This window comes from Oreochromis aureus, linkage group 13 (assembly GCF_013358895.1).
Source record: "Oreochromis aureus strain Israel breed Guangdong linkage group 13, ZZ_aureus, whole genome shotgun sequence".
Taxonomy (NCBI): domain Eukaryota; kingdom Metazoa; phylum Chordata; class Actinopteri; order Cichliformes; family Cichlidae; genus Oreochromis; species Oreochromis aureus.
The window spans coordinates 28,532,714-28,604,802 of NC_052954.1; the positions used below are offsets into that span (position 1 = coordinate 28,532,714).

A 72,089-nucleotide genomic window follows, 5' to 3' on the forward strand; every position below is an offset into this window, starting at 1 on the left:
CAAAACAAGGAGGCAGAAATGTCTCTCCGTGGGCTGAAACTCCGAACATATACCTGAGAGCAGTGAAACACCTTGACGGTGGAATATAATCATAATGACAAACATAATAAATTGAGTTATTGGCCTATAATCCTGTTTAATGTCAACCATGACTTACTGCCTTTGTTTCCCCCCCTGTAGAATCAGCCGCAGGATAATAATATAGGATAATGCTGTATGTAAGCCTTTTTTATTGGGTTGTATTGCGCTATTTAATAAACGACAGCGCAATTTTAACCTTTATGAGTTTTAGGCTACATTGATCAGGGGCTACAAAATATTTTTGCAGTAGTTCTATAGCAGGATATTTTTATGTCTACAATGTTGCCACGTGATGCCATAAATATTATTAATATGCCCTTAATATCAAGTTAAAAACAAACAATAAGAAAAAAAAAGATTTGTGCGGACTAATCTGTGCGTAAAATTACCAAGTCACCAAAAAGAAGGCGCAAATGAATACCGACGCTGTAATCCATCTTTTATTTTATTTAGAAAAATCACCATGAGCAGCATATTGAGCCTATAACCTAAATGACAGGATGAAGGCCTTATTTGATCACACTTCGTCTCACAGCACAGCACAGGCCTGTCGCTGTAGGCTAACATAGCCTGTTGTTCTTCCTCTTCTCTCAAGGAGAATGTGGACAAAAACGAAAAGCACCAAAATACCTTTAAAATCCCCACAATGTTCCCGTTGCCTCTGATGTTATAGCAACTTACATTGCAAAATGGAAATCGATTGTGCGTTGTTGTAAAACGTCTTAAGAGACGTAGCTGTTTATTCTTACGGGAGGAAACAGCGAAACAGAAAATCTAACAATCAAACTGCAGTCACACCATAGCTTAGCCATGACTGGTGTGTGTGTGTGTGTGTGTGTGTGTGTGTGTGTGTGTGTGTGTGTGTGTGTGTGTGTGTGTGTGTGTGTGTGTGTGTGTGTGTAGACATGACCATATCTGCATTTCAAACCCACAGTAACAACAAATATACACAGCAACAATGACAACAACAGCAAGGACAACAATACCAACAAATATGCCCCTATAAGGCTACATGCAGAGTTTATAAAAACAAAACAAAGAAGCTTTATTCTGTCTTCAGGAGCAAATTCCTTAAAAGCTACTTTCTGATTAATAAGGGAGACCAGGATTGGTTGTAACACAGAGAACTTCTCCACTAAGAGCAAAGTGAAACACGTTTCTGTACAGGCCTGTCAGGCACCTGAAATACAGCGAGAAGAAGAAGTGGTGTTTTGCTTCTTTTTTTTATGTTGCTTATTGTAAATATATAAAATCTCGTAAATTTAGCAAATGCACTGTGGTTACAAGTGTATGACATGTAAAAGTTTGTGATTATACAAAACCTTCTTCAGTATTTTTAACTATTATGACCCACACATTTGTGCAGGCACTTCAATGCAGGACCAGGGAAAGACAAGAGCGCCTTGTGGTCCTATTTAAAATGCAGTAGACTAATTTTATTTAGAGCCAATAAACCAAAGCCTCGAGTCACACATAATGTGTTAGACAGAAAATATTCATCTTTAGTCGCTTATTAGCCAGTTGGACATTAAAGTACAGCTGACCTTGCTATGAAAAAGCCATTGAAGTGGGACACATGTGAAAGTATCACATGTAAAACACATTATTACTTTAGCATGACTAGTTCGCCTTTTAAGTACCTGCGATTTTTAGATTTTTCACATGTGTCATCTTGGCATTTTCAAAGATACATTTGGTTCTGGTTTGTTTTCTAAGGGTAATTGCATTGTTAAAAGAGCATAAAGAGAATAACTCCAGCAATAGCAAATGTCTCTTTTATCTTTTGGTAATGCCAACCCAACAGTATTAACATATTTCACATAAATATGTTAATACTTACATGCATCAGATACAGTCCATTAGCCCGAATCCTGTTTGCTCCCAACAAATATTTCATTTTAATCCCATACAAATATTCTGCAGCTATTTTTCAGGCTGTAACAAGCAGGTATTCAGCCATGAGATTACTCATGGGGTTTATCTTTGATAGTTTTCCCTTGTACTTAAGTCCCAGCTGGCACATTAAACATAGTTTTCATGAGGACGATAGTTTTAGCCTTAAATCATAAAACACCATTCCCATTTTTTTGTTGAGAGCACAGACAGTTTAAGTATTACGTCTGGAATGTTTCAAGCATTGCCATTTCTGAACATGAGAGATGTGCATCCATATTAAAAACAGATGTGTTTTAAAATGAGTAGTCTTTGATATGAGCTGGTATGTTTGTGATTGGGTTTATTGATCTCCCTGTAAATGTTAACACGTCATTATTTACAACTACCCCGGGTTTCAGATTAGCTGTTTTCTTTTTTAAACATGCAGATGGAAGAATTATGCTCCAAAGTACAGATTACCTAACTTTTTTTTTTTTAAAAGACAATAATATGTGTGTTACAGCACATCCCGGTCTCCCCTGCAGAGTTTTTCACTGCAGTTTTCAAAGGCAGCCATGTTAGCTCTACAATCCTTTGCTTAGTCACAGCTGATCTTGACAGTTTATGTTAGAGATGTTGGCCATCTCTGAGCACTGTGTTTCTTTTATCACCACCACCTCTTCACCTATCACAGGAAGAAAAAAAGCCCCAGCCTCTAAATCCATCATTCATTCATACTCCTCCTCTCCCGAATCATCAGCTTCTTCATCTTCATCCGTCTGTTTTGGAACCAGATTTTGACCTGTCTCTCTGTCAGATTTAAGAGTCCTGCCACCTCCAGGCGCCGATCTCTGGTCAGATACATGTTGTAGAGGAACTCCTTCTCCAGCTCCAGGGTCTGGTGTTTGGTGTAAGGACATCTCTTTTTCCGGGTCGATTTGGCATGGATCCAGCTAGCTGATGGATTTTCTGCAGGAAAAGAGATGAGAGTTGCATAGGTTTTTACTCACACCAAACACCATGTATATTTACTTTCCTCTGGTTTTAAGCATGTCTTTCTGTGTGTGTTGTGAGGAGTTCAAAGACTGGCATAAGAATCAAAGAAAACATTTTGTGAAGCAAATTTTATGAGCCCACAGTTTTTGGCTCATTAGAAAAAGAAACACTTCCACACCTTTTTTCACATACTGCTCCTGTAATTTATGATAAACCGGTAATTTAACATAATGTGACATAATTTAAAACGTGGCCACATTTGAGGTTTCTGTCCTTTTCGATTTGGAAGGACAGTGAGCTGCTATAAATACAGCAAAGTATACCCAATAAAGATGAGCCTAAATCTCAGTATGAGAGCAGACAGAACTGAAAAACAACCACAGCCACACTCATGCTCATTTTTCTGTTTTTTAAACAGCTGGGTAAGGATATTTTTTTATTATTTATTTAATTATTATTTATTAATCAGAAGGCAACACGTATTTTGGCTTTGGTTTGGTAGTCATGCTCTCACAACACATTTGCTATTTTGCATTAAAAAATTTAAAGCACTTAGGATTCTTATATCATTAAATTAACTTTAGATTGGCTAAAATCTCTCATTTTACAAAAAGTAGATCTTTTAATGAAACCCAGATAATTGTTTTGTTTATCCCAAGATAAAATATATTAATGTATCTTTACTACTACTACTAATAATAATATTAATAAAGCTATGAGTCTGCACTCTGGAGTAAGGGTCCAATAAGGTGTTTTAAATGGCATGGCATGCTTTTAGAGCATAGCATGACTATACTGACTATTTTAGGGAAAACTAGCTTGGAGTAGTATTTGCAAAAACGGGCTCGCTAACTCTCCTACTGTCAGAAAAACCTTCATGTGCAACTCAACCTGAGTTTTCATATAGCTATTGACAAATTGTTAAATAACAATATCACCTTAATTATTTTAATGGACAATAAAGTTTTATATTTTACAGTTTACAAGACATTTATAGGCCCATAAAAGTCACACACTCACTTCCACAGTCCTCCCCTCTCTAACACACACACACACACACACACACAGACACACCTGTGTATCGCCACTTCTTAAAGCTAATAAACATTCCTGAGTTTAGTGTATCTGTGTTTACCCGGGTCAATCTGCTGCTGCTGCTGCTGTGTTTTTCTCTCCTCGTCCTCTTTCTTTGGCTCAGGCTTCCTCCCCAGCTCCTCTACAGTCCCAAGCCGCTCCAGGACCACCTCCGCCGGACTGGCGAAGCTGGAATCTTCGGGACTGTCGTGTGACGGGGGTGAACTCTCGGGCTTAATTGTCTCATACCTTGGGCTCGGATTGGAGAGGTCACCCTGTGCTGGGAGACACGCGGAGAAAGTTGCCGAAACTTGCGACAGAGCGGTCTCCGAGGTGGGGCTCGCCCCTTCCCAGCAGCGTACGAACCTGCTGTCCGACGCGGATGCAAGGTGTTCGGCGTGTGTCGGAGTCTGCTGGCCGTAGTAGGGGTGGTGGCTCAGGAGGTGATGTGGATGAAAAAGGCCGGGGATGGACGCACCGGGGGCGGATTGCAGCTGCGGAGAAGAAGACGTAGAGGAAGTGGAAGTGTTTGTCCAAGGAGAAAAGCCATTTAAACTCGACTGTTTGTTGGAAAAATGAGAGAAATCCGGGATGTGTGAGCCGGGGGTCCCCTCCTCCTCCTCTGCTCCCCGGCCTGGCTTTGCGCAGCCAGCCGTCGAACCCTGCAAGCCTCCCGGGATGAAATGTGCACCGTAAGGCTCCTCGGTCTGGAGACCCATCATGGAATAATAATTCGTTAGCGACATGTTTATTTTATTATTTCAATAAAAAGACACTTAAATGCGACTGTAAAACGTTAGATGGGCTGGTATAGTGGCTTACATCCTCCCCTAAAATGGTAGTAATTTTTTCCTGCCCTTACTTTCTCCTCGGCTGCCCATTGGTTACTCTGCGGATCACATGGTTAGACTGTATTTAGCCAGTATAGAAGATAAATCAATTCATTCTTTTGTTTTCAGAAATGTGATAGCACGCCTACTGCAGATGGACCTGAATGTAGTATATATGTATTTTTAAAAAAACTTGGACTCTTTTTAGAGGCTGAATAAAAAGTAGTATTGAGCCGTTCATATGCCCGTTTGAAGAGAGTGTAGGTGCTTCTGCCTTTTGCACTTATTTAATGCAAAAATATGACTTACACTTTATTAGTAATTATGTCATCACAGCCTCAGATTGTAACAGGACTGATTAACACGGGAGGGGATGGGCTTCGGCTTTCCTTTGTGTGAATCGTGACTCATTTAGAGCTTAGAGTGATTCTCCCTTGAAGTTCATGTTGAATTGCGTGCAGCTTTATTTTGCTGCAACTATTACCCAAGATCAGAAATGGATTTGTATCAGTTCACAAGTTCTGTGCTCAGATTAGTTTCTTTTTTCTAATTTTTAAAGTTTCGACTGTTTTGTTGTTGCTGTGCTTTTGTTGTTTTCTTATTAAATAAACCAAATCTAAGAAGATCATTTGATTTATCCGTCATTTTAAGGAGTGGAAGGAAAACGGTGTCACAAATGTCATAATCTATATATATAGCAGTGCTTGTGCATAAAAGTGAAATTCCGAGTGCCTTTCTTGTGAGGGCTCTTATATGCTAGGTTAGGCCAGGAACGTTAAACAGTAAGGATTCATTTTGGCCCACTGACGTTTGAGTTCGGAAAAAGTGTGAAAAGTGTGAAAACTGCAAGAAAATTTTTCAATATATTGCACTGCTATTTACAGGGTAATAGTGGTGGCGTTACACAGGAGTGAAAACAGATGGAAATTTAAAATTATCTCTAGATTTAGTCAAGTTGTTGGAATAATAAATAATAATAGTAAATAATACTGTTGGTTAAATACAAAAACTGTACGTGCCAAGGTTTGTGTCTTTATAAATCCACAGTGAGCAGCAAATGTTATTGTGCACCTAATGACTGCAGGCTCAAGGAATATGTAAAAGTTCCTATTGTCTGGCAGATTTTGTGGGGGAGGGGTTGCGATATCTTAATTGTTTCAGCTTTTTGAAAATCATAAGAGCCAGGTGAATGTTTTCATCGTGATATTTTAGTTTTATTCATTAATTTTTAAATAAAGGCTGTTTTGTAAAGGTTTTACTTTCTCGTCCTACTTCAGATCTAACTGGTCTTTATGTGGCCCATTCACTAAAATGAGTTTGACACCCTTGGGCTACACCTTGATCGTGCACAGCTAGCGCCATCTTCTGGCTGAATGAGACAAATCTGATTGAAAGCACTGCAAGGACTCAAACTTTGCAATTAAAAGAAGGTCCACGGGCTTTCACTAAAGTCATTAATTACTACAGCTAATAATATTCAGATAAAATAAGATTATATGCTTGGAATATAATTTCTTGAAAATAAATAGAGACTTTGAGAGTCACTTCCAGCCGGATGAAGGGAGGTGTGTGAGCAAAGCAGTCCTTTATGTCATATAAGATATCCCAGGAATCATTTTTAAATCACTGCAGAAGTGATTTTCAGATCTGAAAATCTTGTTTTTTAAATGGTTTTATGAATAGACTAACATGGACATGAATCAGAATTTATGATTTAATGACCCCAAACCTCATTCGGACCAGAGAGCCTTCTCAATGCCTGAATGAAATTCAGGGTATCTTACTCTAGGTGGCGGTGTAATAACGGCTCCTCTGCTAATGGGCGGGGGTCCGTCGGTCTGAGGATGCTGTAAAAGAATGGAGAGTGTTTGCTGTGTAAAAATTAAAAGTCACTCAGGCTGCTCTTTAAATTTATATGACAGACTGTAAGATGTGATGGGAAGATGTTGGCACCATTTCCCACGATGCATTGCCCTAAACTGATGCCAAGACGTTTTAGAGATGAGTACTAAGAAAAACAATTAGTGAAGTGTTGTTATTACTATCAGGCCGTATTTTACATGATTACTGCCCTGGTTTGTCATTCATCATCTTTTTATTTACTCCTGTTCCCCATATTGGTAACACTTTGCTTGTGCTTCTGCAAACAACTATATTTTGTGTCTTATAAACATTATAATGGACACTAAATGCAAAATACCTTATTCAAATGTCTCTGTTAGTAGATTCAGATTAATTGCTAATACATTTCTACACGCACGCTTAACATTATCATGGTTTCAATTCTTTGAGTAAAACAGAATTGTAAATTTTGGTCAGTGTTAGAATATTACTAATTTAAAAAATAATTTGACACAGGACAACTACAACTAGAAGATGAGCCTGGCACCAAAATGTATCTTCATATGATCTTTCATATGCTATAACTTGTTTCACCAGCCATATAACCCAATTGCATATTTTCAAGTTTCCTCCATCAGATGAAACATCCTGGGTACCAGTGCCTATTTCTATATATTGCTCATAGACATTTAATTTCTTGATTTTCCTGTTGGAGCTATGGTATATTCCATGATAATGATGCTCAAAATTGGTTAAAAAAAGAAAAAAATTAGATTTTGGCTTTTGATTCGGTTGTTCTTTATCTTTTTCTTTTAATCTGTAAAAAATTCCTGTATTGAAACTTTGAAGGCTCCAAAATATTGGAAAAATAAAACAAATGAAAAAGTGCCAAATTTCAACCATATGTACTTTGAGGGCCTGTGGAAAATCTTCCTTGTTTAAAGGTAATATACTTCATGACTTCATTAAATACACCAACTTCATTCCACATTAAAAAAAAAAAATATTTTGTATGTTTTGAAGGTTTCCAGTTGGAACCTTTTTCAGAATTGTTTGATTTTTTCTTTAATGAAATGACTGACTACTAAAGCCCCTGCAAGTCTACTTCTACACTCCATTCATTTTCAATATTATGTAACTAAAAGTATGAGTTTGCAACAACTACTAGTACAACAGCCTCAAGTTCTTTAAAACTGCAAAGGTAAAACACCCCAAAAATAGTTTTATTGGGGGTAGCTAGCTTTAATGTCTTTATTTCCAGCCAGAAACACAATCTCTCCTTTGTCTTTCTTTAGACATCACTCACAAATACACACCCGTTTGCAGTCCCACTCACACACAGACGAGGTGAATGTGTGAGACAAACAAAGCGAGAGGCAGCAGACTGTCTGTATTGCCCCAATAAAAGTCACCGAGTTGAGGAAATGGTGGTTTGTGGCCGTGTGGTTTGTTGGGATTTGTTTGCGGTTCAAGGTTCATTAGCAGCCTTGGACTCACTGGGTGTTTCTGCTGTCTGGTCCCATGTTGTTCAGACTCAGCACACCAAGGTGTAGAACAGAGAACAGAAGTCTGAGAAGTTCCTCTTTATAGATTTTCTTTAATGCAGTACTTCTTTCTTTGTTGCCTAATGTTACATTTTATAGTATTTTAGACTGCCTTACATTTCAGTTACAACAGGCGTTTTTAAAATTCAATCAAATCCATTGTCCAGTATGTCCAGTATCCTTTTTCTGAGTACTCAGGGTTTTTTCAGAGCTTGGTAGAACATCATCCTCTTCTATTACTCCTTAGCCATAGAATAACCTTCAGGAAATACAAATGCTAAATAATTTTGGTTTCTCTGGAGTTAAAATCTCTTCCAAAAACTTCTGTAACTGAACAATGACATTTGCATTCCTAAGTTAGATGTTGTGTTACTTGCCTTGTTGTTATTTATTTCTGTTCTATGCTTTTGTTATACACTGGCAAATTCCATTTTTAATGAAGTCATTTTCTGTAATATTTTTAACCAGTGATTCTTTTAATTTTAACATTTACAGAATATATATATATATATATATATATATATATATATATATATATATATATATATATATATATATATATATATATATATATATATATATATATATATATATATATATTTATTTATATGTACTTAACACATTTTGTAACCTTGTAATATTGTTCATGCTTGGCCAGGTCTCCCATAAACAACAGATGTTGGAAACTTTCAAGCTATGAAATTATGTCATTAAACTGTCACAAATCAACTAACGTTGGTTGTCACATCAAACCCAGCTCCCACTAAACCCATTTTTAAAAAAAACAAGTCTGTGTACTCTAAACAGTCCTGTCACAAGGGTATTTAATAATATTTCATTACATTTTACATTTAAGAATATATATGCAACATTGCATGAGACAAAAACAAGGAATTAGAAATGAGACAATGTGTCAGTGGTAATGATATTCTTTTTAATGTTTAATCAACAACAGTTTCCTCATAGTCCTCATATTCATCATCCTTAAAAAAGTACATAAAGGAAAACCAGGAATATAACTGCACTTCTGTTGATTTTGCTGATTAGAGGAGAAAAAGCAAAGAGGCAAACATCAAATGTTATGCAAAGATGATTGTTTAGACTCATATTCATTTGGTTTTATATTCAGCTTTAGGTTACTGACTTCCATTTTGCCTAAACTGAAGTTATTAGCATTAAGCAGGACATTTTTTATGAATGCTTACACATTAACAGCAAGATAAACACCAACTTAAAGAAAATAACATCAAAATCCAATATACATATTTTTAAAAAGTTATTACAGAAAATTAAAAACATATATTTTGTTTTGTTTTGCTTGTTTTCAAATGCAAATGGATAAAACTGCATGCTTGCCCACATGGCTTCATGTTCAAAGGACATGGCCTGAGGCAGAGAGAGCATTAATGGCTTTGCAGTGAAACCACATGACTTCAAGCTGGACTTAAGAGAAGCATTCCAAAAGGTTTTCTCAATGGCAAACGTAATAAAATCTGTGTTGGTACAAGAGAAAAACACCATGAGCTGTGGGTCTTCCTTTAGCTGGGTTTGTGTTTTACCCTCTTATATATCTCTTATAACTTGCTTATAGGTGTCCAAAGGTTGCAGATGATCTTCTTTTAGTTCTACTTCCTCACCAGTTCAGAACAGGTAGCCACAGTCTCCTGATTCTTCATTCTTCTGTTCTTTAACCAGATTTTCACATGAAAACAAAAAGATAGCACACAGAGTGATTGTTTTAAGATTACATTTTCTTTGCAATGAACTGAAATAGAATTCATTTAAAAACATGAGCATGCAGAGACATATTTCAATATGTCACCATTCTACACACGCACATCTAACAAAGATTCTATAATTTATCTGCACAATTTTCATTGCTTTTGTCCTTTTAATTCCTGTAATATCAATACATGTCAAATATATATATTGATTTGGCTAATTTCAACTCTGGATATATTATTTATTAGTTATATATATGGATATATATGGTTATATATATGGATATATATAGGATATATTAGTTATCATTAGTTTCTCATTGTAAAGGCTACACAATATTCCCTGCAACTGAACATTTACAGGACTGCGCATCATTGTTAATCATTAAGTCTTGAACAAGCCACATAGCTTTTTGCACTTTGCAAAGTTGGTAATTACATGATTAACAATTAGAATAGGTGTCTTTTTGTTTTCATTTAGTACATTAACTGATTAATCATCATATTGGATAATAATCCATTGTATTTGACATACTGATATCAGTCTTAATAACATCCAGTACGGATGGTTAATAAAGGCCAGCCTTTAAGCAGGTACTCTGCACATTTAAAATGTATCTTTAAAAGATAAAAACAGTAATAAAAAATACGTTATACATTTATATTGATAATTGAATGGCTTTACTCCTGTGCGTCACGTCGGAGTTGCGTTTTGTTTGTATCTAACAGAATCCTGAACACAAAATAAAAGTGAAAAATTCCAGGTTGAATTTCAGAAGTTGAAGAAAACCTCATGGAGAACAGTCATCATCTGCAGCCAGTGTACAGCGTCTCTTTGCCAAGATGTGTGTTAATTACATGTAGCTGCACAGCATATACGAGTCCTTCAGCCAGAACAGTGTCCAGACAAGACGTCACAATAACGAAGCAATAAACATCATATATTAGTACTCGAATTTCATTTAAATGTAAGTTAAGTGTTAATTTTACTCAAGTCAATTTTACTAGGTTTAAGGTGAAAGTCATCAGTGAAGCTTTTAAAACATGTAGTTTATATGCATTTGGACTCCAGCAGTCCAGTAAGTTGCTGACAAAGGCGGCATATTTGCGCGTAAAGTCATGGTTGAATTTTTTTTTTTTTAAGTTTGTAATGAAAATTTGGAAAAGTGAAGAGTAGAATTTATATATTTATTAAAGATGTAGACCATAATGACGTAGCTGTCGGATTCGGTTCAATTGCGGCCCTTGACAACATCGGTAGCATCTGGGGAATACAGAAATGATCTAAATGCAATATTTGAATTGAAATAAACTATCAAATCCAGTCATATGACCGTTAATCTCTCACCCTTGTCTGATGTGGATATCGTTTTATACATTCTCGTACTATAATTACGCCGTGACTTCAACTTACTCTTAAAATGACTGCCGTTTACACTGTGGACTCTCCGGTGCAGTCTCCCGGGCCTCTGGACTGGCTCTGACTCCGCCCTCCTCTATTATCTCCCCTGCAGTGACAACTGCACTGGGGCTGTTTTATTTCTTTCTCCTGTTGGTTCCCAGGTGTAAATTCCTTTCTAGGAATCAGTCCTCGATGTGCCTACATCCGTCTGATCGAAACCATCTTCTGTTGGATTAGCGAGGAAAAATGGCGGAACATCATGTGTACTTTGGAGAAAACCTTGGATCTAACATCTGTGCATAAAAATGGGTTTAACGCGGGCACTGTAAACCAAGATACTCGTGATAAACAGCTTCCCCGGCAGCTTGAAGAGAGGATGGGAACAGATCCGCCTCCTAAAGGGTCAGTTTGGGCCACATACAGCCCAATTTGATGTAGAGTGAGTTGGACCAGTAAATGCTTAATACTGTATTGGAGAAAATACACTTGTTTTGCACTAAAAAGTTTAACAGGTCCAATGAAAGACACTTCTTACCCCACTCCCTTGAAAAAATGATGTCACGGAGCACTTAAGTTAAATTAACCTTCTTATTTAATGCGTAAAGAATTTACTGAGATGTCTTTAAAAAAAAAAAAAAAACAGTTAGGGTGATTTTAAAAATATAACTTTTTCCAGATTCACATTCTGCTATTTTTATGTTATAATTTACAGATTGTAGTGGGTCTATAGAGGCACGAAACCTGCACACATAGTTTTTGTAAGAAAAAACAATATTATTTTACCTCTTTATGAGCAAAAATATAGAAATAGAAGGCATAATTTTGGAAATTCATCCAGCAGGCCAAATTGGACAAATGGCGCCTGCTCCCAGTGTTTGACACGTTTGCAGTTGCTTCTTACACAGGACTACAGTTAATATGAACTTGTAGTTTGAGTCTTTCTGGGATGTTAAAACACCTCCAAAGATAAATAAAACAGAATAAAAAGGCCGTGTTTGCATGTGCTCATTACCCTCAAGACCACAGTCAATGGCCCTCAGAAAAGAAAAGCTAGCGTTTGACCTTGAGTCTCTTTAAACTTGGTCTTTTGAGTATAATTAAGTAATCCTACAGGATGGGCTGCATGTTTTTACACTGAAGCCACATCAAATAAGGCCTAACAAACAACTTGTAAGTGAATGTCATAAGAAATATAAGGAATTCTAAACTTTTAATTCCACACCTGATGTCCAAAAAACCCATTTTTTTAATTTTCAGTGGAAAAAAACGAAATAACAAATCTTACTGGAGAAAAAATAAACACAGATGAGAATATATAGTGAAAAAAAACCCCTGACTGTAGGCCTTTGATCTACCTGAAATAAGTTCCAGCCCTCTTTTGGACCCTAACAATCAAGAATGGTTTATTGGATCATTTTTAATGGATGAAAAATTATCATTTACCGGCAATCATTGGTAGTATTAATATTAGCAGTAGGAGCAGTCTCACAGTATAGTCACACAGTGGAAGTAGGAACTTAATATGCTTTTTTCCAACTGATGGATCTCTTTTTGAATAGTGAGGGGTAAGTTCAACCCATTCTGCTACTTTGCCTATTGTAAAAACAGTATGAGGTGACAAGTTATTGCCTAATAAATATACAGAATGTGTCTAATCACTTTCATTGAGCATTCACTTACTATGAGAACATCTCACTATGTGCCTTCAGTGAAAACATGACCAGATGTTTCTTTTAAATGGTCTCACTGTAGTAACTACTTAAAATGTATCTAATTTTGACATTTAGATTAACATTGATTAGAAAAGCATTGTTTAAGGAAAGTGACAATAATACGTGAAAATTCTTTACATTGTGAGCATTTGTATTGCTTTCACATGATAAAAGTATACTAAATATCCCTCATATTTCCTGAATACTTTCCTAACTAAAGCATTGCCTCAAACAATATTTAAATTAACATGGACAAAAGCTGGTCCTTAGAAGCATGGAAAAATCCCTGGACTAAACAACAGGTAAATCATGAAAGTATCCCACAAACAAATCCACGACCACTCTCTTGTTTCTAACCTTGGCCTGCTGCCTTAATCAGCTGAGGTTCAATACATCTGCAGCTGTTGTAGGAGAAGACAGAAGGCATTATAGGCAGCAAGTGAGGAAACTGCACCAGAGGTGTGGTTTACTGATTGGCTATCTTTTTGTGAAGCCTGCTTTTAAAAGGATCTGTAGCCTTTTATATGAGGCATAAATCGTGAATAACTTTTCAATGCAACAGTACAGTCCTGAGATATAGAATGTAGGATGCGTAAATCTAGTTACTGTTATTTTGACAGGCCTGCTTTGAAAAAACAATTCTGACCAGTTTTGGAAGGTTTGTGATTATGATGTGTACTGATCAGTTACTTTGCTGGTGAATTGACTGGGTTCCATGGTAACCAAACTTACTAAATTTACATTAAGTAATTTTGTGCAAAACAAATGTAGAGCAAGCTGATGCAAGTCTTTAAATGAGGCAAAACAACATTGATGACAGAAACCACAAAGGACTGGTTTATTTTAATTTCATTTACCAAATTAATATATCCAGTGAAAATGATGCTAGACGTCCACAGAGACTTATGTGCTACAGTAAGTATACACAGTATACACATATGTTTCATTTGGGTAACTGCTGAGCAGTGGGGGACACGCGTGATAATGTCTGGCATGCAGAATAGGCTTCTTTAACAACCTCTCATCCCAGAGTCCCAAATAGCGATGTGGGTTCTGAATTACATCTTACAGCGGTCATGGTCGTTGCCTTTTTGTAGTGCCTATGTTTTAGTAAAAGCAATATAAGGCTGTGTATTTTTAGTAATCGTACTCGAAAAATGTAGTTACTCTAAACTGGGCTAAGAGGAAAAAATAGTTATAAAAAATAAACTTAGGGTGTCCAAAGGCTGCTATTAAAAAAATAATAAATAAATTGTAAAAAATAATAATAAAAAAAGAACCCACAGAGAATGAATGAAACTTATAGTTCACTAAAAGCACGTGTTGTTTGTCCTCCATCGATGACCTCGGCATATTGAACTTTTATAAATAATTCTATAAGTTTGTTGGATGAGAATGATTAACTAACCAGATTTTCATGTACAGGAAGTCCACTTCACCAAGAAAATATCTGTGTACATTTTTATTATTATTATTATTGTTACTATTATTATTTGTGTAATTAAAATAAGTAAATAAACAAAGTGTTCGGGACAATGTATTTAATATTTTGTGTTTTGATATATTGCGACACAAAGCATTGAACATTTTGGCCTCGCACTTCATTCAGCTAAACAGATGCCCCAAACTAAAACAATAAATAAATAAACATAGGTGATATTAAAATTAATAAAAATAATAATGATACGGGTAAATACATTATTAAGACAGTTTAGTGAGGGTTAAACACTCGAAACACTAAATGTAAATAAAACCAGAAAAAGTATACGAGACAAAATTAATCCAAATGTTTCCCGATGCCGTAATCAGTAATGTATGAAACCCTACGGTTAGAAAGGTAGGCGTATAACAAATATACGGGCTCTGCGTTGGACATCGTCCGTAAAGCAGGTCTTTATTTTTTTAGTTACACACACTGACTACCAAGTCCAAAGAACGATCTATCCCCACCACACTCACTTCGAAATATTCGCCTTCTTCTTGTCACGTTTCGCCAATTGAGGGGGAAAAAAAACGTGCAGGAGGCCTCTCATCCTACCTGACGTGCACCTGATTACAACGTAGCCTATTCAAAGTCGATTGTAGCACAGCTTTTAATGTAAATAAAGACTTTAAATGAATGACTTTAGAGAGTAGGGTGCAAATATCGTGAAAATCATGAAAGATCTGATAGCAAAATTTAAAAAATTTCGTTTTTTAAACTGTATTTGCCGAGTTATACTTTTTTGTTACATTGTTTCTGTATTTTTAGACACATACGCAGAATCTGAAATTATCAACAATTACCCAAGCAATGAAATCCCACTAGCCGTGTTAAATAAAGCTGTTTAACACATTTTTTTCTAATTCTCTTAAACATTTGAAAAAACATGTCTACTTCTCTTCCTTTGTCTAAATAGAGGAAAGAAAGATTAGTCTAATTAAAAACTCAATTAAATGCGCGTTTTATTGTACTGTGTCTAAAATTGTCAAACACCAGTGATTATTGTTTGGTGACATCCAGCTGTCCCGCGTAAATGAGCGTGTGTGTACTCTATGCAAGTAGGGCACTGGAGAGTTGGAAAAGTCCCTGTTGCTCATTTTCATTCAGTGTTTAATTTATTACGGGTTAATGAAACGGAAATAACATCAGCATCAGGATTACTCATCAGCTATAATATATACAGCATAGGCCTATCTTTGTGTGTGTGTGTGTGTGTGTGTGTGTGTGTGTGTGTGTGTGTGTGTGTGTGTGTGTGTGTAGGAGTGATTGTGTGTGAGAGAGAAGACAGGCAGAATTTTATTAGGCCCATAACTCTTAAGACTCCAGAGGAAGCTAGAAGCATAAAAGTTGGAGGCCAAATCTCTGCACACTGCAGCCAAATCTGAAACAGCTCGGCTGAGAGCTGAGAAATAAATATTGGTGAGATATCACAACTTCAAATTTCCTGCGATGGGATAACAGTGAGACACCACGGAAACTTGTGATTAAGATGCTGAGCTGGAACCCAAATGGTTTCTTCTTTTTTCCTTTCTTTCTTTCAAGCCACTTTCATTTACAAAAGGTTTATAAATTAAAAAGAAAAAAAAAACATAATTTAGACCTATAATGGAGGCTAAATGTACACATATGCGATTTGTTCAGTTGTTTAGTTTAACACCTAAGCATCTAAATATTCTCAGTCCTACTGGTGGGTCCACATCATACAGTAAAACTGCGACATCTAATGGCAAAAGTTGGAATTACATATTAAAGTTAGCCTGCAGCTTTGTCGGCCTTGAAGGTCCGGATGCTGACAAGAAACTGGGGAACTACAACAAAAAGGCTTGACTGGCACTGAATTGAATGTTTACATCTGTGGTGGTGTTATGGAAGAAAGTAATGTCTTATTACATAGCTGGAATAACATGATGCAAGAATTTCAAAAGAAAATAGTCTCCAGTGCTTTAGTATTATTGTTTTTAGTTTAGATGGTTCTCTTAACTTGACAAAGACGAGAGAAAAGGCTATCAGAGCTGTAGCTGTTATTTAAAAATGGAGACAAAGCACCAAATACAACTCCAGTTTTTTCTGACGTTCTTGGTTACACTACTAAATTGACCTCCAAGTTACAGCAGTAAAGATGCCCCAAGGGGCCCATGTATATGTCATCCTCTCATAAGCAGCCAGCTGAGCCACTGTTTTAGCCCATTCATCCTATTTCTCCAGCGAGTAGTATCCATAAAAGCCCAAACAATCCATCTTCTTTCAAAGAAGAAATCAAAGTCCAAAAGAAAAAAAGAGAGTGAGCTTTGTAGAAATCTGAAACCTCTTTTTGAAGACTCCAAACATAATCTTTCAGGTACCATTAGACCAACATCTGACTATGTATAGTATTTTCCCCTGGTTCTGGTTCCCATTATAAAATTGTGTAGTCCATCTCCTTATATTATGATTATTACCTCTCAAAATTATTTACCATATGCATATATTTGTATTGTACTATATGTTATGATACCCACATAAAGGCAAACTGCAGATATTTGTGCTGATCCTATAAGTCCTATGGTTTTTAAGCTGAGTGACAGATATCAGTTAGTTAACAGAGCAGACTTCTAAAGCGAGAATGGCTCTTTTGATGCACATTTATTTTATTTATTCACCCATTCATTCATTTGTTTTGCAGTAGCATCAAATTAATTGATAAATATGTATATTTTTCTCTGACAAACCAAATTATTTGTTAACCTTTAGATGCACAAGTGGGTCAAAAATGACCCACAGCCTTACCATAGGCTGTGGGTAGAATAGATGCTACTTTGAAACACTAGCAGTTCAGAAAACTATCAAGAAAGTGTTCACATCCATGACTTCATGAAAGTACACCAACATATCCTATATAAGCCATATACATGTTTAAACTTATGTTTTTAATTTAATTTTCAATTATTGTGTACCAATCTGCCTTTCTTGTTTTCATAAGTCCAGTTTATTTGTTATTAATTTTTTAAAGAAGACTGTCTAATAACGCTAGATAAAAAATTTCACAAAATGAAACGAAAAAGACTACACCGCACAGGACTCTGGGAAATGGGTCAACCTTTGCCCCCAGCCCACGTCACATACGCTCCGTTACGTCTCAACACCGCGCCAAACTCCCTTTCTGGTTGGCAGTTGAAATGTCAGTTTAGGTAGCATTAGCAGACAAGATGCGCTTGTTTCTGCGTGAACTTTACTGAATGGTCAGTGAACAGAAACACCCAGACATCGCGTAAATGTAAGTTTCCTCTCCGTTTACGTATTAATTTGAAAAGACCACGTAAAGATGAATATTATTATCGCAGCGTGCCTGCTGCTGATGTCGGCACCAGTATGTTGTTATTACAGAAGCTAGCTTAGTACATCAGTTTACGTACTTTCTTGATCAGAGTTCTGTATATGCCCCAAAAAGTAGTGGTCATGCTAAAGCTTAGTTTTCTAAGGCCCTTCTTTCTTCTGAGTATTTAGTTTACCGTGGCTGACTCGCAGCAGTGTAAAATGAGCAGCTAATACTAGCTATAACTACCTTACGTTAGCAGGAATACAGCAAGTTATATCATTGTTTGCTGCTGCTGTCAATAGGAAACATCTTTAAATAGCTAGGAAATGCCAGTTATAAATCTCTGCAGCATCATTAGGGTTATGTCTTGTGACCGCCCAGGGACTTGACTCCCAACTCTTAAAGCTAGGTCAGCTAGCAAGCTAGGTACTCGGCGGAAATACAGCACAGTTGGAGCTTTATGCATGTTGCTGCGCATTTTTGGAAACTACAAAGTATTTCCAGTTTAAAAAATATTTGTAGCTGGAATCACGGCGGTGACATTAGCCGTGGCTAGACCCATCTCATGATAGGGTCTGGCGAGTTAAAAGTGAAGAGCATGGAATTTTAATTCCCTGCCATGCATTACATTTAACCAGTGAGATACTGAAAATGAAAGAAGAATGTGACAAGTGATATATTTAGCCACCTTGTTGCATGTATAAGGAGCCATAGGGAGAGATTATGTTCGTAGAGTTGCCATTGTGTGTGATTTTGTAGACAGCTTTCTAAATCCTGTTATGATGTAAGTGCATAAATGTCTGGGTCAGGCTCAAACGTGGAGTTTAACATCAAAAGTTGTGTAACTGTTACAGCAAAGACCGTGTGCTTTGTTTACCTGTAACATGTTGTTTGTGTGTTTCTTAGTGAACCAAAGAAATCAAAGCAAAGACTCGTGTTTTTTCAAAAACATGGGGGCACTGATATCTCGATGGAAGGTAAGTGAGTGACACAAAACATGTTTGAATACAAGAAAATGAAACAGAGAAAAATTCAATTGATCATTGATTGTATTGGATTGAATCCAAGTGATTATTTTGAAGCTAAGTTCACTGAAATGAACCACATGTACTGAATTTCCAGTCAAATGTCTAACCCCAATCCATAAAAAACCCCAAAAACACTTAAACTTAAAAAGCTTGTCAACTTTGTCCAAAATAGGGTTTAAAAGATTTTTTTAGCTCACTAGTCATACTCCAACTATACATGCACGGAGTTTTAAGTGACTTGTTGTCAGCCTTACATTCAAAATAACTTAAGTGACTCATTTCTAAATATTTTTTTTTAAATATTTGCCAATCTCATTATTTTTACTTTACAAGCCTTGAATAATTAAGTAAAATGCTAATTCTGGATGCTGATTCTCAGTAAAGTTTTGCCTTGTGTGACTCTACTGTGAGACAGTTTGATAACTATGAACAGATTGAGCTTAGCACCCAAGCTAGGTGAATTCATACACTATATTTAGACATACTAGCCAAGTCAAAGGGAAAGAAAGAGGTGCAGGCAGGCAGCATGAGAGACTTAGCAACAGTGAAGGTATTGATTGTTGTTCTCACTCAGAAAATCAAACATCCCATTTGCTTTGAGTTTCCTTTGACTAAAATATTTAGCTAATCAGAAGGGTATACTATGAAGGAAGTTTAGCAAAGCCAGGATTTCTTTGCTGGCTTGACAAAACCTAAAACCACAGTCATAGATAAGGGATATCACAATGGGACTTATCAACTTTTTAAGCGGGCTTTCTGGGTTCTGCTTTACATATAAACCATATTCCCCCAGCAGAAAATCTACATTGCACTTAAAACATGTTGTTCTAGTCATAACCTGTAACCTATAACCTATAACCTGGCTCCAGTTAGGTTATGTGTTAAGCATAAGTTACTACAGTGGTTGAGCGAAAAAAGAGACACTTTTGTGAGACAGAAAACTCAAAGCTCAAAATAGCATGATAAAACCATTAATCTCGCTTTTTTGTAGACCCCTTTGGAGATGAACTCTTGATGAATCAAAATCGAGTCGATTACGCTAATGGTGATTTTTCTGACTTTTATCCTTAATCCAGGCAAAGCCAACAACAGTTGAGCAGCTGGAGAACCTGGACAAGGTACTGACTGTGTATACTTTTTTACCTGATTTTACAGATTTGCACAATGTTTCAAGTCCATTTTAGGCTTACTAAAAATATGACGTAGTATGCCATCTGGAAACACCAACCTACTACAAATACAACTACAAAGCTGAGTACATTCCAAAGTAGTAGGCTTTTCTTTTAGTGTATACATATCCTTTAACATGTTTCTCTTGTAGGAGATTAAAGAGCTGGAAGAGTTTAAAACTAAAAACCAGCGTCTGCAAAAGGTAATGTCAGCAAAACATTAAAGAAAAACATTCTTGAGCTGTCCTTTCTTTTTCTCATTGATACATTTGTATGTATCTGTCTGCAGCTATGGGTTGGCCGGTTGCTACTTTACTCATCTGCCCTTTACCTGTTGACCTCCCTGATCGTCTACTGTCTTTACCTCCCCGAGCACTGGTTGCAGAGAATAGCCATGGCCCTGCCTTTCTTCATATACCCTGTGCTGTGAGTGCCAGTGTTGCTTTTCACAATCATTCACAGCTTTGTCTTCAATGTGTCAAAGTAAAAAGTAAATTTCATATTAGGTCTTATTATTTTCCATAAGTTGTGAGCAGAGAAAAGGGTTTCTGAATGTGACGTTGTCGATGAAGACAATTTTCTTCTCTCTGCATTTCTTTCTGGCTCTTCAACAGGGTGTGGTTCATCAGAAAGTTATTGATTTTCCTCTTCTCCAAACGCACTGAGAGAAACAGTAAGTGATCTATCAGTCTTCCTTTGCTTGTTTGTCCATTAAAGTTAAAAGCACATATATTATTTTCAGGCTTCTGTTAAGCTAGAGGTTGTCTTCCATAAGATACAATTGGGTTGGATCAGGAAACTGCTGCTTCAAATCTGTCTACCTACTGCTCGGCCTGTGCCTCCTTCTATAATTAATTAGGTCATACTCATAGTTGAGCACAGGGAGGCTCAGGCAAAAAGGCCTGCTGAGCAGTGGCCTATTGAAAAATGGCTTGAGGAGTAATGGTTGTTGACTATATGATTTTAAGCATTACATTTTGATTGTCCTTGCTTACAAATATGTTTTCTTACAACCTCCTAACTTTGCGACTCGAGCCACACTCTTATTATTGACAGTACATACTGCTTAGGCTACAAAGACAAAATAGCATAATTTGATCCTGAGATATGTTAAGATACTAGCGGCATCACAAATTGAGCATATAAGAATTTAAACTGTGTTTTATTTCCAGAGCACGGGTTGATGGAAAAAGGAGCTTATTGGAAATGATGCGAATTGACTAAAGTTATTTATTCTTCTTTTTAGGTGAAAAACTCGAAGATTTAAAGGCTGTCAAAAAAAAGATTGTAAGTATTCAGTCTTTCACTGTAAAGGCCATTACACACTGAATGCATTGCAAAAAAACAGTGTGAAATTACAAACTTTTCACATCTGAACTTGTCGTGTAACACATATGAATGCATTGTGTTTTTGCTGGAAATTCGTCCTCAAAATATGCACTGTGAAAAAAATACAGTCAGTATTAAGCGACGATGAGCTGGTCCTGATGCTTCTAAACAAGAAAAGGAAGAAACAGATTTTGGCTTCAACTCTCAATTCTCATGAGAAGGCAGCAGCAGAGGGAATTTCTTGGTTTAATCCAGGAGTTGAATCTGTATCACAGTTGCTTTCGTACATATGTTGGTTGGCCTGTTTTTGTTGTTGGCAGAGTTAGGACTGAAGAGGCAGAGAAATAATTTGAGTGAGCTGATGGACCTGGAGCAGCTTTTAGCCGTGGGTCTTAGATAAAATAGTTATTTTATTATTTGTATATTCATTACAGGTGTGTATTTTGAGCTACAGCCCGCTTATTGCCAAATACAGTGGTCTGATTGGTCAGATCTGTTTATTTGGATCTGAAAAATTGGGTGTTACGCGTCCAGCTTTTTTTATTTTATTTAACTGTGATTGAAAAATTGTAAGTTTTCCCCCAGTTTTGTTTGTTTGTTTCTTAATTTATTTTTTATTTCTCTTCAGGATTGCAGTGGTTTGTCAGATGAGAATTTCCACTCAATCTTCGAACCCTCTGTGGTTTTAGTTTAGAAAACAGCTGGGTCTGTTCTTTTATTTTGTATGTTATTTAGTTTCACGCCTTGAGAAGCAGAAAGCATCTTCAAGAAGAAAATCATTCTGGCCTTTTTTTTTACCCCTAAGGCTTAATATGTGTATCTGCTTAAATCTCAGATGAATTTGAATCTTAGTGACCTCAGCCTCAAGCTCACGTTTTCTGAAAATCTTGTGAATACAATAACTCAAGAACAAAGCAACATAGTATTTTGAAATTGATACCATAAGTGTATTTACTAGGAGGCTGAGGGGTATCACTGGCCCCATCAGTATTTTTTTTTTTTTATTCCTCGAGCTACTTCAACATTTCTTATCCTGTTAAGCCTGGATGTTATAGCTTAGATTTCCCTTTTTTGTCTTTCCAGCTTGAGGAGGTGATGGAGACAGAAACGTACAAAAATGCCAAGCTCATCCTGGAACGTTTTGATCCTGAGGCTAAGAAGAAAGCTGTGAGAGCTTTTCACTTGATATTTATTTTATCTGTTTATTTTTGTATTGTATTTTTATTTTGTTTCACATTGCTCCGCTCTTTTTTGCTGCAGGAACTTGAGTCAACTCCAGCGCGTTCTCCGATGACTCCCAGACCAGGACAAGGTACCCCATAATTCTGCACAGAGTGTTACTTAATTTTACTTGGAAAGTTTCTGATCAGAAGAGTGGAGCGCTTACAAAGAGAGAGAGAGAGATTTCTGTGATGGCATAAACAAATCCTATTCATGCCTTTGGAAAGGAACAAATGCTTCAATGAATTTCTTCCCCCTGGGCAGAGATTCGGCAGAGAGGGGTGCCAATGAGACCGATGCCAATGGGCACCCCGCATGCAATGGTCATGACTCCTACACCGGGAGCACGTCCCCTGCTGGGACCAGCAGGCACACCTGTGGGTAAGCAGACAAAATGAGACGCTTTAAGTATAATAAACGATCCTAATATTTCTTGAATCTCATGCCGTGCCCATTTGTGATGCATGTAAAAAGAATATACAGCATCAAAATCTAAATGAAGTTTGAGGTCAAAGGCACAGAGCTAAGTCAAAGGCAACTGTAGTGAACAGCAATGCCAGCTGCCTTTGACTTAGTTCTCTTAGATGCCAGTTTGTGTCCATCTCTTGTGTCGCTCTTCCAACAGAACGTGTTCCTCTCTCAGCTCCAGGAGGTCCACCAGACAGATCTGCTCTGTCTGCTTCGGTCCTACAGGGCGCAGTACCTAGGACTCCCTCCTCCCCAATGCAAGGTATTGTCTAGCTTGACATCATGCATCTATGCATGGCAAAAATGAACATCTGCAGTGCCTGATTTCTCGTAACTTTTTAATGTAGTGATTTGGACATCACCACTCTTCGTGTTTATACCCTTTATACTGTTTTGAGGCTGGCTTGGTTTTTTTTTTTTTTTTTAACCCAATCTGTTTTTGTTTTTTTTTAAACTTGCAAAACAGTGTATTTGTAATGTGATTCTGTATTAATTTCCATGTGTGGATTTATTTACAGGTATGCACCCTCCAGGTCCTCCGTTAGCTAGACCCATCTTGCCCAAAGACAGGGGAGCTCTGGACAGAGTCATCGAGTATCTGGTAGGGGATGGACCACAGAACAGGTGAGGATCCTTTTTGAATTTACAGCCCTTTGTAGAATTGTCTTATTTCAAACTGATGGATTAGTCTCTACAGGATGTGTTGGGCAGTCAATGTCAGCCCAACACTGCCATGTATTGAACTGTACTATAATATAGAATCAAAATAAATGCATTCACTCATGGTAAAGGCAACATTACTTTATTCCTTAAGCTCTGCAGCTTGTACCTGAATGATCTCCATGGAAATGAACACCATAGCATAAAATTACACAAGGGTGAAAAGCTAGGCTGCTCATTTTATCTATTATTTGTATGGTAAATGTGTTTTAAAAAATCTAGTTACAACAGAAACTGTAAAAATAAATAAAACCAGGTGATGCGTGCCAGGTTAGCTGCTTCTCCAGATAGATTGCTGTGGGAAGTTATCCCGCTTGAAATAGTTTATAATGAACTCACACCTGTTTGCTCTTCAGCTGCACTTATAGTATTCACTATGTTTGTCTGTTGGAGTTATACCATTTGGAGAAAAAAACATCATGGGAAATCATTGACTGAAAAAGATGAGGCAGATTTTTGAGGTGTATTTTTTTATTTGAATAGCTCCTGGAATGCACCGATCATTATTCTCTTTGCCTCTATATTCCTCTCTGTCCTGTCTTGTTTCTTATAGATACGCCGCTGATCTGCCAGCAGTGTTTTTCTCATAATGGCATGGCTCTGAAAGAAGTTTGAATATCTAGGTAAGCTCAGAAACGCACTACTGCATTTTTGAAGATGTTTTTCAGGTAAGACAGAAGTGATTGGAAGGTTAGAGATATAAAAAAATAAAACTGTCTTGACTTTTCAACAGCTCACTGAAAGCTCAGATTCCTGGATAAAGTGTTCCCATGATAAATAGGTTTTCATGGTTCTGACACCCTCTTTATATGTGCAACACGTAGCTGGTACAGTCCACAAATTGATGAAAATCTGGACATTCACGGATATGTGTACTGAACTTAAGCAATCTAATCGCTAATTCTTTTTCGTGTGTGTTTTGCTTTCTCTCTGTCCTCCTCCCTGCAGCATTTCGTTGCGCGTATTGCTACTTTATGAATCCAGCTAGGAAGACTCGTCCTCAGGCCCCCCGACTTCCAGAGTTCAGCTTTGAAAAGAGGCTGCGGGCTGAATCACGTTCACCTGGGCCATCACCACGTTCTGGGACAGATACAGAGGAGAGCGCGCCACCTTCTGGAGGTACTAGAACACTCGTCACACAAATGACACAGTTGTGTCACTCTCACCTAAGATGCTAAACTCTAACCAAGCAAGAACTAAATGTTAGGACCAGTGCCAATACTTTTCTAGTTCACTTATCAGAACAGAAATAAAAAAAAAAGAAAGTAAATTTAGTCTGAATGTAACCAAAGATAATATGTTGGTTTGTATTTAAATCTAAGAGAATGGGCACACAGTTATGAGGTTCCATTTATGCCAAAAGTGTATTTAGCTGTGAATGTTGTTGAACTGTAGTTGGTGACAACATGATTATGACAACCACACATTTGTGTTATAGTTTGGATTTGTTGCATTTTCTTTGAAAATTGACACTGAATTGTAATTTGTGATCCTGACCTCAAATTTCAATGAGTTTTTTTTTCTAGAGCATTGAACAAAGTCAGTGGCAGATTTTTAACCATTTAAAATTTTAATACAAGGCCACAGTCCAACTGAACAGGACTTAATCAAACTTTTTAGCAAAAGTATAGATAGGAGATATTCCACCTTTGCTGGTGGGACAATGAATGACATGACAGAGAGAACAACACACTCCTAACAACACAGTGTCAATAATTTTGGTACAAATGGCACCCCATGTGCAGTCTTACACTTAGACTCTCCTGTACATCTTGGCTATTTCTTCCATGTCCTAACACCTGTTTTAAATGCTTCGCTGCAATGTGCCGTTGACCTTCTTCATTTATTTATCTTTGATTTTTTTCAACGTTAATCCTTTTTAAGCTTTTTAGTGAGCAACAAGCCAGATGAGGCAGCACATGGGCAAACTTCGAATGTCACCACTTTTTATATAAGGGAATACACTGTGATTGTAAAATCAAGAAACATAATTCCACTGAGCAAGATGGAATGAGTTTCCTGTAACCGCTTTCTTGCTCAGTGTTCATGAAACTGCATAGTCGAACTAATTGAACAGAATTTCTAGGCTACATGTTTTGCAGTTTCTGTTCATGAGGTAATTGGGCAAGAAACTTCTCTGCACCAAGTAGAAGCAGAAGCAGTTCAGCATGTATTTCAGTCAACAGTTGATCAAAAGCTGCATTCGTGCAAGTTTCACAGTACATTTCCTGTGACCGGTGCGTTTAATGGTATGATTTTGCTTCTAGCAAAAGCTCCAGCTCCGTGGAATTTGGTCCACAGTTTCCAGATCCAACAAAGACCAGAGACTCGACCTCTGCGGAGTCCAGGTTTCCCTGCCCCTTCTCTCCCTGCGCTGTGCAAGCCGGCATAATTTGAACCGATTTAATTATCGCCAGATAGGTCCATCTTTCTTTGCTGTAGAATCCATAACACTGTAGAATGCAGCCAATCCCAAACTGCTACCAGTAATCAGACTAAAGCAATGATGGGTGTTAGCTGGTGATGGATGTCACCACACCTGGGTCCGATAGGAGTCATAAATGGATTTTATCCTGCCTTAAAGAAATTTTAAAGCCACACTGCAAAACAAAATAAATAGATAAATAAAAAACATAATGTGACATTTTAATGCTTCTGCTGATCCACTGATCCTGTATTTCTTGAGCTGAAATTATCCTTATAGACTATACATTTAAACAACGTGACTTTGATCTGACTTATTTGACCCAGGTTTGGTATTCACGGAGTGTGCAAAATATTTAGACCTTCTTCTTAACTAAGTAATTTTTGCTTTGGAGTCCATGTAGAAACGTGAAAATGATCGAAAAAAAACATGCCATTGTTCCTGATTTAATTCCCATTCAGCTGGGATAATATTAATATACATTTTTGGGGCAATTTTAAATTGATTAAATATCCAAGGACTGGTAGGTGCTTTCAGTCACCCCATTGGAAAATTTGACCTAAATTTATTTACTCTGCACTTATGTCAGAAGATGTGCTGTGTCATGTAATCATTGCCAATCTCCACCTGAACTATAAATCCTCCACAAACAGGAATCAAATCTTCCTTTTGCCACAGTCTAGTTCTACAATACATTTCTGTGTAATTGACTGAATTTACACCATCAAATTTCTTTCTTCTTCTTTTTTTTTCTAAAACTCAAGTGGTTTTGTCCATCACTAAATTAATCATTATACATCACAGCGTTTTTTCATTTTCATTCCTAACATGTAATAACATGTACTTGAGGTGTAGATACGTATGCCATAGCCTCTGATGTTGGTCTTCCTGGGCTTTTAATTGATGGAAGAGGAGAGGTTTCTGGGTGTGTTAGTTAAGCTCCTTACATTGCCTGCTCCTTCCAAATCTGTTTGTAGAAAACACTCTTGTAAGCTTACAGAATGTTAACCTTAACAACAGGAATGCTGCTAATTTCCTTTACTACCTGATCCAAGAAACCAATCATTTGTTGTACTGCAAACTCTTTACGTTAGCCCAAAGCTTGCTCTTTCTCGCCTCCCTTCTGTTACCTTTTTGCTTCAGTAGTTATATACATTTCTTCCTTGCATGCTTTCTCCTCAGATGAGAAGGAGATGGGAGATTGCGAAGGAATCACTAAAGAAGTAGAGAGCAAGAGCCCATTAAAGGAGCAGGATCAGCTGCAGCAGAAGGAGGAAGAGAAAGAAGAAGAAGAAGAAATGGTTCAGGAAGAGGTGGCTGAGGAGGAACCGAACAGAGTCGCAGCAGCCCCTGTGAGACAGGAGCTCAGCCATCGTAGTTTCTAAGAGGCCAGAAAAGGTCCAGAGAAATGTGATTGTTCTGTCCAGGCAGAAGGTGATGGTAATGGCGGAATAGTTATTGGTATTTAAAAGCAGCATTGATGGACAAGGATTGCCATCATCATTATTTATATTTATTAGTGAAATTGTCCAACAGTATTGCCAAAAATGATGCCAACATATCTTGGTCATGAGTTTGATGCGATGACTGGGAAGGAGTCAGATTGAGGGTTGTAGTTTGAATTTTGAGGCTATTTCTCTGTGGTGTAGTTGGTTGATTGGTGATATTGCTCTGTAGGTGCACTAACTTAAAGTAACGATTTACACTCTAAGGTCCTTTTAGGGTTAATGTAGTTGGATGCTGTATGGTTTTGATAAGAAAAAGCGCTTTAGATAGAACTGCTGGTTCACACATTGTTTGTTCTCAGATGAAATGACGTTACTAAGAGGATTGCTGCTGTTTAAAATGACTTCCTGAAGTGGGTGAGAATGTCAGATAGTTGTAGCAAAAGGTCAACACAAACACTCCTTATCCAGTGTGGGAAACACTGGATTTTCCTACACTATCCAAACACTGACATGCATAACACATGAAGTCCATCTCAGGATAAACCTGTTGTGAATCAGGACAGCTTCTGTTGTGTTTACAGTATGTGCATACAAGTATGCTGTTAGGTTTCAGGCTGCTGCTGTGGCTTTTTCATCTTCCATTTTAAGTCCCTGATCCAATATTTTAGGCTAACAATAGAAACATTTATCTCTTTGGATACCTTCTGTTGTAGTCATGTTTAGCCAACGCTGATGCATGTATGCTTTTATTCCCATACATTTTAATGCTTTTTGTTTCTCTTTTGTTTTCATTATATTACGGCATCTTTGTCCCAGACTGCCAATGATGAGATATGAGCAGTTAGTTGCACTTCTGTTGGAAGCAAAAGTACTGAAACTGAATGCTGAATGAGAGGAGTAAACCAGTGTGGCTAATATTGCATCAAGGAAAGAAAGGATGCAGAAACAATTAGCTGTAGTCTGTTCACTGAAAGGGGGAAAAAAGATTCATTCTCACTTCTTTTTTTTTTTTTTAACAGGCTGAGAGAATGAATTTAAATAATGTTTAACTTCAACTGTTACGCTAATGAATCTGTGCTCTACCAATTGGTATGGTATTTACCACTTTTCTGATGCTGATGGAAATGGCTAACATGACTCTCATTACTCTTATTTCCTTTATAATCTGCATGTGTGTGTGTGTGTGTGTGTTCTCTCATTTTGTGGCTGGATTGAAATAAACTGCCCATCAAATCTGGAAAATTAGATTTATCAGAGGAAACATGTTGACTCTATTTTTCCTTGCCATCTTTTAGCAGAATACATTTAAACTAAGCTCTTACTTTGAATCGATGTCTGCAAGATATTACCTGTCAAAAACTGTTATTAGCTTAGTTATAACATTAGTATTTATTAGCTGGTAACAATGAAAAAATTGCTGAATAAACTTCTGTATACTTTGCAAGCAGAAGAAACAAACGACTTTGAGCTTAAACTGCCAGTTTATCTGTATGTGGTCATTGCCGATCGTTTTACTCAGTCAGGATTATAATTTGCCAAATCCATTGTTTTTTTGTCTGTACTTCACGTCGTCATTTGCACTGAGTTCTATTTTTATTTTATTTATTTGGCTATACAGTGTTTTAATTTGTAAATCAGACATTTTTAAAATGTGTACTCATTTAACCTTTTATTGCCATTGTGTTCACAGCTATTTAAGTGTATTCCTTGATTCTGTTTCGTAAACATTAGGTCATAAAATATTGAAAGAGTTTACGTCTCGGTGCTTACGTTCATTTTAAATGTTCACAGTAGGAACCTGGTGCCATTAAGTCCTAGCTGTAGCTGAAGGGATGGGAATTCATTCTTCATTTGGAATGTTGTGTTACTAGGTGGAACCAGGAGAAATGGTGAGTGTCTATGCAAATGTAAACGTCCTGTATCGCCTGTGTTGCACAGCTTGGGTCCCAGAGACACACCCTGATGAAGTGGGGAAAATAGTTTTGCCAGAGGTTGGCTGGTAGGATTGGGACAGCCCAAAGAATCCAGAGGCAAGAATGTTTTTAGATAAACCTTGGTCAAATGTTAAGGAGAGAACACTTATTTCAAGTTTCCTGTCACGACACGTTGAGCACCATTTGAATTTTTAATTTTTTTTCTTAATCCCGTTATTTCCCTTCATCCGATTGTTTTATTTACAAAGTTGGGGAAAAAAACTGGTACCTGCAGCATCTTACTGACTTGTGGTTAGCTTAATGCTTCCAATATCAACAAACCGTTTTTGGTATTTTTACACTTCCTCTACATGCTGGTGAAATATGTGTATAACTTCAAAATATGAGGCTGTCTGTTAAATATTTAAAGAATGTCCCAGATCCTCAACATGGTGTCTCGCATCCTGATGTGTAATACTTGTTACTTTTCTGTTTGTAGTTTTGTTTTTGCCTTGCTAAATTTATCAAATGGATTTCTGCCCATGCTGTTTCTCATTAAATTTGCGCTTGGAACGCCCAATAAAGAGGTTTTCAACAACAAAGGACGGCAGTGGTTGTGTTTTGTTAATTGTTTTGATTCCTAAATATTACCATCCTTCTCTTAGATTACCGTAAATCACTTTTCAGTTCACTGTCAGACACCACTTGGATATTTAGTGGACTTATTAATTATTCAGTCACAGGTTGTGTACTCTATATGGGTTTTGTGAACAACCAAATTTACTTTGACCATCTTTCACTCACTGTCAGGTACACCTGTTCAAGTGCGTGTTAATGCAAACGTGTAATCAGCCAGTCATATGGCAGCAACTGAAGATTATTTTTCCATTTAATCAGGTGCACACTGCAATGATGACCTGCAGAAGTTCAAACCAACCACCAGACTGGAGAAGGCAGGTGATTTAAGGGACTTTGAAGGTGGTGTAGTTGTTGGTGCTGTCGTAAATGCTAATCTATTAGGAAGGAACAAATGCTTCAATGAATTTCTTCCCCCTGGGCAGAGATTCGGCAGAGAGGGGTGCCAATGAGACCGATGCCAATGGGCACCCCGCATGCAATGGTCATGACTCCTACACCGGGAGCACGTCCCCTGCTGGGACCAGCAGGCACACCTGTGGGTAAGCAGACAAAATGAGACGCTTTAAGTATAATAAACGATCCTAATATTTCTTGAATCTCATGCCGTGCCCATTTGTGATGCATGTAAAAAGAATATACAGCATCAAAATCTAAATGAAGTTTGAGGTCAAAGGCACAGAGCTAAGTCAAAGGCAACTGTAGTGAACAGCAATGCCAGCTGCCTTTGACTTAGTTCTCTTAGATGCCAGTTTGTGTCCATCTCTTGTGTCGCTCTTCCAACAGAACGTGTTCCTCTCTCAGCTCCAGGAGGTCCACCAGACAGATCTGCTCTGTCTGCTTCGGTCCTACAGGGCGCAGTACCTAGGACTCCCTCCTCCCCAATGCAAGGTATTGTCTAGCTTGACATCATGCATCTATGCATGGCAAAAATGAACATCTGCAGTGCCTGATTTCTCGTAACTTTTTAATGTAGTGATTTGGACATCACCACTCTTCGTGTTTATACCCTTTATACTGTTTTGACGCTGGCTTGGTTTTTTTTTTTTTTTTTTTTTTAACCTAATCTGTTTTTGTTTTTTTTAAACTTGCAAAACAGTGTATTTGTAATGTGATTCTGTATTAATTTCCATGTGTGGACTTATTTACAGGTATGCACCCTCCAGGTCCTCCGTTAGCTAGACCCATCTTGCCCAAAGACAGGGGAGCTCTGGACAGAGTCATCGAGTATCTGGTAGGGGATGGACCACAGAACAGGTGAGGATCCTTTTTTGAATTTACAGCCCTTTGTAGAATTGTCTTATTTCAAACTGATGGATTAGTCTCTACAGGATGTGTTGGGCAGTCAATGTCAGCCCAACACTGCCATGTATTGAACTGTACTATAATATAGAATCAAAATAAATGCATTCACTCATGGTAAAGGCAACATTACTTTATTCCTTAAGCTCTGCAGCTTGTACCTGAATGATCTCCATGGAAATGAACACCATAGCATAAAATTACACAAGGGTGAAAAGCTAGGCTGCTCATTTTATCTATTATTTGTATGGTAAATGTGTTTTAAAAAAATCTAGTTACAACAGAAACTGTAAAAAATAAATAAAACCAGGTGATGCGTGCCAGGTTAGCTGCTTCTCCAGATAGATTGCTGTGGGAAGTTATCCCGCTTGAAATAGTTTATAATGAACTCACACCTGTTTGCTCTTCAGCTGCACTTATAGTATTCACTATGTTTGTCTGTTGGAGTTATACCATTTGGAGAAAAAACATCATGGGAAATCATTGACTGAAAAAGATGAGGCAGATTTTTGAGGTGTATTTTTTTTATTGAATAGCTCCTGGAATGCACCGATCATTATTCTCTTTGCCTCTATATTCCTCTCTGTCCTGTCTTGTTTCTTATAGATACGCGCTGATCTGCCAGCAGTGTTTTTCTCATAATGGCATGGCTCTGAAAGAAGAGTTTGAATATCTAGGTAAGCTCAGAAACGCACTACTGCATTTTTGAAGATGTTTTTCAGGTAAGACAGAAGTGATTGGAAGGTTAGAGATATAAAAAAATAAAACTGTCTTGACTTTTCAACAGCTCACTGAAAGCTCAGATTCCTGGATAAAGTGTTCCCATGATAAATAGGTTTTCATGGTTCTGACACCCTCTTTATATGTGCAACACGTAGCTGGTACAGTCCACAAATTGATGAAAATCTGGACATTCACGGATATGTGTACTGAACTTAAGCAATCTAATCGCTAATTCTTTTTTCGTGTGTGTTTTGCTTTCTCTCTGTCCTCCTCCTGCAGCATTTCGCTTGCGCCAGTATTGCTACTTTATGAATCCAGCTAGGAAGACTCGTCCTCAGGCCCCCGACTTCCAGAGTTCAGCTTTGAAAAGAGGCTGCGGGCTGAATCACGTTCACCTGGGCCATCACCACGTTCTGGGACAGATACAGAGGAGAGCGCGCCACCTTCTGGAGGTACTAGAACACTCGTCACACAAATGACACAGTTGTGTCACTCTCACCTAAGATGCTAAACTCTAACCAAGCAAGAACTAAATGTTAGGACCAGTGCCAATACTTTTCTAGTTCACTTATCAGAACAGAAATAAAAAAAAAAAAAGTAAATTTAGTCTGAATGTAACCAAAGATAATATGTTGGTTTGTATTTAAATCTAAGAGAATGGGCACACAGTTATGAGGTTCCATTTATGCCAAAAGTGTATTTAGCTGTGAATGTTGTTGAACTGTAGTTGGTGACAACATGATTATGACAACCACACATTTGTGTTATAGTTTGGATTTGTTGCATTTTCTTTGAAAATTGACACTGAATTGTAATTTGTGATCCTGACCTCAAATTTCAATGAGTTTTTTTTCTAGAGCATTGAACAAAGTCAGTGGCAGATTTTTAACCATTTAAAATTTTAATACAAGGCCACAGTCCAACTGAACAGGACTTAATCAAACTTTTTAGCAAAAGTATAGATAGGAGATATTCCACCTTTGCTGGTGGGACAATGAATGACATGACAGAGAGAACAACACACTCCTAACAACACAGTGTCAATAATTTTGGTACAAATGGCACCCCATGTGCAGTCTTACACTTAGACTCTCCTGTACATCTTGGCTATTTCTTCCATGTCCTAACACCTGTTTTAAATGCTTCGCTGCAATGTGCCGGTTGACCTTCTTCATTTATTTATCTTTGATTTTTTTCAACGTTAATCCTTTTTTAAGCTTTTTAGTGAGCAACAAGCCAGATGAGGCAGCACATGGGCAAACTTCGAATGTCACCACTTTTTATATAAGGGGAATACACTGTGATTGTAAAATCAAGAAACATAATTCCACTGAGCAAGATGGAATGAGTTTCCTGTAACCGCTTTCTTGCTCAGTGTTCATGAAACTGCATAGTCGAACTAATTGAACAGAATTTCTAGGCTACATGTTTTGCAGTTTCTGTTCATGAGGTAATTGGGCAAGAAACTTCTCTGCACCAAGTAGAAGCAGAAGCAGTTCAGCATGTATTTCAGTCAACAGTTGATCAAAAGCTGCATTCGTGCAAGTTTCACAGTACATTTCCTGTGACCGGTGCGTTTAATGGTATGATTTTGCTTCTAGCAAAAGCTCCAGCTCCGTGAATTTGGTCCACAGTTTCCAGATCCAACAAAGACCAGAGACTCGACCTCTGCGGAGTCCAGGTTTCCCTGCCCTTCTCTCCCCTGCGCTGTGCAAGCCGGCATAATTTGAACCGATTTAATTATCGCCAGATAGGTCCATCTTTCTTTGCTGTAGAATCCATAACACTGTAGAATGCAGCCAATCCCAAACTGCTACCAGTAATCAGACTAAAGCAATGATGGGTGTTAGCTGGTGATGGATGTCACCACACCTGGGTCCGATAGGAGTCATAAATGGATTTTATCCTGCCTTAAAGAAATTTTAAAGCCACACTGCAAAACAAAATAAATAGATAAATAAAAACATAATGTGACATTTTAATGCTTCTGCTGATCCACTGATCCTGTATTTCTTGAGCTGAAATTATCCTTATAGACTATACATTTAAACAACGTGACTTTGATCTGACTTATTTGACCCAGGTTTGGTATTCACGGAGTGTGCAAAATATTTAGACCTTCTTCTTAACTAAGTAATTTTTGCTTTGGAGTCCATGTAGAAACGTGAAAATGATCGAAAAAAAAACATGCCATTGTTCCTGATTTAATTCCCATTCAGCTGGGATAATATTAATATACATTTTTGGGGCAATTTTAAATTGATTAAATATCCAAGGACTGGTAGGTGCTTTCAGTCACCCCATTGGAAAATTTGACCTAAATTTATTTACTCTGCACTTATGTCAGAAGATGTGCTGTGTCATGTAATCATTGCCAATCTCCACCTGAACTATAAATCCTCCACAAACAGGAATCAAATCTTCCTTTTGCCACAGTCTAGTTCTACAATACATTTCTGTGTAATTGACTGAATTTACACCATCAAATTTCTTTCTTCTTCTTTTTTTTCTAAAACTCAAGTGGTTTTGTCCATCACTAAATTAATCATTATACATCACAGCGTTTTTCATTTTCATTCCTAACATGTAATAACATGTACTTGAGGTGTAGATACGTATGCCATAGCCTCTGATGTTGGTCTTCCTGGGCTTTTAATTGATGGAAGAGGAGAGGTTTCTGGGTGTGTTAGTTAAGCTCCTTACATTGCCTGCTCCTTCCAAATCTGTTTGTAGAAAACACTCTTGTAAGCTTACAGAATGTTAACCTTAACAACAGGAATGCTGCTAATTTCCTTTACTACCTGATCCAAGAAACCAATCATTTGTTGTACTGCAAACTCTTTACGTTAGCCCAAAGCTTGCTCTTTCTCGCGCCTCCCTTCTGTTACCTTTTTGCTTCGTAGTTATATACATTTCTTCCTTGCATGCTTTCTCCTCAGATGAGAAGGAGATGGGAGATTGCGAAGGAATCACTAAAGAAGTAGAGAGCAAGAGCCCATTAAAGGAGCAGGATCAGCTGCAGCAGAAGGAGGAAGAGAAAGAAGAAGAAGAAGAAATGGTTCAGGAAGAGGTGGCTGAGGAGGAACCGGAACAGAGTCGCAGCAGCCCCTGTGAGACAGGAGCTCAGCCATCGTAGTTTCTAAGAGGCCAGAAAAGGTCCAGAGAAATGTGATTGTTCTGTCCAGGCAGAAGGTGATGGTAATGGCCGGAATAGTTATTGGTATTTAAAAGCAGCATTGATGGACAAGGATTGCCATCATCATTATTTATATTTATTAGTGAAATTGTCCAACAGTATTGCCAAAAATGATGCCAACATATCTTGGTCATGAGTTTGATGCGATGACTGGGAAGGAGTCAGATTGAGGGTTGTAGTTTGAATTTTGAGGCTATTTCTCTGTGGTGTAGTTGGTTGATTGGTGATATTGCTCTGTAGGTGCACTAACTTAAAGTAACGATTTACACTCTAAGGTCCTTTTAGGGTTAATGTAGTTGGATGCTGTATGGTTTTGATAAGAAAAAGCGTTTTAGATAGAACTGCTGGTTCACACATTGTTTGTTCTCAGATGAAATGACGTTACTAAGAGGATTGCTGCTGTTTAAAATGACTTCCTGAAGTGGGTGAGAATGTCAGATAGTTGTAGCAAAAGGTCAACACAAACACTCCTTATCCAGTGTGGGAAACACTGGATTTTCCTACACTATCCAAACACTGACATGCATAACACATGAAGTCCATCTCAGGATAAACCTGTTGTGAATCAGGACAGCTTCTGTTGTGTTTACAGTATGTGCATACAAGTATGCTGTTAGGTTTCAGGCTGCTGCTGTGGCTTTTTCATCTTCCATTTTAAGTCCCTGATCCAATATTTTAGGCTAACAATAGAAACATTTATCTCTTTGGATACCTTCTGTTGTAGTCATGTTTAGCCAACGCTGATGCATGTATGCTTTTATTCCCATACATTTTAATGCTTTTTGTTTCTCTTTTGTTTTCATTATATTACGGCATCTTTGTCCCAGACTGCCAATGATGAGATATGAGCAGTTAGTTGCACTTCTGTTGGAAGCAAAAGTACTGAAACTGAATGCTGAATGAGAGGAGTAAACCAGTGTGGCTTATGTTGCATCAAGGAAAGAAAGGATGCAGAAACAATTAGCTGTAGTCTGTTCACTGAAAGGGGGAAAAAGATTCATTCTCACTTCTTTTTCTTTCTTTTTTTTTTTTAGGCTGAGAGAATGAATTTAAATAATGTTTAACTTCAACTGTTACGCTAATGAATCTGTGCTCTACCAATTGGTATGGTATTTACCACTTTTCTGATGCTGATGGAAATGGCTAACATGACTCTCATTACTCTTATTTCCTTTATAATCTGCATGTGTGTGTGTGTGTGTGTGTGTGTGTGTGTGTGTGTGTGTGTGTTCTCTCATTTTGTGGCTGGATTGAAATAAACTGCCCATCAAATCTGGAAAATTAGATTTATCAGAGGAAACATGTTGACTCTATTTTTCCTTGCCATCTTTTAGCAGAATACATTTAAACTAAGCTCTTACTTTGAATCGATGTCTGCAAGATATTACCTGTCAAAAACTGTTATTAGCTTAGTTATAACATTAGTATTTATTAGCTGGTAACAATGAAAAAATTGCTGAATAAACTTCTGTATACTTTGCAAGCAGAAGAAACAAACGACTTTGAGCTTAAACTGCCAGTTTATCTGTATGTGGTCATTGCCGATCGTTTTACTCAGTCAGGATTATAATTTGCCAAATCCATTGTTTTTTTTGTCTGTACTTCACGTCGTCATTTGCACTGAGTTCTATTTTTATTTTATTTATTTGGCTATACAGTGTTTTAATTTGTAAATCAGACATTTTTAAAAATGTACTCATTTAACCTTTTATTGCCATTGTGTTCACAGCTATTTAAGTGTATTCCTTGATTCTGTTTCGGTAAACATTAGGTCATAAAATATTGAAAGAGTTTACGTCTCGGTGCTTACGTTCATTTTAAATGTTCACAGTAGGAACCTGGTGCCATTAAGTCCTAGCTGTAGCTGAAGGGATGGGAATTCATTCTTCATTTGGAATGTTGTGTTACTAGGTGGAACCAGGAGAAATGGTGAGTGTCTATGCAAATGTAAACGTCCTGTATCGCCTGTGTTGCACAGCTTGGGTCCCAGAGACACACCCTGATGAAGTGGGGAAAATAGTTTTGCCAGAGGTTGGCTGGTAGGATTGGGACAGCCCAAAGAATCCAGAGGCAAGAATGTTTTTAGATAAACCTTGGTCAAATGTTAAGGAGAGAACACTTATTTCAAGTTTCCTGTCACGACACGTTGAGCACCATTTGAATTTTTAATTTTTTTCTTAATCCCGTTATTTCCCTTCATCCGATTGTTTTATTTACAAAGTTGGGGAAAAAACTGGTACCTGCAGCATCTTACTGACTTGTGGTTAGCTTAATGCTTCCAATATCAACAAACCGTTTTTGGTATTTTTTACACTTCCTCTACATGCTGGTGAAATATGTGTATAACTTCAAAATATGAGGCTGTCTGTTAAATATTTAAAGAATGTCCCAGATCCTCAACATGGTGTCTCGCATCCTGATGTGTAATACTTGTTACTTTTCTGTTTGTAGTTTTGTTTTTGCCTTGCTAAATTTATCAAATGGATTTCTGCCCATGCTGTTTCTCATTAAATTTGCGCTTGAACGCCTAATAAAGAGGTTTTCAACAACAAAGGACGGCAGTGGTTGTGTTTTGTTAATTGTTTTGATTCCTAAATATTACCATCCTTCTCTTAGATTACCGTAAATCACTTTTCAGTTCACTGTCAGACACCACTTGGATATTTAGTGGACTTATTAATTATTCAGTCACAGGTTGTGTACTCTATATGGGTTTTGTGAACAACCAAATTTACTTTGACCATCTTTCACTCACTGTCAGGTACACCTGTTCAAGTGCGTGTTAATGCAAACGTGTAATCAGCCAGTCATATGGCAGCAACTGAAGATTATTTTTCCATTTAATCAGGTGCACACTGCAATGATGACCTGCAGAAGTTCAAACCAACCACCAGACTGGAGAAGGCAGGTGATTTAAGGGACTTTGAAGGTGGTGTAGTTGTTGGTGCTGTCGTAAATGCTAATCTATTAGGATTATCCCCCACAATCATTTTGGGGGTTTACAGAGAAAAGTCTGAAAATGAGAAAATATCTAGTCAAATAATGAGTCGTTACAACTAACAAATGTAGAAGAGCATCTTTGAATGCAAAAAACATGGAACCTTGAACCAGATGGGCTACAGCAGCAAACCCCACCAGGTGCCACTCCTGCCAGCTCAGAACAGGAAACTGAGGCTACAGTTCACACGTTCTCATCAAAATCAGACAATGGAGGATTAGAAAAACATTGGCTGGTCAAATAAGTCTCACTTTCTCCTGCAAATTAAGACAGTATGGTCAGAATTTGACAAAAACAACATCCTGCCTTAAATCAGCAGTTCAGGAAATATCTGGTGGTGGTGTAATGACACACTGACTATTGTTGACTCTGGGTGTCCTTTTATGGCCACCATATACCTTTCTTTCAAGTAAAAAACAAAACAAAACAACAAAAACAAATTAAACTGGATTCTTGAACATGACAAGAAATGAAAACATCCAGTGATTTGTCAGTGTAGTCTGAACTTCATAACACTAAAACAAAATGTTATTTTTCACTTTATTCCACATCTAGAGAACTACAAATTAAAACAAAACAAAAAACAAATGATTAACACAGACAGCAGGACTGAACCATATCATTATACTAAAATAAATGTTCTGTCACAGCTGCATACATACATCAAGCTGTGTTAGCTTGTTAAAGCACATTGACCAATACTGCAGCTGTGGTGTTTCCATTGTTTTTCACTTAATGAAATCAAAGCTTACCAATCTTAATTATTTGAACCACTTTTACTTGCTATAGGGTAACTAAAGATCTGCTTGACTTTAAATTAACATATTTTGGAAAAATTTGCTTGATAAAACCTTGCTATTATCTTGTGAGTATAGTAGAAAAGAAAACCTTAAGAAATTGTCAAACTGAATGTCTGGCAAAACCAATCAATAAAAGTTTCAAGGGGAAAATAAGCCAAGACAACATCTGACGATAACATGGAAGAGAACCAATCACACAAACCTTAAATCAAGCTGCCAAATATGACAACATAACAACTACTGTTTGTGATTTTACATAAATGTAAAATAACCTTGTGCGCAATTGTGAGGGCAGCAATCACCAACTGTAGAAATACAAGAGAAACAATAGAAAAATGCTGGATTGTTAATAACAAGAACAGCTTTGTGTGACCCAGTATAACCCATCAAGATATTTGTGTATCATCATACCTCTGAGATGCCTGGAGTTTTTACTGCAGACTCCTCAATAAAAGTAAAAAAAAAATATCTTTGCACATTCAAAGGCAACACGAGTAAAGGCCCTGGACAGAATTTTGAAATTAGCTCGACCTTTGACTGCCTATCTGTGCGTGAGGGACAGTGGGATGAATGCATTCTCCTCCATCACGAAGGCCTCTACAGTGTGTTGAGCTCAATGAGTCTCCCAGCAAAGACAGCAAGAGTCCCGATGATGCACACAGCCATGAACACACAGAGCAGGATGTGATCCAAAACCATGGCAACGAACTTCCATTCCTCTGCTGCCTGCAATAAGACGGTACGGAAGAAACTTTGAACTTTGAACATTCACATGTTTGGAATTTACTGATCAGTCGCTGGGACACAAAAAGAGAGAAGCTTTTCAATTGAATCAATAACATTGCTAAAAGATGTGGAAAATCAGATTGCCTAATGTTGCCTTGTTATCTGTCAGATAAGATTTTGTGGACTACATTTACTGGCAGAAGATGAGAAAGACTCCTGTCACTCTCATTGGTGTAGAAATGATTAATCTAGAATGTAGAAGCCAGTAAGCTTAGCTTAGCTTATACATTCAAAACATTATATTAGTTTTATTAATATGAAAGCCAAAGTATAAACAACAAGTAGTAGTTTTTTTTGGAGACCTGTAGATTAGACTGAGTTTCCCCAGATGGTGTGACTTCCTGGGGCCACACTATTTGGCACATTTACTGTCATTCTAACCTTCAATTTAATTAATTAAAATTAAACCATTGTCTCTTTGGCCGTTTCATTTAGATCCAGATTCAGAGGAGAAATGTAAACAGTTTTGATTACTGTGCCTACACTTGTAGATTCTTTTAAGTTTTAGAGAAGCACAGGAATGGCTGGTGAGTTGAATGCAAGGCTCTGAACTTCTAAGAACTTTTATGGATTGATACACTATCAATAATTCATGCAGATTTTCTCTTACATTGTTAAATTCTTCATCTGATTTCATAGTCTCGGCGATGTACTTCACCCCCTCGATTGCACTACGAACATCAGGGTTTTTAACAATGGGAGACTGATAAGTGACAGCCGTCGGGGTAGGATTACCTACAGAGGAGAGAGTTTTAGGACAGACTTAAACTAAAACTGTTTAAGTCTGCATACAATAATGGTAATGATAAAAGTTGGCTTCTTATGTAAAAATGTTCAGTGGGAGTTGCAATTTAGCCTCGCCTGAGATGTCGGAGATATCCATGTCAGTAGGGAATAGCCTCTTCTGCCGAATCTCCTGACTGGGGCGCTTCATTGTTGAGAAGAACATCATGTTGGGAATGGTTTCAATGAAGACCTGAGATGAAGGGAAATAAAATTATTGATATTATGAATCTTATAAAACAACAACAACATTTCCCATTTATTACAAGTGGAGAGAGAAAAAATACCCCCATACAAACCTTACGGATCCACGCCGGCATGGTGTGCGTACTTGGTGAGCGATGATGTGTGTTGATGACGATGACAGTGATGATGATGGAGGCAATGACCATTACCATTGTGAAGAGCATGTATCTCCCTATGAGGGGAACAGCACTGGAAGTGGAGGGGATCAGCTCCACAATAACCAGCAAGAAGACAGTCAGAGACAGCAGGACAGAGATGGAGAGAGTCATCTTTTCACCTGCAGAGAAAGTGAACCACTACTAAGTTCTTTATATCTCGAAAATAATGTGAAAAAATAATCACCGACAACTGTATTCTGTTACCTATCAAGCTTGCAGAATGAACGTACCAGAGTCAGTAGGCAGGTAGAAGACCAATCCAGTGAGAAACGAGAACAACATGCAGGGAATTATGACGTTAACGATAAAATACAGAGGCAGTCGCAGCATCAGGAAATGGTAGGTAATGTCCAGGTATGGTGTGTCAGGACAGCAAGTGTAGTACACCCAGTGCTTCCATCCTCTGTAGTCCTTTAACACCCATTCACCTGACTCCATGAAGTTACTGAGGTCAGGTCGATCACTCTCCTAAAAGACAGTGGTTCACAAACATTTTAGCGTCCTTGTGTTCAGCTGTTTTGTACACAGTCTAAATTCCCAAATTAAAAAAAGCATTTACGCTCACCGGGTTAATTACGACCAGCAGGCCATCATATGTCCAGGTTCCCAATTTCATAGTACAGTTCTGTAGGTCAAATGGGAAGTGAAGGACAACAATCTCACAGTAACTCTTAAAGATGGCTGGAGGGTTCCATATTATCTTGCCAGTGTACTCTAGCAGGACTTTAGTTTCATGGATGATGGCAAAATCACCATCAGCACTGCAGATGAAGAGGACAGAGGCAAAGGAAAACCAAGCACGTGAGTGGAGCTGCAAGTCATTAAAAAACCAAAAATCCCCACCAAATATATGTATGTTTTCAACACAAAGAGAATGAAAATTACTTGTTGTATAACACAAGATCAGGTTTCCATATGTCAGATGAAGGAACTCTGATCTTTCTGATTCCTCCGTAGTCTTCAGGATTCCACCGTAAGTTAACGTCTACCCATTGCTGTAAAGTAAGTAAAAATTTTAGATCATCACTCCTAAGGTTGTATTTAGCTATGTGAGGCCGATTAGAGAATTAAACGGGATGACCAGATCCCAATAAAGTAACTGTGGGACAAATGCAGTGCTTGTGTGGGACAAAGTCGAATGCTGGGAGGAAATCAATTACATTATATTTTAATTTATTTTTTATGACTTATTTTCTTCAGTGCTTTCCATCATATTCATCAAAATCTGCAAAGCTTGTGATTTTCTGGTAACTTGTAACTTTCACTGATGTCCATAGCATTAGGCCAACCTTCAAATGGTGTGCAGTCCCACTTAAAGTTATAATGCATGGTCAGTGGCCACACAGACCTACCTGTCGGAGACGGACATTACTGGTCACAATTTGGTTAACTTCATCCTGTGAAAAGACAGAAAGACATATCTACATGACCTGTATTAAAAAGTAAAAAGCAAACAAAATGATGGTAACATCTTTTTTTTTTAAATTTCTTCCTGGCATCACCCCATATTTTAGTTATCAATCACAATAAAAATGATCCACATTTAACATCTTAAACCCCAAAGGTTATTTCTGTTCCTGCTCGAAAATGACATGCCCAAAATGGTATTGTAGACAATAAATTCCAGAAATCCACGAATCAACATATAGACATTATTTGTGCAAAGGCTGATGCTGCTGACCAAAGTTACAGATGATTTAGTGAGGACGTAGCCAGGCATTCTGCAATTTGGCACATTTTGGCTTATCTTGGCAGAATCTGTGACAGTTGAAATTTCTCATGAGTTCTACTGCAAAAATGATTTAACTTTATTGCATGCCTAAAAATGTTTAGTATTTTTTTTCTATATATATTTTGAAGGATTACCCACGCACAGGCATAATGGGACTTGTTTTTGCACTGCGAAAATAGTCTTTGGGACTTTAAATTCTGTGGAGCAGTCACTTCGGTTCCGATTTTCACGATTGACCCCTCCTTTTAATCATTTAAGCCAATAGGATCACGGATAACGTCACCACGTTCACGTCACTCCCAACGAAACACAAATTGCAAGGCAACAAACACACGCGCTGCAAACGCATGACACTTGCCATCATCCAATGAAATCTCTGTCATCGGGCTGACTTTGGCGATTTTTTTTGACAGAAAATGGCTCCGAGGCCTTGTGGGAGATGCAGTTATTCAGTTAATGTAGCTGGCAGCGATGAAAACTTGTTTTGGATGTGAGACAGCACAGGTAAGACATAATTCACTGTTGTTTTTTTTTGTTTTTTTTTAAGTGAAGCATAGTTTTGGTCTTCTTTTCCTGCTGGTTTAGTGAATTTTGGTTCAGTGTGACGAAACTTGCAGTTTTGGAATCTGCGAGATGTCGGCTTTGAGTCGAGGTGTTAATTGTCCGTGTACCTGCCATCAGGTGAATCGAACATTCGTGCTTTGTGTTTAATATGAAATATATGAACACACCTGGGTTAACACGAGGTACAAACATTTTTATGATTATTTTATTTTTGGTTTGGCATACAAAACAGTACCCTCTTTATTAACTTTTCATCTTTTTTGTCAGCACTGGTAATACGAATTTGTTGTCCACTATAAACTGCTTGGGGTAAAACTGAAATGACAAGAGGAAACGAGAAGACCTTTTCCATCTCTTAAGAGGAATAAAATGGATGAAGGGATTGTCCAAAAGACTGTCAAACCTTGTCATGTTCATGGACTTAATAAGCACGGAGAGCTACACACAATGAGAGTTGCTCTTTTTAAAAAAAATGTATACCTGTGTTGCTTCTTTGAGGCTGCTGTGCCATCCTATATGCTTGTTGTTATCCTGGTTCTTGTGTCTTAAATTCAGCCATAGCTGGACTAGTCAAGTACCTGTTTGGTGTTATGCTGGGGTGTAACCCTTAGATGGCAGCTTGTCTGGAACATGTCTGAGTTCAAGTCTTGGTCTTATCAGGGTTTCTACGCCCCCAAAACACCCTGGTTGTTTGGGTGGCTTGTCATCTTCTGGTATAAATGAGATTTGGGTATATATGTGGCAGATTAAGTAACCGCTTGTGGTGTTATATCTCTTATCATATGTGTTATTTGACATCACTTGGTTTCTTCATGTGTTATCTAGGTTTTCAGAACTGATTTGGTTTGTTCAGTACCAAGCAAAGCGATATTGCTGCATGACTTGATATGAATTATTCTAATTTTATATAATGGAAAATGTCCACTCTTTGGAGTTCCAGTTTTATACAGGGCACTACAAAAACCAAACTGGTCCTCCAAATCAGCACATGGCAAAAACTTCATTACTTATGTTTTTTTGTTTTTCTTATCCAGTTTATAACATTTGGTATAATAATTTCTTTCCAGAATAACGGTATTATCTCTGTGGCACTGACTGAGATTTAATAATGTATGGTCCTTTTTATTATTTTGCTTTCCTGTTGAATACAGTCAAAAAAGAAAAGCTTGGGATCATCATGACACATGACTTTAATGTCCTCTCTAAACACTTTATTTTTCAGTCAAACACAGTGTTCCTTTAACCTCTGTCCATTTTGTGCACTTATTTGGCAGGAGTTACATATGTTTGCATTAACTACTTTTAGGGGCCACGTTAGAAGCTGTGAAAGTTGCGGGGCAATGTAGCAATAAGCTCAATATTATTTTGATCTCTTTATAAATGTTACTGTTAAGTTTAGATCCCACAATAAGGCAATGCAAATGTAAAACAGGGATAATAAAGGCACTTACAGTTTATCATTATTGATTCAGCCTTACCCAAAACAAATGTAAAGACCTAACTCTGTGCTAATGCTATTTTGCTTGCAGTTTTATGATCTAATCTGCAGTTTTCAGTTCTTTTTTCTCCGTTCATTGAGAGAACTCTGGTCTGTTTGGGCTTGAACACGTGCACAGAAGTCAAGTTCAGTGTTTGAGGTCGTAATATGAAGGACAGCAGGCAGGTGATCATGACCGCGAGAGGATATGGATTTGCTTTGAACTTCCTCACAGAGAATGTTTGTTCACATATGAAGGCAGATCCAAAGAGAACCAATATCATCTAAGCATATTTCCTTTTCCGTGCGTAAAGTTCTTCTCTTTGAGAAAATAATAAAGACGGACCACTGCTGGATTTTTTTTAAGTGCTCTATCCATAGTGAATCAAAAGAGCAACAGTGTCTGTGATTCAGTGCCTTTGCCCAGTTTTTAGTTCTAACATCAACAACAAGTAATTTCTGGGTTCATTTCAGTCACTGTGTCTTGCAGCATTTTTCCCTGCCTGATTTAGACAGTCATCATCCATAACATTTTCCAGTTTGTCCAATTTCTGCCTGAGACTATTAAGGATGCCTATACCTCTGTGAACAAATATTTCCCTGTCACCATAGTCCTTTTCATTGAACACCTTAAAGCCAGCTCCTCCATAATCAGTTGTCCTTTTAGAGAAACTGCAATTACAGTCAAAAGGTCAAAGTCAAGAAAAAACACAGTAGCGACAGCTGTTCATATCTTTCTTCATGTAAAATGCAGACAAAGAGTTACAGACTTACCACACTTATAAGCTGTATTAACTGTAGTCCCACAGTAACCACTACAGCTTCACTGAAGTGGTTAACAGGACGAACCACTTTGTTGTAACCAGTGAACAGTCGTTTTACCAGTGTTGTCTCATCGTTTGAGCAACATTCTACATCTAGAACAAACAAAAATACAGTTTGGGCAGTCAGGATGATTGAAACCAACAGCATAAGGGCGTCAGACTTTAGTCAGACTGAGTGATCGATAAAGAAGTTGAAGACAGTCTGGGTTGTCGAATTATTCATTTAAAAAGTGTCAGAGTTATTGGAAGGAATTTTACTTACGAGGTATTGATTTTTGCACACTCACTCTTTACCACACAGCCATTACTAATTATATTTTGAGGTCACTTTGACAGCATTACATGATATGTAGAACATCTTGCCACCCTAGTATCCCTAAAAATATTTTCTCTGAAGTGACAGGGAAGGTAGTAGATTACATTTTCTGTGATTTACACTTCATTTTCCTGATGTAGGGATCAAAATGTGTATTTTTGATATTTGATTATTGTGGATTTAGTTCCTTTGGATTATTGCTTTGTCTCACATTTGTTACCATGGTGATATCAATTTCTGGTAAATGTTACAATGGGTGTGGTTTCCCCTTACTTACCTGGTCACTTCTCAAGTGGCAGACGAAGTGAGAGGGTGAGAAGGACTCAGATGTTTTCTGTTGACGGTCTCATCTGCTCCTGTTCTTATCACTTATACATCACTGGCTGATTGCAATGTAATATTTCAATGTTTCAAAAATCAGCATCCATAAAAGGCAAGTGGTTTTCAGAATGGACTTTGCTGAACGCATCACAGTAAAGAGCCCAATTTCTGAGCCCAAGTCAGGACCAAGTGCTTTGGACTACTTCTAAGCACCTTTCTCTTACATTGTGTATATTCCTCTCCATTTATATATATATCTCCTGTTTATGATTTATTCCTGCTCTCTTTCTGTTTATATTTTATTCCTGCACAGTTGGCTTGGAGCACCCATAATTTTGTTGTATGTGTACAATGACAATATAGGGCTATTCTATTCTATTGTATTCTAGTCTCTATTCTAATTTAGCCTCTCAATATGGTAGTCAAATGTATTTGTTGCTACACCTGACTTACCACAAGTAATCTGAAACGTTGAGTTCTTCTCAGAGAAAGCTAGAGTGCATATAGAAGAGAGAAGGACAGAGGCAGGGATGGACAGATGCAAACAGATCAACAGTAACAGCAACAAATGGTGGTCATTTTATACCGGTGAAAAGCCTCTGCACTGAATGTCCTATGAACACTGTAATGAAATCTGCTTCAATAAGTCTGCAAGTCCTATAAGTCCTTGGTGAACTCTTTGAGTCTTAAGGTGTTTGGGAATACCAACCCTGGCTAATCCATTTGACATTTAGTTTAGATCAGCTTGACTTCAGAACACTAAACCTGCTTTTAACCCTTCTGAATATAAAAGGAGCATTTAACACATGCTATATAAATGATGCACTTCAGTCTAGACAATATTTATTTAATAATTCTAATTGGCCAGAAGCAAAAAATAAATGACAAACCATGGAGAGCACTATAGCCTGCAGTTTATTTTGGCTTTTGTTTGAGGGGTTTTTTTGCCCATGCTTTTCCTCTCCACTAGGTCTGATGAAATTCAGCCTGGTAGTTTTTCGTCTGACAAAAAAACCAACACAGGAAACAACCATCAAGCCAATGACAGGAGTTATAATAGTTTAGCATTTTTCATTAGCTTCACATTTTTGTCCTAAATTTAGTTTGCTTTCAGTTCTGTTTGCAGAGAACTGTTAGCTCCCAATACTCATTTCTAATGGTAGTGGTAGAGTTTTAACTTTTAATATATCGTTGGCATTTGTCAATTTATAAGTACATAAATACTTCAGTCACATATAAGCTGTAATCTTAAAATATGTACCAATGCATCATTACTTTTCTTTAGTTACTTTAGTTACAGGGCTCTGAAAAAAATAGATAAATAAATAATAAAAACAAAGTAAATAAATATTTTATTTACTTGTATTTATTATAAGGACCCAACAAGCAAAATAGGCAATGTATTGGTAATCTTACTGAGTATCATATGGGTTATTTTTCATATCATCATAGTAAAAACATCATGTAATTCTGTCTTAATGTGACCAAGCAAACAGCCCTGTGAGCAGGTGACAGCTTTTGCATATTATTTTGGGAATCTGCTGGCTGGCTACATCGAACTGTGTGAGCTCGGATCTTGTTTCATTTAGCCAGCATGAGCAAATTCTCTCTCTCTCTCACACACACACACACACACACACACACACACACACACACACACACACACACACACACACACACGTGGGGCCTCAGTGAGTTGCTTTCCCAAGAGAGGAGCACTCTGTCTGGGCCACTGATTCACCCAGGCGCTCTGGTCCATGAGGAGGCTGTTAAGCTGTGATTAATACTGATCTACTTTCTTTTTGTTTGGAAAATTTAGTTTTTGAATCTTACCAATGTCATATGCGCTTAATAAGTCTTTAGTTATATTGTCTGCCTTTGTCTACACCGTCTAATAACATTTCGAGCCATTAAAAGGAACCCGATTGCCTATCTAACTTTTGAAGGAGATCTTCTTGGGCAGCTTTGGACTGCTCCCAACCCAGTTGCCAGTTTTTCAACAGTCGGGTTATGTATAGTGAATTCTTCCCACAAGATCAAACAGGAGCAGGTGTTTTATAGAAGAACAAGTGCAAGAAGACAGAATGGCACCTGCAGGGATTGATCTCAAGATAGCTGCTGCTCTGGAGGTCCAGTGGTGCCCAAGAAGATGATCTTTAAGGTGAAATCAGCCAAATTTGTAGGTACGGTCAGTAATTTTTTTTTTGAGGACATTTAAGATCTAATTGCATCCTCCAACAATTGATAATTTACATATTAAAAATAAATTACTCTAGATACGAGCTGATGAGATGAGAGCTGGCTAACTAAAGAGAACAGCTGGTTATAAGCTAACATTTATACCAGCTCATTTTGGGCTCAAGTTTCATAAAAAATCAATTTTTTCCTGCTGATAAATAGTTTGATTACATTCTCATTTTTTGAGTTTATTCCCCAAGCCTCAGATGGATGCAAAGATCCACTTTAAAGAAGTTTTTGCTAATGCCATGAACATTGCCTTTTAAAGGATACCGATAGCTCACAGCGGCAAAAATGGCAGCACTACTGACAGTTCAGCATATCCTGAACTACTCAACTCAGTATTGCTGTCATTGGTCAGAACTGAGCTTTCTAGACTCATTGACCCATATTAGAATAGTTTCGCAAGGTCTTACAAGCTCTACTAGAGTAAATACAGGAGGACACTTCCCACCCAGCATCAACAGCTGAGGTAAACAGTGGTATGACAGGTTTTCACAGATGGGGAAAAACCTTGGGGAGAATCTGGATCCAGTCCAAACAGTAGTAGAAACACAATGGCCCACCATGACCATTATGGGGTACAATCTAAATTTAATGTATTGGTCTCTCTTGGCTGACTAAAACATGTTTATCGTACAGCAGCCACTGTAGCTATGCTTAAATTGGGAGGGGTGAGAAAACAGACATTCACACATATATAGGTTGTCTTTCTTTGAAGTATTGACCAGCTAAGCCCCAAAGGGCTTTCTGAGCTTCCTGCTCAAAAATGACATGCCCAAAATGAATGGAGTATTTCTCTGCAATTACAAAGTCTGTGTAAACAATATTGGTATCAAAATAAAGCTAACGCTTGTGACATTTCATCAGAGGTGTAAAAATTGCAGCAGACGTTACTGTGTCAAAGTTACTGAGGCTGGAACACAGAAAAAATAAGTAATATTTTCCTTACATTATTCTTATTATTCTTATTATTATTATTATTATTATTATTATTATTATTATTATTATTATTATTATTATTAATTTGGTTTAGCATATAACCCTTTTAAAAATATACTTTAGTTCAGATTTTTGCCCAGAAATTCAGTAATCAACACATAAACATCATCTGGTTTCTAAAAAAGTAGATTTAGGTTTATAAAAAAGTGTGATGGATTTTACCTCCTTTGGGCTGTTGCATTAATGGCACAGCAGGCTGTAGGCTATCCTGTCTTTGTGGAACATCAGAATGAACATTTGAGGTGTAGGGAAGATCTAAGCTGGTCTTGCTCAGCAAATGTTGCTTCACGTGCTCTGCAGACACACAGAGACCCATAAGGTCAAACCAGGAGAGACACACACAGACATACAACAAAAGAAATAAATACACAAACAAACAAAATAAGGAAAAACTTAAGCAGACCATTCCCTACATTGCTTCTGCTAGTTGCCTTTTCCTTATTTAGATTTTCTCTACAGAGAAAATCTTAAATTAGCAATACGAAAAAGACGCTCATAGCTTTTCACCCCAACCGGTCGCGGTTTTTCCTTTCCATTGTCACCAAAGTGCTTTCTCATAGGGGGTCATATGATTGTTGTCTCTGTATGTATTATTGTAGAGTCTATCTTACAATATAAAGCGCCTTGAGGCAACTGTTGTTGTGGTAACCCGCTGCATAAAAATAAAACTGAATTTTAACACTCTAAAAGATGATAATGGAAAGCACAAATTCAACATTTAAAATACATAAAAATGTTAATTATTCCTACAGGGATGAGCTTTTCTTGCATAGAAGATGCAAGAAAAGCTAGATGCATAGAAAATCTAGAAAATCTCCTCATAACTGACCAGGGAAGCTGTTCAATATGGTTTTGAACTCCTCCAAATCTACGTCTGATTCCATGTCAAAGTTCTGTTCTTTGAGGAGCTGCGGGTTGTCCTTGACAAAGTTTAACATCGCCTGGATAGTATTCAGGGAGAGTCTTTCTCCTGCAGAGGAAGAGAAGAGGAGCGGGCAGTGTTATTACACGTTTTTCAGTGTTCGTTAACTCTGAGGAACACAAGGAGTTACACCAACAACAAATCAGTGAGTTATTTGGTATTTGGTATTAGGAGACACTTAATCAGTTTATCTGCAGTTTGGCTGAATTCAGTTCAGTTTTATGGTCATTTTCATGTCAAAGTATCACCAAAAAGGAAAAATTGAAAAACAGCCAGTACTTCAAACTTGAAGTTTTTATCAAACATTTCTGGATGGACACCACCAGAGCTGTGTTGAAGTTTGTGTGTTAGCTGAACTTTAAAAGCTGGAGAGTAAAAGTGTTTCAATTTGCCGTAATTATTGTTGTAAACCCTCATTAATGAGAACAATGGTCACATCTGTTTGGCTGACTCCTGACTGATGAGTTGTTAATGATGCTGCTGCCCAGTTATTTATCTCTCCTAATAAAATAATCTCCTTTCTGGAGCAGTTAGTTTGTTAAATAGTGAACTGTGTTTCTGATGAGGGTTTTGATCTAAGAGTAGTAAAGTAAAATCCACAATTTAACATTTTTGGGGAAATTGACTACTTTTTTTTCTCTGTAGAGGAGTCGGCAACCTTTACTACAAGAAAAGACATTCAGTCTGTATGTAGGCACAAAATATATTTTACTGCAACATTAAACAAAGAATCCTATTGTAAAGCATATGATTACATTTGATTATGATGTGAAATGTATAAAAAAGGGTCAGAGAAAGAATAGATGCTTCATTTAAAGTTTAGTCTCATCTGTGTTCTACAAACTCTGATGCTGTCATGTAGTTTGAAGAACTGAGACACACGTTTAATCTGAATAGAAAACCAAGCCACCTGGTACATGTGAAGGGACATAATATATTTAATGGGAGAATTTACCAAACTGACATACTAATGTCAAACTTAAAGCTTCAACACAGTCTTTTGCTGCTAGTCCGCCAGGGTAACAGCTCTCAGACACACCACCAGATTTTCAGAACGAATTGATACAGGTTTTCGGAAAAGTGAGTGTTATCTTAGAATTGAGTGTTATTCAATATTTAAACTGCTTCTCTACAGCTGAAATTTCTCTAAGGACTAGCAACCTTTGGAGAAAGTACCACTTTTAGTCTTTATTAAGTTTTTGAGAACTTAATTTAACCCCTTACTTGGAGAGGGAGTCATTTCTGAAAGTAAGCAAAAAAACAAACAAACACTTAGTTGTTGTGAACTCTGACTTGGAGGGGTACTCTACTTTAAAATAACTGCCAGCTACAGGTATATGGAGCAGTTTATTTTGTCAAATCACTGCCACTTTCCTAAAGAGTTTATGGTCTCACTTATTGAACACAATATGAGGTTTATGATCCCATTAGTGTAACCAAAAAAGGGCAATCATTTTAGCTCACTGGTTGAGCAGGTGCCCATATGCCTTATGGCTGAAATGCAGCAGCCCAGGTTTAAGGTTAACCGTCAGCTCTTTGCCCTTCCCCTGCTCTCTCCCTCTCCTTCATGTCTATTCTTCACTGCTCAACTGTTAAAAAAGGCAAAAAGCCACACAATTTATAAGTTGTAGTCATATAAGTAAGAAGGCTCTCAGATTTACAGACACCCTAAATCTAAGCATATTATGTTTGTGTGTACAATTTGAGCAATAAGTCTGAGTAGGACTTTATGTTTTGGTTCAGATTTACAACTTTTGCTCTATCCCTGGTAAGACTCAAGCACCTGATAACACATAGGGACTTTGCTTGTTTTAGGCATTATTGACATGTTGTGGTGGGCACCAACAAGGTTTTAGACTCCAGACTGAGAGAGTCTTGAGTTATAACATGAGAAAGAAAACAAAGTTGGATTCACAACACACAATACATAATGTCTGTGATGTTGCTACTGAATGTTAATACTGAAACTGGTTGCTCACATATGTGATACAAGAACATGCACAGTGCCCAGCCCAGATCTAGCTGAATGTAGATAAACATCAATAATACACAGTGATACTACAAGACACAATATTCCTGATGCACAAAGCAGAACTTGGAGAGCAGTCAGAGTTAAGATGAGTTAAGATGCCAAAGTGTGTGTGTATGAGTGTATGTATGTATGTATAATAATATAAGCCACCACCATCTACACACGCATGCACACAAAAGCGCGTTTTGGTTTCCTTTCAAAGTTTCATTTGGGATCTTTGTCGAAGATCGTATAATGAGTGTGGTGTTGTTGTCTGCAGTGTTGATATTCATTTCCTTGGCTGTCTGCCATTAGCTGTGCCTGTTGCTGTGTGCATGTCCTCTGTCTGTTGCACTGAGACCAAGCTTTGATCTGACCACATACAAAAATAGAGACAGAGGCGGGACATGGGAGCCACTTGGAGCTGTCAGTCATTGCCCACACTCTGCATTTTCACATGATGCCGCTGCAAAATGAAAATCTTTTTGTCTAATGCAGTTTCATATGGGCTCTTGAAACGTTTGAACAGAGATCACTAGTTTGAGTGACAGCACACAGAAGGTGCAGACAAATGCTTCTGGGGAAAATAATTTGTTGTTACTGTGACTGTATTTGAGCAAGGTTTTTAAGATATTCCAGTTACGCTTTAAACTTGCTCATCTGTCTGCTTTGCTTTGAATGTTTTTGCCTTCCAGATAGTGGACATTAATAGGGGCATCATGTTAAATATGGTTGAACTGGTACGTTTGTGTCTGTGATAACAGTTACACATCTCCATAACATGAGCTGTCTTTGGGATCCACTTTCTCTTCTCTTCATGTGTCCTACTGGAATGGGCCAAATTTATTGGGGTAGTTGAGTTGGGGTGTGGATGACACACCAATACTTTATTAACTTAATTATTAAAAAACTCTCTATAAGGTGATTTTCTGCAAATATTTTAACTACCTTGTAACAAATGGAAAAAAAAAGTGTAGTATGTTCAGTTTCCTCTCCAAAAATCCTTTCTCCTATGGACATACTCCAGCACTTCAACTCCGCCATCTCAGATTCAGTTAGCTGCGGACCAGCAGGACTATACGCAGCAGGTGTCTAAGATCACAGATTTTCCATTTGATATTTACTTAATTTTGGGGTGCAAGTTTGTTGTAGTCATGAAAATCTGTTTTTATTTACAATTTAGAGATTGTTAGAACTTTTTGGCAAACAAGAGCCTTTTTTTTTTTTTTTTTTTTTTTAAAGATGGTTTTTGCTCAAAGGGTTAGGGTTATATATTAAAACGTGATATGCCATTGTAGAATACAGTTTTTTTTTTTTTATCTGAATATCTAATTCTTACTATATTTAAACAGAGTTTTGATATGCTGAAATGTCGATGTAAGACCCTGATAAATGTGTTTCGAAGAACACTCATAACATCTTGAAATAAAAACCTTTTGAAATGATTTATGACACCCATTTTTATTTCATGTCTGCAGTGATGCAGATAATATCCAACTGGTGGCTTACATGCTACACCCATTCATCCTGACATACCACCTCCATCTTACATCAATATGTCATCAACGTGTTTCATGAAATCGATCAGTATGGGTCACTGAATTGAAATAGAAAAATATGTAATTCCTGGATGAAGTGATAGTGGTGGACACCAATAGTGTGGTTGAAGCACCTGTGATAGTAGATAGGTTAGTTTAGGGCAGGGGTCGGCAACCTGCGGCTCCGGAGCCGCATGCGGCTCTTTTGTCCTTATACTGCGGCTCCGGGTGGTTTGGGAAAATTAATTAGAAGTATTTAGCTGAAGTGTATTTTATTTGTGTTTAGTTCTTTTTTAACTTGTAGTTCTAAATTGGAAGATTATTGTGATATTGAAATATAAAAATAAAATTATATTTTATTATTTTTCGTTGTTCAAAATAAGCGTCACACTCGCGGAAGCCGGTATACCCGCCGAAACGCTGTGCATTTATTGAGACTTTCAACCCCAGGTAGGCCAATTATGGATCTTCGGATCCACATTATGTCAGCAGCTGTTCTCCACCGTGAACTATGTTAAAGACAAACACCGCTCATGCCTCACAGATGACAGCTTAGTCCTGCGTAAAGATGAAAGTGACTTCGTACAGCCCCGATTTGCAGACGCTGTGCGCAGAGGTTCAGGAGCAGAAGTCCCATTGTAAACACATCACGGCAAACCCGACGATGTTTGCATGAACACGCTTTTCAGCATCTCTTTATTGACCACTTTTCACACACGGTTGCTGTACGCATACAGCCGGCTGTAGCTTTTCAGCTCACAGCCCGACAACACAACAGCATAGATAGCACAGACTTTAAGGCGGCGAGGCGTGATTGCGGGTGCCGCTTAGGTGCATCCGACTCCCATGCAGCGGCACTGCAGACCACGCCCCGCCACACACATTAACCAGGTAAAATAAATATTTATGCAGAATTTTGCAGATATTTATTTTTCATTTTTTTTGTAGCATAGTGATTTTTTTCCAATTATTATTTTTTTTTAATTCAGGTCAAGGCTCCGCTACATTCCAAAAGCCCAAAGGCGATATAAGGGTGGCGGCTCACAACAGTTTTTCTTTGCTACATGGATCATTTTAGTTCAGCTTTTAAATTCATTTAAGAGACCTTCAACTGAGTGTATTTCATTTTTCTTATATTTCTTTAAGAGTTCAAAATGTGTTTTACATAAATAAAATGTAATTTTCTCTGTAGCACTTAATGGATTTCATAAGCAACACACTTTAGTTGTTCACAGAACGCATAAAGGTAAAAAAACAATATGTACAGTGTTATCTTCATTTTAGATGTCAAAAAGTATTTGCGGCTCCCAGTGTTTTCTTCTGCGTGGAAACCGGGTCCAAGTGGCTCTTTGGGTGTTAAAGGTTGCAGACCCCTGGTTTAGGGTTTTGTGATAAATTAAAAAACAAACAAACAAAATATGTACCATTTGATTGATCCTTGCAAGTAAATGAAGGCCATTTTCCATTCTTTTTCAGTGAGCTACTGTCATTGATGACACACTACCTAATTTGAAGTGGGAATGTATTGAAACAAGGTGCCAGCAGTAGCAGCAGTGCAATAGTCGTGATTTGGCAATATGTGTTTGGGACCTGTGCAATATTGTCACATAATAAACTGAAAAGTATTTTCTGACTGGGATATTGTGTCCCAGCTGCTTAAAGCCCTACTTTTCCTCCATATAACCACATCAGTAATTTCCATCTACCATTTGCTTTTCCTATTTTCTAAGTTTCTTCCATATTTTACAAAGTACAGTGCTTTGTTGGAGGTTGTTGAAATAGCTTTTTTTTAATCTAATAAATTGTCATAGCTGTTGCTCTCTCATATCTGGGCTTGTCCCCTGTTTGTACAAAGAACATAAAAACATGGCATTTCTCTAGCAACGATATTGCAATACAACACCTTTACATTGTGTAGAAATTACTATTAGTGTTATAGCGGATGATATTGCACAGCCCTATTTTCAAGAGATTGAAAGAAACTTCAGAATAAGTTAATTTTATTTATTCCAGTTGCACATACACTAGCCTAATGTTCTAATCTTGGATATATTTGTACGTATTATCTGCTAAATATTATATCCTTAGGTTTTGTTTTGTTTTTTTAAACTCTTAAGTGCTATTTTTATGTATCATCAATAAAGAGGACATGTTTGTGTTTGTTCTCTTTGACTGATTTCATGTACAGTTAATCTTATCATAGGTTCTTTGAGATAAAAGTGTATTGCTTCAAGGCAGTGGCTGAGGTAATTTGATGCTAAATAGAACTAGAGTCCTTTAAAAAAATCCTGTCACCGTTTACCAGATAAGTCAGTCACTTTATGTTGTGTCTTTCATCTTCCTTTCAAAACAGTATATGACATGAGTAAATGATGTGTGTATTATGCATTCATTTGTATGGGATGAGGTGATGAAAATGACCATACTCCATGGGAAAAATAGTAGCATAAACCTCATGAACCTTACAGGAATTTATTCAAAAATGCAGAGAATATAAAGACTGAGGTTTTTGGTATTCTGGCTCTTAAGTTGTGGTTATTTAACTGTCGAGTACTTGAAAGGTCACAGTTTTAAGTACACCAAGAAACAGTGTGTTGATTAACAACTATGTGTCACATTAAATGTCCTTGGGCAAAGGCACTAAATGCATACCTGATCAATGATAAATGCACAGTATTGAATGCATAAGGAATGTTAACAATGCTGGAGAGACTTTTTTTGTGGGTATGGGATACCTCAAGGACAAATGAAACCACAGATGATTTACAAGTAAAACAAAAGACTGAATACCATCACAGTGAAAACACCACACAGCAGCTGTAAACTCTAAAGAGATGGTCTTCACATATACATAAAAAGCACAATTACCAGTCTTTTTTTTTTTGTTTGAAGTAGCAAACCCCTATCTCTCATTGTGCCAGTTGTTTCCCTGGAGATTAAATCTTGTGATTAACAGAGTGAATTATGATGCTTTGAGATTTTTATTTGGATTTAGTTTTGTGGTTTTCATCAGTGTGATGAAGCCCTTTGATTTCAGTATAATGGATTTGCCAAAATCAGCTGTTCCTCTGTGGTTGTTTAAAATTTTATTAACGTTGCTTAGCTTGTCTTTTGTAACTTTTTATTTTTGGTCAGAAAGTGATGTCCTGCTTCCTGAGAATGGCCCAATCTCTCAACTGAGGAGAACATAATTTACAGAAGACTAAAATTTCACAGCATGGAAAGTACTTTGTAATTAACCATTTCTAATGTCTGATTTTCTAAATAATATATTTATTTTTCTTTTTAGAACCAGCACTGTTACAGCAAGCTGAAACATAACCGATAAGATTGAAATATCAACACATACTGAGGACTACTTACCAGAACATACACAGAGGATGCACGTCAGTAAGAGGTGGACCTTTGGAACATTCATATTTCCACCCGATGTTTACAGAAACAGCTTAGAAATCCACGGCATCCGTTTGGTAATGTGTTGTTAACTCGTTATCAGGTCAGAAACAAACCTAACCTGTATGCTAACTTTACAAGGCCACAGAAACATGCACTAAAGCTGTAGCAGTCACCTTAAAGCTGAAGTGAGTTGTGGGAAGGGGACCATCCAGTATGTGAGCTCATGTTTCTTATGGTCAACTCCACTTCCCCCACCCAACAACATCCCAGCCTCTCAGCACGTGTCATGCAGAAGAGACAGCTGGGAGTGTGTGTGTGTGTGTGTGTGTGTGTGTGTGTGTTTGTGCTTGTCTGTGAATTGAATATATACAAATTTTCTCTCACTGAACCCAGCGCCAATTCTGTCAATGAAACAGAGTAGCAAAGAACAGTCTGAGATAAAGAAAGCTTGGCTTAAATCAGTGAAGACAAACATGCTAACACTTTAGGAGACAGAGACAGGAAGGCCAACAGGAGGACAGCTGATAGCTGTCACTGGTGGAATGAGAAGCATGTCCACACATGCTGCTCAGCGGTAATACACACTCTAGCAGACAGACACATACTATACCCACTACACTGCTAGCTTGCATGAAGCAGTGTGCTTCAGATTGACCAGTATTAAACGTTAAAAAAAAGTTTTCCACCTTCTTAAGGTGAATTTTATTTTGTTAAAAATCACTCGGAGTAGTTTTAATGTTATGACAGAACTACTGACTTTTCTTGATTGGCAATTTATTCCTTTTTTGTAAAATGATTTTCATTACTGTCATAAAGAGCTCTGCTTTTTCCCCTTTGATTACTTCTGTCTGACTTTTTAAGTATACCTGTGAGTATGCACTTAATAAATAACATACAATTTTCAAATCACACATCAAGTTTTTTGTTACTTTGGGCTTTTCATTGTATTGATTTGCGTATTGGAAGAGCAGTCTAGACAGATTAATCGTGATTTTCAGTTTGTCCTTTTCTAGCAGGACTTGTTAAAATTCAACAAAAGGGATGATTAATTTAACAAAAAGTGGAAATTGCATATTGTTTTTTATAACTGGAGACAATATTACAAACCCCTGAACATTATTTTATTTTGTTCTTATTTTCTTTAAGTGTGTTACATTTCCCAGTAAGTGTCTATAAAATGCGAAGTAACTTAAAAAAAAAAGTATAGGAGACCAAAAATAAATTAAATTTAAAAGGCCCAACTTTAGGGAATGGTATTTTTTACAGGCTGGTATAAAATATGCTTTTGGCCACTATAGTTTCCCCCTTTACTAAAATTCAACAAGGGGTGATTTTTATATTTATTTATTTTCATTAGTTATCCAGTTGGTTACTTGGAATTGGGGGCTTGTGTACTTTGACTGACAGGTCCCCTGACACAGGCAGCTGAAGCTCATCAGTGCGTGCTAGGCCTCACTTCTGCTCACTGAGCTGGACCTCTCCATTGTGCCTGCATTCTGAAATATTCTTAATGGAACCCTTTAACACTTGCTGTATAGTATAGGCCATCAAGGAAATTTGAGCTTTAGTTTTAGTTAATGAAATTCTAGTGTTTTATCAAGCATTTAACAATAGTATGTTTGACCCACTGTACAGTTTACGAATGCAGTTAGCTGTTAGTCTCTTTTCTAAATATAGCAACTTCTGGTTACAAATCAAGCCAAAAAACAAAGCAAAACAGAAAACACAGTAGTGGCCAAAATGCTAATGTTTAGGCCTTAAAATGCAGAATCCAAAAAGCAATGGGTGACCACACGGTGGCTACATTCAGCTGCTGAAGTAAGTGCTATTTCAAAAAGGTAGAAGATAAGCTAGTTAAATAAGCTAGTGATCCAAAAAGGAAAGCAAGAAAAAAATACAATTTTAAAGTGGAGTAAACCACCACGATCATGGAGCTCAAACATTGCAAAAATAAAGGAATTCTGACACTGGGGCACTCCCCTTCTTAAACTAGCCGCTAATCATCTCCAAAGGAGGATGGCACCAAAGTCCTGGAGAGCGAGAACAAAGCATACTATTGTAACAAAAACATCTTTTAGGGCTGTGATACTGCTCATAACAGTAGTAAAAAGAATACATTTACCAAGACCAGCAACATACTGGTATCTAGGCTGTGGTCATGGTGCTGTTCATCCACTGGATGGCAGGATTTGGTTGAGAGCAGAAGCTTAGCGCATCAAACCAGAGACAAATTGGGAGAATATGAGCCTGAATATGAGTCACATTTTTAACTGGGAGCAGCAGAATGTACTGTTGTAACAAACAACTGTAAATTTGGCTCAGAAACTTTGCCACAAACTCTGGGCTGCAGTGACGAAAAGCTGGTTTATTTATCTCCTATCATGATATTACTTTGTATGTGATGAAACTGCTCTGATCAGAAGCCTTGTCACAAATCAGTAGGTTTTATGATTAGACTGGGCAGCCATTAGCAGCTGTGAGAATAAAAATTTAATGTAGCTCAACCTCTAAACTCGAATGGACCACAGGGTAAAATATGACACCATTACCATTATATTAATTTATTTTGAAGAAGCAAGTGGACAAAATTTTATGATGATAATCAAAACAACCCAGTGCTACTTCACAATAAAAGTGTACCAAAGACACATGAAGTTTCACTCCTAGCACACACAACTTTTACTTCCTTAACAGATAGTCCCAGTGATGAACGCGGTCCACAGCCAAACACATGAAATGGTGAACAACTTTTGATAGTAACATATTGTGGATCTTAAGTAGACTGTATACACTGTATTGTACTTTTATTCTCAGTACGTTCAAATCAAAACCAAAATTGGACTTTAAGCAAATGTAATGCCTTGTTTGTTTGTTTTTTTCTTTATAAACCTTTGAAACTAAATGTGCATCAGAAAAACATTTTATCTAGAAGTCAGTGTCATTATGCAGGTAATCATAACAAGAGTTTTGCATCTCCAACTAATGTGTAACTTGTTCATTATTAGAGGTGGACCTAAAGGTGGTGGTGCTTAAAGAACTCCAGAATTGCATTACACTGACATTATAGCACGCGATTAGTGTGTAGAAAGTGGCTCAGTTAATAAATATTCACTGAAATAACTCATGAACCTGAACGAACTGACTGCTGCCCACAGTAGATGGCAGTACAAGACTAAAAAACAACAGGGTTTGATGGCACTGTGGCCTACCCTGGGTGTGTGTCTGTGTGTTTGCCTGTAATGCCCTGTCTAGAACTCTGTGCTTCTCTCTGCCACTCTGTACATTTCCTCTAGGCTTTCTCTCTGTCTGGCACACTAGTTTCACATGTCTGTATGTGTTTTGCTTTCTGTCTCAGATTCTGTTCAGGACACACAAGCCCACACACACACCAAACTCTAGTTTTCAGTCTCTCCTCTTTCTTGTAAAAGCTGATGCTCGTCTTTGAAGGGAATATGAAAGAACACTTTGAGATAAGTGGTGATAGCCACCTGCCACTATCTCACAGAAATCACAGAATCAAATGCCATGACGAATTTACATTATTTTCATTTATAAAAACCCATTTCTGCACTACAATTATTACCCCAAATTTGACTGTTTTACTGGTTTCACAGTTGACAAGGTACTGCCAATCAAGACTTTACATCTACATACTCTACCACCTCTTTGAAGTGTCAGATCTCATGTTATAAAACTACATTTCTGAAAAGACTGTCATTATTAAAAGGATGTTTTTTTTCTTCTTCTTCTGGTAACTCACAACAAACCAGTAACAACTGTTTTTCTGGAGGAATAAGTGACACATTACATGCACTGCGTTGTCTGTGTTCATCTTAGGATGCTAATTTCGTCTGCAAATGAGCAACCATGATTTAATATGACTCAAGGCTTACTGAAGGTTATTTAGTAGACACACAGGCGTGATGCTCTAATTGGGAAAGACAAGATTTTAAGTTAGTGAGGAAACAAGCTGTGAAAGAAATTTGGTATTAGTGCATCACAAGAGGTTAATTTACTTGCAGTGTGAGGGAGTTACCTAGCTGTTAAAAGTACACTCTTTCATTTGAAAAAATAACCAGCCTGCTGGACTGAATCAGGTTACAGTAGTTCACTTGAGCCAACCTAGTGAATTATTATTGTGTACACTTTTTTATGAAGTCATAATAAATGTGCATTTAATCTTATTTATTTATTTTTGACCTAAATATAGCTTCCTGTAATCTTGCTGTCAAACAGACTAAATGAATAGCTTTGATCAGAGATGCCATTAAGCAAACTGAAATCTTTTGAAAAAGCCGATTTGTTTAAACCAAATATTCTTTGCATGTTGCCATCACTTTTTGCATGTTTCTTTTTTTGTTCAGTCTCTGCGTCTGCCGTTTGTTTATAAAAGGGTGGTGGTGGTATTAATATTTGAATTTACTTTCAGTTTGAGTTTTCTGTTTTTCTGTGTTTAAATATTACTTTGTCATTTACTTTACTTTTGATGGTAGTTAAGGGGCATCCACACTGGAAGTGACGATCACTAAAAGTGATGTGGCGATGATACCCATGCTTGATTCAATTCAAGCATTGGTGAAATAGCTGCTGGCGATGCAAGGTGCACAGATTTGGAGCTAAATGTTTCTCAACTTTATGTACATGACTCCTTTTCTATGTTCAACTCTTAGGTTTGGAGGTTCTGTGAGGCTGGATTAGGAAAAATATTAACTACACTGAGGAAAGGGCTGGATGACAGAACCAAATGTTTTAAGCCAAGAATATACAAAAATGGGTCCAGACAGCAATTTTCCAAATGCATTCATTTAATCAGATCATACAGTTTTAACTAAACGTCAGTGAGGTCTGTAATACTGATTCCTGTTAGATGGTTTTTATAAAAAGCAAAACATGCAGTACAAAAACACATTCATGGAAATAATTTTACTTCCACTTATTGCTGAAGAGTAGTCAACCCTCAGTGACCTTGTCATTCCAGCTACTTTCTCATCCAGACTTATTTGGCCTTTTGCTTTTGCAAGTATTGCTAATGTTACTATTAAAGTTGTTGAACCACAGCCTTCGTTTTTGTTAACATCTCCATTCCCACAAGATCGTGTGAAGTAGTAAATTGCTTCCTCTCCCAAAACAGTTTTAATATCCTGTAGTGTCTATTTTTGCATTATTTTCAAATCTTTTTCTTTCTATGCTTAAAATTGTAGAAAAACGAATATGAAGCTACCATTTATACGCGTGACGCAAACAGTTTCTAACAGGTTAACAGGCATTATTAATCAATTTGAGGCTTCTGTGGCTGAGGCTGCTGTGCAACCTCTCTGCTAGACAAAAGTCATGCAACTCTATTTCATTCTTTAAAGTAATTTTGAAATGTTTGAAGGTATCTTATTCTTCTGCACACACAATAGTACGCAAACATAAACACAGCTTGACTATACAGCCATCACATAAGTCAGGAAGGAGACACAATCCGTCTCCTACAGGTGAAAGTAAATTCAATTCCAGAATTAAAAGGCTACTTGGTAGGGACGAAGCCACTTATGTTCTGACATAAAAAGGCCAGACTTAGGTTAAAGATAACCTACTTTTAGATATATACACTACATATAGAGAGAATTTCAGTATGCTTTGAGTTTTATTAGATGAGCTGACAGTTTATCTATAGTGAGGAAAGTCAAAGGATAGATTATTTTTCCCTTTTCATTGTTGCACACTAGTTTCAAAAACGTGAATCTGTTTTGAAAAAGGGTTAAAGCAGACTTATGTGTATTTGATATAAATCCAACCGCAGCAAGCAAAGTACAATATGACACCATCAGTGTTTGCTAGGCTTAACTGGCACTGATCTTTCATAAATACAGCTAACTGTCAAAACAAGAACATCCCAAATGATTAAATTTAAGCTGCACCGTTTCTTGTTTGAAAGCCGAAACTGGATGATGAGTAAAAATGCAATGCTTTAATATGACTACGTGTGTAAAGATACATTGATGTTTGGGCCACCTGGTTAGAGTGGACAGGCCTGTTCACTTTAAAACATGACTGGATCTGGAACAAAAAATAAACTCCTATATTCAAACGAATTTCTAGCGTGCTCCACACATGAAACATCTTTAAAACCTCACAGCTTTTTATTTACTCAGCTATTATTCAGACCAACTGAAGGGCTGGAAAGACTCCAACCGCAAAACAGCTTCATTTTAATTTGTTGTTTGGGGTAACATATTGCAGATACAGATACTGTGTGTTTATTCAATATACTGTTTTCTCAAGCTGGGGTGTTGATGGTTACCACAGCTGTTGAATGAAACTGGACTGGAACATATGAGAGGAGGTGGGAGTAATATTTCATCCATGCAATATGCTGGAAGTTAAACTCTGAATACTTTGAGATTAGAAAGAGCAGATTTCTCCAGCTGGCTAAACGATGTCTGGTGAAGAGCTTACATTCCAGTGGTTAGAGTCTAAAAAGACCAGACAGAAATATGTTTAACATATGTTGAATGAAAATGCTTGCAATTTGAGGTGCTTGATGAAAATTTGAAGTGCTGTGTGAGGGGATATTGGCCTGTTTACTCATTCTGTCTGGCATCATTCAGTCATTTTAAATATTTTCTAATGTGAAAACAACTGATTATCACACAAATATAACAAACCATGTAAAGGTAGGGAGAGGCGAAAAGATAGACACACTGAAGAAACAAGGACAGGCGTTCCTGCCAAGCAGAGATTTTAAAAAATGAAATCTTTTTTACAGGGTTTTGAGAAAGGCCTTTGTCGTGAGACACCATCAAGAGAATTGAAAGTGTCCTTACGAGGCACAAAAAATCAATTTCATCCTGCCATGGTCTCTGTAAATGTGGCTTTGTGTAATAAATGATTTTTTTGTAATACAAATAGTGCCCTAAGAGGATGGTTATTTGTAAGGATAGGAAAATATGTGGATGTCTTCAAGACTATTGGGTATTTTTAAAGTATAGTAGAGTAGAGAGCACAAAAGATTGAAGTTGTGTAACTTTTTTCCACCCATCACCAAAAATGAAATGCATTACATCACATATTTCAGCTCTTCAGGGAAGTGTAGTTGCGTAGTCTGCCACAAAGTATCTATGGTCCCCAGGAGAAATCAAAGGCAAATTGCTGAAGGTTATTTGACCAGAGTACACTGCGGTCACTGGTAACAGCAAACGGCATTGCGCAAAATGCAGAGAAAGAGATTACTGATTAAGAGGAGACAGTTGTCAAAAAGCAGCCAGTCTCCTTGCTGTCACATAGTCAAGGAAAAGAAATAAGTCTCTGATTTTGTGGATGTATTAGACCCTGTCTTTGCAAGTTTTCCTATCAGGAACCCAGTATACTGAATGAGAACAGAAATGATCTATTCAGGACAGCTGTGTAGCTCACATCCTTTTCGTGTTATTCTTTGCATATAATATTTTTCTACAAAGATAGAAATGTTTTCAAAAGTTTTGATGTATTAGATAAGGTGAGTACCATATGAGAGACTATATATGTTGAGAAGAGTTTGAAAGTCAAACAATCCTGCATTGAAGACCATGGAAGCTTAATGAAACACTACTTAAGGTAGATGTTCTGCCCAATAGAGCGAGTCAAGATCTAAAAAAGGGAAAAATACAGTTTAATATTCAGTGGGAATATATTCAGTTCTTAGGAGACTCCACCCCAACTTACTCTTAAATGACACTCCCAAAGTTGTAGCAGACTTGTAACATGCTATCTTCAACTGGTGCCGTGGGTGTTGGACCATTTTGCTCATTATTTAAAGGAATTCCACACAAGACTTTTTGATGGTTTTAGGTTTGGCTCTCTGCATGTTTTTTGCTTTTGTAAAGCAGCATATAATTACGCTACACCATGTGCACTGGACTAGACTCAAACACAGTAGTTAGTGCATTCTTCCTTTTCATTCACCTGATGGTTCAAAAACAAAGCTATACATTTTAAGATAAAACAGTCACATTAACCTTTCTTTTTTGCTTATTATTTTCAAACATTTGACAAGATTGTGATTTTCAAATCTGAAATGGGGAAAAAAAACAATTAGTTATGTTGTGGATCCTTCCTCACATCTTTATAAAATCAAGAGTGAATTTTCAAATCTTCTGTGTAGTCAGGTCACACTTGGCTTAATGTATTCACTCATTGTTATAGTGATGTCGAGATATCAGAGTATTTGTGCAATCCTGCACTGAATAGTGTTTCTTGGAATGTTGTCCAAAGGGCACTAAATGGTTAAAAGAACAAAAATAATCACCCAGCCACATGATATAAATCCAAATACAACAGTGTCAAGGGGCTCTATCGTTACAAAATCGAGACTGTGCTTTTTATTGTTGTTTGCTTATATACCGGGACAGTGAACAAAATTGACTTTGTTAGAAAACATGTTCAGTAACTCACCTCTCTGACTCCACAGCATGGGGTATTGACTATGGCACAGTATGAAAGTAGAAGACAAAAGACAGAAAAGATGGACAGGAAGCGAGATTTAATTTGTTTCTTTTTTGAGGGCATGCGCCTATCTTTCTTCTCTGCTGCTTTGAGCTCTCTGCTGATGATTCTTTGAAGTAGGAAAAATTCTCACTTGCTCTTTTGTTTCAAAGAAACTCTATTAGGGAAGGAAAGTCAAAATTCAATGTCCCCTTGAACAGGCCCCAGGTGAGAGATGATCACTTAAGTCCCTAAATGCCAAGAGTCCTAGTATATTTTAATTAGCCTCAATTCTTGGTTGAGATACTATATTTACTTGCATTTTGTCCTTGTAAGATGAGAGCACTGATGTGTTTTTAATTTACCTACATCTACTACGTTTGATCCCTGGTGGGCATGAGGTTATATGACCATCTTGGTGTACACAACAAGAAGTTTATTTAGTTTGTTAAAGTGTCTAGTTAGAAAGATGGAATTCCATGTCCCACTGATATTGTTTTTCAGTCTTTGTATCAGTTTAATAGTAAAAGATTACCTTTTTTTGTTGCACTGCAGTCATACTTTCAAGAATTTTAAGATACTCTGGTATGCTTTAAAATGAAAATGATCAAAGTATACTGGCTTCTGCAAATATACAGACTTAAGAAAACAAGATTTTTGGGGGCTGACATAAACAGAAGTATAGTTTTAGTGAGCTTATGTCTGTTGAATAAATGAATTCTTATGATATGCAATGAAGTCATAAGTTGTTTCAAATATGTACTCTAACGGTTCATAGAGTACATACATGATCAGCCCTACTCGTCACATTTACAGTTTGTAAGTGTATATATCATTTTCTGGTTCTACTTCAACCCAACTGACCACCAATAACTACCGTACATAAATTAATTCCCCCTGTGACCATAAAGCATGTCAGAGGAGGATTCACAGTGCTGATTAACTTTGAAAAAACCCATAGCTAACTAGACCAGACTAAATGGCAAAAAATATACCTGTAAAAGGAAAAAAAAAACATAATTGCAAACACATGATAAGCATGATCTATATTCTTAATCTAAGAAAGACTTGCTTAGTGTCTTTACATTAAATAGGATGACCTCCACTTTATGTGTCTCAACTCCATCCTTCTTTTCCACAGTGATGAAGGAATCGAAAAGTAGTGTCAAAATTTTCATGCAGGATCCAAGCTCCAGTCCTACAATGGAAAAGAAAACTTTGAAGCTTTCAGGGCTAACCCTGTGAGCATGCTCTAGCTGATGGACAACAAGTGCACTGACTTAAATAGAATTCAATAAGGAACTCAATGTGATTTTAATGAAATACAGAGTTTGAGTAAAAGAAAAAACAATTAGATGATTATACAAAGAATGATGAAGCAGCGTAAAGTCCAACACTGGTAGGAAGTAGAACATGACCCCCAGATTCTAGACACTGGCGGTGGCAGAGATGATTGTATAACAGAGCATACTAAGGGCTTCTAGAATTAAGGAGCTTGGCAGCCATGTTGAAATGATTCCATTTGATTATTTTGTAGCCCCATTCTTAATGGATGGGACAGAGCTGTTACTTGAATTGCACTGCAAAGTTTTACTTCTACCAATTCTGCTCACATTTGTACAACACTTGATCCAGATGTCAACATGAACCACATTTTTGTTCATCACATGAGAGCACTGAACAAATGCTAGGCTAATTTGTGTTATATATATCTTTGTCGTGATTCACTTGGATACATGTACAGTCATGCACACACGATGTATGTACTCCATAAAGTACACAACCAGACCACAACAGGACTTTGAATCCCATAAACTCTCACACTAGGGGTCAGCGTGTGTGACCTGCGAATAATGGGGTTGTGGCCCCTGCAGCCACTGTGGAGAACTCATCACATGGGCTCTGAACTAAGTGCAACTGACAATGCTGGTATTTTCTCTCTCTATTTTTCTCTATGCCCCCTCTACCTTTGTCTCTCAGTCACACACAGACACCATTTTCACACATTTGCAGCAAGCACAAAAAACAGACTCTCACATACACATTAGCACACACATTACACATATGGGCTCACACCAGGCATTCCCACAAAGATGTTAAAATTATAAATGCATAATTACTTGCGTGCATACATGCATAGAGGCACTCTATGCAATTTAGGGTGTGATCCATATACCTGCAGTCTGTTGGGGATGATGTGTCCTGCGTGTGCTTGACTGTCATTATCAGTGCAGACTCATGCGTATTATTGGCTTGAGAAGGGCAAATCAATCTTTACCCTCTATGAAAAGATTATACAACTCAAAATAAACAAAGTTTTATAGCAGATCTCGCTGCTAGAAAACACCAGCTGCTTATGAAAAGGCCATTCACAAGTGATGCTTCACAATATGAATAGGTAAACAATGTGTTAATTGGCTTTAGTAAGCACACTGAAACATCATTATTATTTTATCACTTTGACATACCATTTAATAGTGTAATATTTAGAGCACATTTTTACAATAAAAATGAAAAATTATGTGTTCAGGAACATTTCAAAAGCTTAAAAAAAGATGCTCAAAAAGCTTTAACTCAATTTCACTAAAATATCACTAAATTTCACTAAACTGTTCACAAAGAAAACCAAAAATCCAGTCTTTTCATTTTTGAGTGAGGTAAATATTTTGGCCAAATTTAGAAGAAGAGAAGAAAAGAAAAAATATTTCAAGGTGTCAAGGACAGACAACCTGAAAACACAAAGCTTCCAGCAACAACTAACAATGGTGGGATATATAAAATGCTTGTTGTTCATTTATTTATTTAGTTAGTTCATATAAGGCGGAAAACTGGACACTACAGCATTCATTTTGCAGAATATTTCTTTCATTTATTACGTCCTCATCTGTCAGCAGTGTGCAAACAACAAAACATGAAAAACAATGTAAAGCTAAAAATATACAAATCAAATGATGCATTTGTTCTTAGCTTCTGTGTTGCTGATGCTCATGCTAAGTACATTGAGTAACATTAGATACACTTGGCTAGGCTTGCTATAGTGACATTTAATATTTTAAAGTGAGTAGATCCATGAGGGAAGGCATGTACTGAATTACAGAGAAATGGGAAGTAACATTTTTTTATGAAACGGTTTCATAATTTACACCTAAGTTAAACCGTAATGGACAGACTTAAAATTATCAAATTATTTTGTCACTGTTAATCAGTCAAGTCAAATAAGCTGCATTGCTCAGGAGACACTGGGTGGTATATGGGAAGTGGCAGTTTTAAACAGTAAATGGTATCCAATTACATAATGTTTTTCTACTTTGGGGTTACTTAAAGCACTTCTCAGTATGCATGCACACACCAGTGAAAATCTACTCCACTGCCTCAGCGGTTTATATTTTTTAAAATGCTAGATTGTGTAATTTTGGTTATAAAGTTTTAGTGAAACAACACGTTTTATCTTTAGAATATACTGTAGAGAAAAAAAAGTTGGTTTTCTTCTTCTACCTGACAGATGTGGCAAGAAACCATAGCAGACGGGGTGGGACTGCAGAAAGATCTGCAAAAGAGTGGTAGAGAGAAAGAGAGTAAAATGACAGAAGAAGGAAGAGAGCTGCTGTGGAAATCCTCTTCATGTCTGATATGGAGGTGTTGTGATGTTCCACATTGTAAAACCTCACCTAGACACAACATCTCCCCAGGGCTTCACGTGTCTGCTCTTTTCTGACAGTCTGTTGATCTATTTCTGTGCTTCCACCTGTCTTCTTTTTTCTCTCTCGCCATGTTGTGTCTAGATGGTTAGACTTACAAAGACAGAATTATGCTTGGAAATAAAGATTTAGCAAGAAAATTAAGATTCTCCACTAACTGTTATTTTCTGTCACAAAGCAGAATGTATGCAATACTAAGCTCTATGCTGATTTAGGCTCTATTACCGATTTATTAACTTGCATAGCTGAGAATTTCAGATGCTCTACTAGTTTTTTTTTTTTCATTTTGCCTTACATGAAACATTTCAGATTGCATCTTTTTATAGTACATAACAGTAACAATTGGCATGTCTCTCTTTAAATATGTAAATTGCAGCTTGTTGTAAAACCAGGCTATACAGAGTTGAAACCCTAAGCATTGTCAGACCTAAACTAGAGACATAACACTGAGATAATGTCTAGTATGTGTGTTTACTGTTCAAAATAAAACTCTTTTGATGTTTGTGGTACTGAAGCTTGGCTAGCTGAGTGCATTCCAGCAAACTTTTATCTTACCTCAGACGAGTTGATGTCAACAACCAGTGTACGTTCCACTTCAGTCAGGCATGGCAAACTGTAGGACACGAATCTTCATACATTCTTAATAACCCAGGTAAGGAAATCCCAGAAAATTGATTCCATTCATCTGGATGCAAGATTTTTAGTGCAAAAAACTTTGGATGGCCACAACCCACATACAGTAGCCAAGAAAACCATTCACAGAGATCTCTATGTACTCACGGCCATGAGAGCTCTCTGAATAGTATTCATGGCCATTGAGCAATGATTCATGACAGTTTTCACATTTATGATCATGAAACTAAGCTTGCGGCTCATTGTTATGGTAACTAATGCTAATACTAGTTTTGGTTGTTATGCATCTGTACTGTTTATAAGGTTGGGGAAGCCTGCAGTCAGCTGGACCGGAGAAGTAACTTGGATGAATGATGATGTTTCTCTCACTAAAAACACTCTGTCCAAACGAACAGAATTACATGCGTGTATCAGTTTGAAATAGCATACAGTGGCATGAAAAAGCCTTGCCCCTCATGCTGTGAGATACTACAATGCATAAATTAAGTTCTTGTGCACATAGCATACATGTATAGTGGTCTTCTTCCACACTTATTCTCTGTCTGTACCTCTCCCTAATTAGCTCCTCCTCCTTTTTCCTTCTCTCAGCGCCTCTTGCCACTATCACAGTTCTGCTTCTGAATGAGTGTACAAACAATTAAGTAGAGCTCAAAGAGCTTTTCTTGGGAATTGCACTTAGAATAGAAATACACATTAAGATTAAGATAAACTACTACAACTACTACCACTAATACTACTACTACTAATAATAATAATGCAGGTATAACAGAAATATTCCCCATACACACGGTTGTGAGGTACAGCAGGCTCTGTAATGGTGATGGCAACATGGCTCTGTCATTTAGATCCAGGTCATACTGAATTCACTGTGATTGTGAGTTGCTGCTATATCTAATCCCTGGATTTGCTTGTGTGTCATCTTACTGAATGCCTCAACACCTTTAAAGGTAACTGCAATATTTTCAACCTGAAATAGCTAAACAGAAAATGGCAATTTTCATAAACTTGAGCATCCGTCTTCCTCTGTCATTCCTGTTCCATTCATATTGGAGGTACTTTATCCATTAGGTAGGTAATGGATAAAGTTCCTGGAACAATAGCTGCCTCAGTAAATTTCATTTCATTTTAATTCAATTTCATTTATATAGCGCCAAATCACAGCAGCAGTTGCCTCAAGGTGCTTTATATTGTAAGGTAAAGACCTTACAATAATACATAAAAAAATAGAGAAAAACATTGTTCCAATGATACCTGAAAGTTGATCTACAAATAGACTAAAAATAGGATTACATTTCAGGAATTTTAGGTATTGAAAGGTATTGGATGCGATGTAATCCCTAACTGGCATGTTGTGGGCCCACTTACTCACTGCAAATAATACAAAGTTGACCTGAGTGATCTATTTTTTTTCTTGGGGAAACCTTTCTATCCTAGTAGGTATACAAAAGGTCTTGGCAACTTGTCAAAATTGAAACCTAGCTACAATTTTTGTTCCCAGTCATTGCAAAAACAAAATAGTATGTCAAAATTTTTACTTTTTTCATTATGTATTTGCTACAGAGATTTCTCTGTGTTATAAGTTGCTCTTTTCCTGTACAACAGTGCACTTCAAATCAAATTTCCTTGCTGTTTAGAGCAGTTTGAACCAATAGTTATTGTAGACTTGAGGCTCTATCTAGAAGTAAAACTGTCAGGATTTTGTAGTTGAATAAATTGAAGTAGTATTGGTGTGGAGTATTGCCTGAAGCTACCTTTGTCTATGGAT

General features: G+C 37.3%; 3 protein-coding genes and 1 long non-coding RNA gene across 4 annotated transcripts; 2 read left to right on the forward strand and 2 right to left on the reverse strand.

Moving 5' to 3' along the window:
- Nucleotides 1–514: 514 nt before the first annotated feature.
- On the reverse strand, nt 515–5,464 carry LOC116323536 (homeobox protein Hox-D9b-like). The gene is made up of 2 exons (XM_031743890.2): nt 4,088–5,464; nt 515–2,925 (listed from the first exon to the last, which is right to left on the reverse strand). The coding sequence occupies exons 1-2, from the start codon at nt 4,770–4,772 to the stop codon at nt 2,681–2,683; spliced, it is 930 nt and encodes a 309-aa protein (XP_031599750.2). The 5' UTR covers nt 4,773–5,464; the 3' UTR covers nt 515–2,680.
- A 12,210-nt stretch (nt 5,465–17,674) lies between these two features.
- On the forward strand, nt 17,675–37,224 carry lnpk (lunapark, ER junction formation factor). Its single transcript, XM_031743901.2, is given in 16 exon segments — nt 17,675–17,813; nt 18,762–18,832; nt 19,960–20,001; nt 20,205–20,255; nt 20,342–20,478; nt 20,667–20,725; nt 21,299–21,339; nt 22,465–22,548; nt 22,642–22,693; nt 22,867–22,983; nt 23,228–23,332; nt 23,589–23,694; nt 32,121–32,191; nt 32,517–32,573; nt 32,576–32,689; nt 35,177–37,224. Coding segments are annotated over 15 exon segments (1,260 nt in total). The 5' UTR covers nt 17,675–17,813; nt 18,762–18,805; the 3' UTR covers nt 35,374–37,224.
- LOC120443275 lies at nt 24,342–27,324 on the forward strand. Its single transcript, XR_005615301.1, has 3 exons — nt 24,342–24,413; nt 24,739–24,909; nt 26,058–27,324. It is a non-coding gene; the product is annotated as an uncharacterized LOC120443275 (long non-coding RNA).
- A 784-nt stretch (nt 37,225–38,008) lies between the features above and the next one.
- LOC116323556 (acetylcholine receptor subunit alpha-like) lies at nt 38,009–57,729 on the reverse strand. The gene is made up of 12 exons (XM_031743912.2): nt 57,513–57,729; nt 50,508–50,648; nt 49,841–49,972; nt 45,752–45,894; nt 42,557–42,601; nt 42,090–42,199; nt 41,770–41,965; nt 41,435–41,672; nt 41,100–41,323; nt 40,879–40,993; nt 40,628–40,752; nt 38,009–39,957 (listed from the first exon to the last, which is right to left on the reverse strand). Exons 1-12 carry the CDS (start codon nt 57,565–57,567, stop codon nt 39,829–39,831), a joined length of 1,653 nt encoding a protein of 550 aa, XP_031599772.1. The 5' UTR covers nt 57,568–57,729; the 3' UTR covers nt 38,009–39,828.
- Nucleotides 57,730–72,089: the final 14,360 nt, after the last annotated feature.

Bases quoted from the DNA above. Each gene is read 5' to 3' on its own strand.
- LOC116323536 (XM_031743890.2), bottom strand. From the start codon at position 4,772: ATGTCGCTAACGAATTATTATTCCATGATGGGTCTCCAGACCGAGGAG. The intron at 2,926-4,087 runs GTAAACACAGAT...CTTTTCCTGCAG, and splicing joins GCAGCAGCAGATTGACCCGG to AAAATCCATCAGCTAGCTGG.
- LOC116323556 (XM_031743912.2), bottom strand. From the start codon at position 57,567: ATGAATGTTCCAAAGGTCCACCTCTTACTGACGTGCATCCTCTGTGTA. The intron at 45,895-49,840 runs GTAAAATCCATC...TGTTTGTTCTAG, and splicing joins AATGCAACAGCCCAAAGGAG to ATGTAGAATGTTGCTCAAAC. The intron at 42,200-42,556 runs GTAGGTCTGTGT...CTTACTTTACAG, and splicing joins GTAATGTCCGTCTCCGACAG to CAATGGGTAGACGTTAACTT.